This window comes from Geotrypetes seraphini, chromosome 2 (genome assembly GCF_902459505.1).
Source record: "Geotrypetes seraphini chromosome 2, aGeoSer1.1, whole genome shotgun sequence".
In the NCBI taxonomy this organism is placed as follows: Eukaryota; Metazoa; Chordata; class Amphibia; order Gymnophiona; family Dermophiidae; genus Geotrypetes; species Geotrypetes seraphini.
In genome coordinates this window covers 176,969,085-177,041,173 of record NC_047085.1, presented here as the reverse complement: position 1 = coordinate 177,041,173, position 72,089 = coordinate 176,969,085, and the positions used below count along the sequence as shown (strand labels likewise).

The following is a 72,089-nucleotide window of genomic DNA, read 5'->3' as shown; positions in this document are numbered from 1 at the left end:
CCATATTTAGGGTTACCAGACATCCAGGAAAACCCAGACATGTCCTTTTTTTAGAGGACATGTCTGGGTTTTGGAAGTCCTGAGTTTGGAGGCTGCATCCGGAACCTTTTAGGGATGTGCGACCATCACAGTGAAGACATGATACCAGTGGCGTACTAAGGGGGGGGGAGGTCCGCCCCGGGTGCAAGCCCTGAGGGGGTGCTCCGGCATCCGTTCCCCCCCCCCCCGACGTCCGGTTCTTCCCCTCTGGCCTCCCCGCACCATTTAGAGTAGCGAAGCAGCCTGCAGCAAGATCGCGATGTCAGCGATCTTGCGCTGCTTCATGCTGTTTCCTCCGCCGCGGTCCCGCCCCCTCCACTGACGTCAGAGGAGGGGGGCGGGTCCGCGGCGGAGGACAGCACAAGCAGCACAAGATCGCTGACATCGCGATCTTGCTGCAGGCTGCTTCGCTACTCTAAATGGTGTGGGGAGGCCAGAGGGGAAGAACCGGACGTCGGGGTAGGGGGTGGGAGGGCGAGTGGTCTTTCGGGGTGGGGCGGGCAGGCAGGCCTTCAGGGGGAGATGCAGGCCTTAAGGGGGGGGGGACAAGCCTTCATGGGGGGAGACAGGCAGGCAGGCCTTTAAGGGGGTGCAGGCCTTCGGGGGGTGCAGGCCTTCAAGGGGAGGTGCAGGCCTTCAAGGGGGGGCAGGCCTTCAGGGGGGGTGCAGGACTTAAAGGGGGGGACAAGCCTTCATGGGGGGAAACAGGCTTTCGGGGGGGACAGGCAGGCAGGTCTTTAAGGGGGGGACAGGCCTACAAGGGGGTGGTACAGGCCTTCAAGGGGGGGGACAGGCATTCAAGGGGGTGGAGGCCTTCGGGGGGTGCAGGCCTTCAAGGGTGGGGACAGGTCTTCAGGGGTGAGATGCAGACCTTTAAGGTGGGGACAGGCCTTTGGGGGGGACCCTGGTGTAGAAGTACACGGAGGGAAGGGGGTGTTCAAAGAGACGTGCATATGCCAGACTTTGGGGGGGAAGAAATAATGGGTCTGAAAATAGAGGAGAGGGAGAGAGATGATGGACCATGGGATTTAGGGAGGGAAGGAACAGAAAGGGAGATAAATTGGACACAAGGGATAGTGTGGAGGAGGGTAATTGGGAAAAGAAAGGGAGAGATGGTAGGCCCTGGGGTGGTGGGGAAGGAGGGAGAGATGCCGGATGAAAGGGTAGTTAAGAAAAGGTGGATCTGTGGAGGGAGATGAAAAAAAAGGAAAGATACCAGACTTCCTGGGGAGGGAAGGGAAATGGAAAGGGAGGACAGAGATGGAAGATGGATGGTTAGCATGAAGAAAGAAGGAGACCCTGGCAAGCAAGTTATCAGAGCCTGGGACCAACAAGATTTGAAAAATAACCAGACAACAAAAGGCAGAAAAATTAATTTTATTTTCTGTTTTGTGATTACAATATGTCAGATTTGAAATGTGTATCCTGCCAGAGCTGGTGTTAGACCGCAAACGTGAGCTAGGATTTAACAGAGAGAGGAAAAGTCCCTTTTGTTTCTTTATTTTATTTACACCACAGCGCCAGTGTGGTTAGGAGAAGCCAAAGGGGGTGAAAAAGCTATAAAACCCACCAGGATTTTTGAAAAAAATCACCCAACTGGGCAGGAAAATCGAATCGAAAAACCAATTAAATAGGCTGAATCAAAATTTTTCTTCCTGAATCGGGCAGTTTGCGCTACTGTCTCAGACTTTAGGACCTGGGATTGGGGAGAGATGGCATCCTCAGTACTTTATAATGCAAGTGAAATGAGGATTTGGTCAGACTTTTGAAGGGTCTGCAGAAGAAAAATATTGTATAGGCAGGGGACATGAGACAGCAGGAAATGGGAACTTTTCTTCCTTCTATTTTTGTGAATAGAAAGGCTGAGGATGTCAGAGAGTTCAGTTAAAATATGTTCTTTATAAAAAAATATAATAATGTGTTTTATAAAGTTTATAAGCATTGCTGGCCTACCCGGTGAGGTGTTCCTAGTGGTGGTGGTGGTGGTGGTGGCGGCAGTGTGTCAATGTGTTGAGAGGAAGAGGTGGTCTGGGAAATTCTCCTGAGCAAACTCCGGGCCCATTTCCACCCCCCAGTTAATCCACTCCACTCAACTGGTTCACACACTGGATCTTTGGGTATTGTGCCTAGGTAGTTGTTTTGGGATCTCTTCCAGTGGTTTGTCAGTATCTCCTTGTGGTCCAAGGAAGGAAACTTTAACATTAGCATTGACCTTTTGTAACAGTGCTGCTTGTGTGGCATTAGGCTATGTATTAATCGAAAGAAAAAAACAGACCTTTACACATTTTTGCACTATAGGTGGGTGTATGAGGAGATTCACAATTTCACATTTCCTGCACAGCTAAGTCCATGTGAAGTTCCCTTGTGCTGTATTTGACATCTAGCAAGGTCTCTTTTTGGAAAGAAAGATCTAAGCTTAAAAATGAAGTGGCCAGAAGTTATGGTAAAAACAGATAGCTTAGCTGGTTTTAAGAAAGATTTGGACAAATTCCTGGAGGAAAAGTCCATAGTCTGTTATTAAGACATGGGGGAAGTGTCTGCTTGCCCTGGATCGGTAGCATGGAATGTTGCTATTCTTTGGGTTTTGACCAGGTACTAGTGACCTGGATTGGCTACCATGAGAATGGGCTACTGGGCATGATGGACCATTGGTCTGATCCAGTTAGGCTATTCTTATGTTATGTTCTCATCTGTAGGGGCCTTTGTTTTCACTTCTTATTTTAATGTATTTTTTTTCTGGGAACTTATCAGTGTTTTTTATAATGGGAACAAAAATGGAAGAGAATTAATGTGTGTGGAATGAGGGGGTAACTAATTTCTTCAGCTAAATAATTAAATCCACCTCAACCAGACATAAGAGAACTCGCACACCATTCACACACCCTCCAACCAAAAACGTCAAAAGAAAAAAATGTTCGACAACCTCCTAGCCATTCGAGCTGCAACACTCGACCCCCAACTCTACAACCTATTGACTTCGACCACAGACTACAAAACCTTCAAAAAAGAAATAAAAACACTTCTATTCAAAAAACACATAAAACCGAACTAACACAATCAGAACTGTCCCAAGCATCACTACTCCATATGTACTTCTCATGTCATGACAATTCAGACATAATTTATGTTATGTTATGTTATGTTTGGAATAATGGTTACATATATGAGATTCAATAAAAGAATATTTTCACTCCCTGTTTCTATTCTGACCATTTATACCGTTTCATGGTTATTACAAAAAATATTTTTTACATGGGGGGTGGGTGGGGGGGTGTCAAAAATGATTGGCCCCGGGTGCCACATATCCTAGGTACGCCACTGCATGATACACATGTGCGCATGCGTGTGATGTCATTGCGTCGATGTCCATGCATTCGTAAAGGCTTCCAAATGCGGCCTTCGAGCTTGGGGAGGTTCGTGTAGGGACGGGGCTGGGGGAGAAACAGGGTGGAGCCGGAGGCAGAATGGTGTTGTACTGAGGGCGGAACAGGGCAAGGCCAGGCGTCCTCTTTTCTCAAAGAGAAAATATGTCAACTCTACCCATACGCCACTCTAACTATTACACTTATGGTGGATTATGTGAGCCTTCCAAAATCTACCCAAATCCTACTGTACCTACATATAGGCGACACCTTCAGGCATAAGGGCTATTGATATGGTGTACAGTTGGGTCAGTTGGTTTTGCATCCCCTTATAGTGTATGGAGGGGTTATGGTGAGATGTGTCCCGGGTATTTTTATGTGAAGTTCACTGCAGTGCCTCCTAAGGTGCCACATTGCTCTGCTGGGATGTCTGTGTGGCCAGTCTAAAAAATGCTGGGTGGACAGTCTGATAACCAGATAGTGTGCTGAATAAATGCCATTGAATAATAATAGATAGCCAGTCTCAAGAAACTCTTCTGCCTGGTTGAGTGGCTTTGAATATATTGACCCCTAACTCTCTACTATGACCTTCTCCTCCCTGAGTGCCTCATTTACTGCTTGATGATCTACAGTAATTGTCTGTCTCATAGGCTTTCTGCTCCTAAAGTACCTGAAAAATAGTGTTTATCAGGGGTTGTTACCTTTTAAAAATACTTCATTATAAAGTAAAAGTACTGGCTTCAAAAGTAGTAAGTCTTATGCAAAAAAAAATCTCAATTAAAAGAAATAAATTATTGCCTCTTAAAAGGACTTTTTATTACACGAATACAAGATGTCTGGGGTGGTACTTGGAGAGACACCTTCCCCCCCCCCCCCAGGAAAGAGACTTGGGAGTACTGGTCAACAAGTCAATGAAGCCGTCTGTACAATGCGTGGCGGCAGCGAAAAGGGCGAACAGAATGCTAGGAATGATTAAGAAGGGGATCACGAACAGTTGGAGGTTATCATGCCGCTGTGCTGGGCCCTCACCTGGAATACTGCATACAGCACTAGTCGCTGTACATAAAGAAAGACACAGTATTACTCGAAAGGGTCCAGAGAAGAGCGAATAAAATGGTTAAGGGGCTGGAGGAGTTGCTGTACAATGAGAGATTAGAGAAATTGGGCCTCTTCTCCCTTGAGAAGAGGAGATTGAGAGGGGACATGATTGAGACATTCAAGATAATGAAGGGAATAGACTTAGTAGATAGGGACAGGTTGTTCACCCTCTGCAAGGTGGGGAGAACGAGAGGGCACTCTCTAAAGTTGAAAGGGGATAGATTCCGTACAAATGTAAGGACGTTCTTCTTCACCCAGAGAGTGGTAACATAGTAACATAGTAGATGACGGCAGATAAAGACCCGAATGGTCCATCCAGTCTGCCCAACCTGATTCAATTTAAATTTTTTAAATTTTCTTCTTATCTATTTCTGGGCAAGAATCCAAAGCTTTACCCGGTACTGTGCTTGGGTTCCAACTGCCAAAATCTCTGTTAAGACTTACCGTACTCCAGCCCATCTACACCCTCTGAGCCATTGAAGCCCTCCCCAGCCCATCCTTCACCAAACGGCCATATACAGACACAGACCGTGCAAGTCTGCCTAGTACTAGCCTTAGTTCAATATTTAATATTATTTTCTGATTCTAAATCATCTGTGTTCATTCCACGCTTCTTTGAACTCAGTCACAGTTTTACTCTCCACCACCTCTCTCGGAAGCGCATTCCAGGCATCCACTGCCCTCTCCGTAAAGTAGAATTTCCTAACATTGCCCCTGAATCTACCACCCCTCAACCTCAAATTATGTCCTCTGGTTTTACCATTTTCCTTTCTCTGGAAAAGATTTTGTTCTACATTAATATCCTTCAAGTATTTGAACGTCTGAATCATATCTCTCTTGTCTCTCCTTTCTTCTAGGGTATACAATTGGTAGAGAACTGGAATGCTCTTCCGGAATCTGTTATAGGGGAAAACACCCTCCAGGGATTCAGAACAAGGCTAGACAAGTTTCTGCTGAACCGGAATGTACGCAACCTACTATACTACCATATAGGTCCCACCTGCAGCCATGCGTGCTATTGGGGTGGTACAAGGAAGTTATAATAGGTTTGGGGGGAGGGTTGGGGACTCTCCCTAAATTATAAGGAGGTTATGGTGAGATATATAGTTGGCACCCTTTATGTGAAGTTCACAGCAGTGCCCTCTAAGGTGTCCCATTGCCAATCCATTACTATGCTGGCCCCACCCACGTCCAAATGGTCAGGATTATGACATTTCAATCTTGATGTTTTTCTGATCGAAAATGGGGTATAAATTTAGATGTTCTGGCGGTCTAGATGTCCCAGTGGCTAGGACGTCTAAGTAACATAGAAACATAGAAGATGACGGCAGAAAAGGGCTACAGCCCATCAAGTCTGCCCACTCTGCTTACCCACCCCCTGTCTATGCCCTAAGTAGATGATTTTTTTTTTTTTTTTTAAATTATATTTGGACGTCCAGCATTTTTGTTCCTCCAACACTGGATGCTCAGCTGGAAACATCCAAATAGAACATAGACCTTTTTTTAAAAATGCCGCTAAAAAGTGGCCTGCGGTATCAGTTAGTACGGGGCTTTTCTGCCTTCTGAGGCCACTTTTAATACAACTGTAAAATGGGTGCATTTCCTATTTCCCCTTTTAATGGCTGCCTGCTAATTTCCCAGCTAACATGTGGCCATTAGCGCAGGAGCCCCTACTGCCACCTATTTACCATGCGGTAAGGGTTTCTATACTAATTGGTTAGTGTGCAGTGATGCAGTTGCAGTAACTGATTAGCACTAAGCACGCCTACTCCTTGCCCCTAAACAAATTCCCAATGCTAAAAAAAATCTTCTTCTTTTTTATAGCATGTTGGTAGTATATGCCTTATAATGTGAACCTAGGCACTACTATAATCAATTTGAATGAAGAATATTATCATATATCAGTCAGCATCAGCAAGATGTTATCTCACCAATTTGCCAAACTTCATTCTATATGGTTTAACAATGTTTTCAGGTCCTCAGCGGGCCACCACACACTCAAACCATCTCATTGTGCGGGGCTTTATGCTCCCACTCTTCATCGGACCCAGTATACGTTTTACTATGAATGTTTTATAAATATTTTTAAGAAATTTTATAAATATATGCTAAAAGTACTTAGCTTGTGAATTCGACGCTAATCGGGAGGGTAGAAACATCGATCGATGTTGTGATATTGACATTTCAGTTTTGAAAGTGAAAAAACCATCATCCATATCCAACTGAGTCTGAGCAGGTGTGGCATCTGTGGCGATTGCATTCTTGGCTTGGATTTTTTTTTTTCCAAACAGCAAATCCATTCTTAGCAATTTCTGCTTAGTGTCCTTGATGTAAGCAATCTTGATGCTGCTATAAGTGCCTTATTCATTAACTGTTCTTCAAATCACTTCGGTATGCCACTTTGTAATCCTCTTACTGATGGCTTACAAGTCTGAAGAGTGTTGCTTTTCTCAAATGCTTGTAGTTTTTCAGTCAGCAATATCAGAGAGGGCACAAAGTAGTCCATAGATGCTTTAGTTTCACATCACACATAGACTTTGGATTATTGCAATGTCGCATTGCTGGGTCTCCCTTCGACTGTACTGAATTCCTTGCAGGTGGTTCCAAATTCTATTGTTTAGATTAAAAAAAAAAAACACGACCATGCTTCCAATTATTATTACAAGCTTTATTGGCTTAAGATTAAATTTCGAATTAAATACAAGCTTCGACTCCTGACCTACTTAAGTGTGCAGAGCAATGTTTCTAAATATCTGGTAGAATATCTAACTCCTTATACTATGTCATCAAAATTGCATTCAGTTGCACAGAGTGATTTGTCATTACAGACAAGGAAAGAGGTTAGATTACAGACGGTCAGCGCAGGGGTTTTCTCCTGCTCAGGACCAGAAGAGTGAAATAAGCTTCCATCTTATATTAGGCAACAGAGAAGCTTAAATGTGTTCAAAAAACACGTAACACATTAAAAAATGTCATCGTTTAGATTTGTTCTCCTTCACTAATCACTTTTCAGGTTGTATATCTTTTTTTTTTTCTTCTAATGGCATTAGGTCAAATAGTCAGACCATGAATCGCCTCCAACACCACCACAACTATTTCCAAAGCCGTGCGGCAAAAGCCCCGTAGCCTTTTAAATCTCTATGGGCTTCGAAGCAGTTACCACAGCGTCAGCCACTAGCACGGCTTTGTAAAAAGGAAGAGTATATGTTAAATTTTATAATTAACTGGAATATGGAAAATATGCTTATAAAATTACCCTTTATTTCACATTTCATATGCAATGTTCCATCAAAGCAACCTGCATCTGTGCAGGAGTCTTCAACCTGCACTACTACCTGTGGGTGGAAGTGCTTGAATATCGTGCATTCAGTTATGAAGGACAGGCTCCATTTCCGTGTCTAGCAAGGCTTTGTGATAAGTTAAATAACTAGAAATAATGATATGGCTGCTGCCATTTGGCTTCCTAGGATCCCCTGTGTGGCCTGCATTTATGCCAAGATTGCTAGTTATTACTGTCCTTGCAGTCTGCCTAAAAGACTCCAATGTCTGTTAGTTCTGTCATCTTAAATGGTGATTCCCCATCTCTTTTATTCTGTCCATTTCTTTCCTAATAAATTATTTATTCCATTTAATATTTACTAAACAACCATTCATTAAGCAGAAAGATCATTCTAAATTTGTCTCATTACACTTTGTTTGCAACTTGCAAAATTAATCTGCCCCGGATGAGTTTATTTTTTTTTGTAATCATTTTTATTAGAAAGGGTGTTGCCGGATGAGTTTATAATATGTGATGATCATCCTAGAAAGCTTCTGAACTGGTCTTTGGCCAATAATGTGTGTTTCCTGAATGATATGTAGGTGATTGTTGTTTCCCTGAAACTGGTCAGATATTTTTGCAAGAAATAATGGCAGGAATGAATGGATAGTCACTATCAGCAAATTAATTATTTTTGCAGTTTAGTACATCAAGTCAACTCTTCAGTTTTTACCTTTTTAAGAATCAAATGTTAAAGAACTATTGAACTACTGTGGATATGTTCTTTTCTCTGATTAAGTAGGCTTTACTCATTAGATACTCATTCAATAGAATCTGTTTGAGGGAGAGGCTACGATTGCATTGACTGAGCAGGATTTGTCAGTCCGAGCTCCCGCTATCGCTTACCTTTTTTATTTAGCATTCTACAGTGATGACAAGGAATGGGACTCTAAATCTGGAGATCCCCCTCCAATGATTCAGCTGGTGATACCACAGATGGTGAGAACATCAATGTCAGCACTTGTTTCTGGAGCAGTCCTTGCTGATGGTTTGAAAATGGGATTATCCTTCCAGCTAGAGGCAATGTTGAGCTCCATAAAGCGGCAGCCTACACCTCAACCAGAAGCATCTGATTTACTATCAGAATATCCTGAGAGAGTGATGTGGCCTGAAGGGTTTAATATATTTTCGTCTACTTCTGCAGGGTTTGCTCACTGCACCCGGAAGCACTTAAGACCCTAGAGCAGGGGTGTCAAAGTCCCTCCTCGAGGGCCGCAATCCAGTATGGTTTTCAGGATTTCCCCAATGAACAGTGCATGCAAATAGATATCATTCATTGCAGCCCTGCCCTAGAGTGAGCATGCTACAAGGTGAAAGTGAAGTTAATTCAGTGGAATTGGCAAGGGGAGACTTTCTTCATTCTAGCTCAGTCTCCTAAATTGAAATCCGCCGTAATTATCCTGAACTCTATCTGGTTGGCTTTGGTAGCATAAAAAAATACAATAATTGGAAGAGTAAGCAGTATGGAAGTCTTCTTTGGGAGACTAGAAGATCACCTTGGAAGGGATTCAGATGAGAGATATAAGCAAGAAAGTGACATCTTTAGAAGTTGTGAAAAAATATAGTAATTAAAGACTCACTGGCACAATGAAATAAGTTTGAGATGTTGGAGAATAAGCTGAGTCAGCATTGGAAGCATCTTAAGAGGACACCCTTGGCAAGTGGCAAAACATGTCAAATTTGGTCCCTGACCAACATAAAAAAAAGATAAGTCTTATCAATGAATTTTAAAGCAAATAAAGTCTTAGGGCTCCTTTTACAAAGGTGCGCTAGCGTTTTTAGCGCACGCACCGGAATAGCGCGCGCTAACTACCGCCTGCTCAAGAGGAGGAGGCGGTAGCGGCTAGCGCACGTGGCATTTTAGCGCATGCTATTCCGCGCGTTAAGGCCCTAACACACTTTTGTAAAAGGAGCCCTTAATGAATTTTAAAACAAATAAAAATTATAAAGCAGAAAGCTCAATTAATAAAATAGCTGGATCAATGATGATTATAGTGCATGACTCTTGATGAAAGTAAAGTAAATTCCTGGGAAGCACTTCTGAAGATGTAAATTTGAAATCAGTTTCTGTGTAATATTTATAAGTAATTAGGAGGCTGAACTATACAGTACAGTATATAACGGAGTTCATTAGTCAGTTGTGATGAGACTGAGATACTGTATTAGTTTTAGCTTTAAAATATAATTTTGGGTCTGAGACATGATTATTTTGGGATCTTTGTGAATGGAAAGTATTTTAAAATCAGGACCTTTGACCTAAGGAAGCTGCATAAAGCTAGCAGACACAAATGCCCAACAATTTTTCCTTTCTATTCCCCCACTTCAGCATCTCTTTCCCTCACTCCCTCCATTCTTCCATCCTATATTCCAAGTTTATGCTCCTCTCTCTCCCGCCATTCTGTGTTCCAAGTTCATGCTCCTTCCCTCCATCCTTCCTTCCCTCCTTTGTCTGAAGTTTCTGCTCCTCCCTTCCTTCTGTGTCCCAATGTGAATCTGCCTCTCCCTTCCTGTGCCAACATGCCCCTTCTTCCTCCCATCCTATCAAAACGCGACCCTCCTCCTCCCTTTGGTGTCCCATTGCACCCTTCATCATCTTTCCCTCCATTCAGCATCTCATATTTGTGCCTCTTGCGGGTGTTTTCCTCCTCTGACCAGCCCTGTCTTCTCAGTCACACTTCGCGAAGCCGTAGCCACTGATTCCTGCACACAGCTCACAGCTCATGGCTGACTCAGAAGTCTTCCTTCATGTCGGTCCTAGCTCCATTCCTATCTCTCCTTTCTTCCCTTGCTTCCAAGGCCATTCTTCTTTCCCTGTCCACACATTCCACCCCCTGTCCAGTTTCTCTTCCTTCTTTATCCTTTCTCCTGTACTCCCACCCCAGGACAAATATCCCTCTCTTCTCTCCCCTGACTCCTCCCCATTGTACTGCATCTATCTCCCCTTCCCTGGATCCACTGTCTTTCTCTGCAGCGACTTCCTGTTCATGTGCATGCGGGACCTACAGAGAGGTGGCTTCCAGGGTAGGCTGACAGCAGAAGGCTCACCTCGTTGCTGCTGCCGCCAGCTGCTGAACATTCAATGCAGCTGCCAGGGAGGAGGTAGGTGGGGGAGTCAGGCAAGCTGGCTAAACCCAGACAGACTCCTCTTTTTGAAAAATAAATGTCATGGCATCTGGATAAAAAGGACATGTCTGGGTTTTCCCAGACATATGATAACCATAAATTCTTGAGAACATTTGATATGTGTTGTTGGAAGGGTAGGATTTGATCCAGAGCTACACCCAATATTCTCAAAAGATTGGGTAAAGCTAATTAGAGTACCAGCCATGAGGATGTGCCCAAGGATTTCTCAGGATTAAACAACTGGCAGAAGGCACAGCTTTCTTAAGCAGCCTGTCCATGGTTTCTTCTCCTTTTGGCATGTGTGACTTCAGGAGCAATCTGAATTTGTTTTTTGAAGGCATATAAAAATGATTTAGCTGGGTTGATGTCTTTTGTGTGGCAGGTTTTCTAGTTTTTGTCCATATTCTTTTTTTATTTCCCCCTTTTGGCTTGGTATCTTTTTTCTGTATAAAAGACTGGTACTAAATAATCTATTGATTGGGTTTAAAGTATTGGCATTTTTCCAACTGTTTTGATTTTTAAAAGCTAGTATTATATGGTTCATAAAATAGATATTTAGAATGTTGCTTATATTCACTTTTATATAATCAATACATTGGTACTTATTTTAGGAAAGGAGGGCGCAGACCACAGGTTTTGGAAGAAAGGGGAGATGCTGGGCCATTTGAGGGAGACAGAAGAGGGATGATGCAGTGCTGGGGCACGAATAAGGGATTACACTAGAGGCTTATGAAGGGATGGGGATAGGAGAAGGAGGTTAATGGGGGCAGATACTGGTGCTAGGAGTTGAATTGGGAGAAGGGTGCTAATTTTGGGAGAAAGATCTAATGCTGGGGTTGAAAGAAGAGGGCAAATGCTTGAGGGTAGCAGTGGGAGAAAGCAATTGATGCTGGGATAGTGAGAAGGATAAACACAGAGGGCTAGGGGTGAGTTAAGGGGCCATGTGCCTCTTTCCCCCTCTTTTACAAAGGTGCACTAAGCTTTTTAGTGCACGCTAAACACGCGCTACATGCTAACGCGTGCATGTTATCCTATGGAACAAAGATTCAAACTATCACTCCAAAACAAAAGCATCACACAAGCCAAGAAAGCTAGCTTATTACTTAAGTGAACGAAAAGCCTCAGACAAACGGAGAGGTGTACCCACACTCTTCCACCCAAGCATCATAGGCAAAAAACTTTTGCACAAGTTTAAAATTAGCGCCAAATCTGCGTATCAGATATGCGTACTGATAGCCTGGATTTGGTGCTAAGGCCCTGAAGCAGTAGTTACCGGCCACAAAACGATCATCGGCCTGGCTTGTTTGTGTTCAGTGGTTTTTACCATTAATTATTCTAGGCTATTTTTTGCTCCCACCTGCTAACTTTAAACTTGTGCAAAAGTTTTTTGCTCATGATGTTTGTCTGAGGCTTTTCTTTCATTTAAGCAATAAGCTAGCTTTCTTGGCTTGTGTGGTGCTTTTGTTTTGGAGTGATATTTTGAATCTTTGTACTATACTTCCCTCCATTCCTCTCTGTTTTTTGTGGTTGTTATCCTATGGACACATTAGCAGTTAGTGCATGCATTGATTTAGTGCGCGCTAAATCCACACTAAAACGCTTAGCGTGCCTTTGTAAAAGAGGATTTGTGTACTCTTGGTACCTCATCCGAAAACTACCATAATTGCATAGTTACCTCTTCCAAAAACTAATTGCATTAATGAGTATCTTTGATTTATTTGGCTGACATACATTCTTTTCTCAAAATAGATAAGGAATCTCTTGCTGTGAACCTATGATAGAGGCCAGTCCATTTGTTCTCAGATAAATTCATGTAAACCGTTCTGAGCTCCCCTGGAAGAACAGTATAGAAAATTGAATGAATGAGTAAATAAATAAATACTAATTTCATATAACTTCTTATTGTTAAATGTATGTAAACTGAAACCCAGTTTGTCTATGGTAGCAATTAACAGAGAAGTGTTAGTTATGCAAAACAGTGCTTGCTGATAGAGTTTCTCTGAAGTACCAGCTTCATGGATGACTGAAATTCTCTAGGGGTTTGGTTGGTCAGTTCATCCCCCAGAATTGCTTATTCATCCAAGCACAGAAATATCTCTAGATTATTTTCTGACTTTTAAAGCTGAGAACTGTGTTGAAATAAGCTATTTTGCAGACTGATTCTCAGAACTATGCAGAAACAGTGCAGAAAAATAGCTCTCAGGTGCTCAAAGGAAATGATATTCAATGTTTATGCATGCTGTAAAAGCAAAGGCAAGGTGGAGAAATATGCTTGGCACATTCACAGAAGAGTTTTCTGGTACGAGCAGCTCTTGTGTGCATGCGCCAAACAAACCCGACCATGAAGCACACATCAATGCCATTCCTCTCTGTCTTTGAATATAAGCTTTTCAATTTATTTTTTTTTGCTTTTTATTTGGAAGGCTTATATTTAAGAAAAGAGACACTAATGTGTGCTTTCACTTTTAGGCTTTCTCAGACTCATGCATATTTATTTTTCAGTACCAGTGCTTAAAGGCAATGGGACTCATAATCGAAAGAGAAAAACGTCCAAAAACCGGCCTAAGTCGGCACTTGGACAAACATTTCTCAAAAATGTCCAAACGCCGATAATAAAACCAGGTTTTGGATGTATTTAAAATGACCTAGGCCTTCATAGTGCCGCTCAACGTCCAATGCTAAACGGGGCGTTTCGTGGGCCGGCTTAGACTTAGTCGTACAGCATGTAAAACCGAAAGTTTTATAACAGAGCTTAGACGGAACTTGGATGTTGTGACTTAGACCATGTAAAACATGGTCTAAGTCACAAAAACCCACTTAAACTCACCAGATAAGCACTTCAAACACATAACACAATCCCCCCACACACTACCCCAGTGATCACCAACCCCCTCACCCCCATAAAAATTTTATTCACAACTTTAAATTTCAGCCTCCAGACCATCCATCCCCTGGCCGCCTGGCATAGGAAAGCCTAGTCATCCAGCCCAGAGGCAACTTAAGTCATCTTGGGGGTGGGTTAGGGACCCATAGAGAAGAGGACCCATGCCCATAAGCCCCTGTAATCACTGTATTGATACTTAAACATGTGCAATCCCCTATACACCCCCAAAATCCTTTTTACTGGCATATAAGTGGCTCCTGCAGCCATAAGAGCTATTGGGGTGGTAGATAAGTGGGTCTGGGATTCTGGAGGTGGTTTGGGGGGATCACCGTGACCTATAAGGGAGCTTTAGGGAGGAGAAGCCATGGCACCCTTTTTGTGAAGTTCACAGCAGTGCCCTGTAAGGTACCCCACTATTTAGGTGGCATGTCTGGGTGTTCAATCCATCACTTTGCAGACCCCTCCCACGTCCAACAGGGCTTGTTCTAGGCGTTTTGGACTTGGACGGAAAGTTGGACAGAAATGTGGTATAAAGATGGACGATTTAGCGGCTTGGACGATCAGATTGGCAGGACGTATAATTAGACGATTTTCGAAAGTAAAAAAAAGTTGGATGTCTCTTTCGAAAATATGTCTTAGGCTCTTTTTAACTTTGGACGACTTGCGAGATGGACGTCCCTTTCGATTATGCCCCTCCACACTTATAGGCTTTCTTCTGCTTCCAAAACAAATCAAAACTGGCAGATTTTAAACTGTAAATCAAAAGAAAACCTCTCTTCAAACCTTCTAGCGCCAGCTCTGAGCTGGCATTATTTTTCCATCAATAAAAACAGGGTTTATTTTTGTGCCACTCTCTGAGCATTGGGAAGGCATAGCAAACAACGTCATTAACATACATTTGACTACATTTACATACAATGTGCAGCCATCTCTGCCACGCACGTTGTTGCCACCCTACGGCCCTCTGAGCATTCCATCCAGATTTATATGTGCGATATTCCCACACTAATTTGCCTTAACACCGGCCATAGGTTTTGAGAATCGGCTTGATGTCTCTTTGTAAACCAGCTAGGATTCTAATCCCTTCAGTTCTGGATTCCTTTCTCCCTGAGAGCTTTAAGATCAAGAAATGTCATCTGCTTCTCAGTTCTATAATCTTAAAACTCTAGTCCTTTGGTAACAAAAGCATAGATAATTTAATCAGGCAGGAAATATTCCTTGTGGCCGGCTAGCCTTGTGGTCTGAGGGTAGAGTCTAGGTGGAGCTATAATTTATTCAGGCACCTGATTCAGGTTCCCAGATACTATAGAGTGGCCTAAAGCCACCAAATATTAACTGAGAAAGGGATAGAAGCTATAGGACTGTAATTGGTTACAACTGTTAGAAACATAGAAACATAGAAATTGACGGCAGAAAAGGGCTATAGTCCATCGAGTCTGCCCATACCAATGACCCACTCCCTGATTCCTACTCTCCTAGAGATCCCACATGAATATCCCATTTTCTCTTGAAATCTAACACGCTGCTGGCCTCGATCACCCTCTGAGGCAGCTCGTTCCAATGATCTACCACCCTTTCAGTGAAGAAGTATTTCCTCGCATCACCCTGAAATTTCCCTCCCCTGATTTTCAGCGAGTGTCCTCTGGTTACTGAGGGCCCTGTAAGACTGAAAATATCATCTTTCACCTCTATACGCCCAGTAATATACTTAAAGGTCTCAATCATGTCCCCTCTCTCTCTTCGCTCCTCCAGTGAGTACATCCGCAGTTTTTTTAACCTTTCTTCATACGTGAGTTCCCTGAGCCCCAAAACCATCCTGGTAGCCATTCGCTGAACCGACTCAATTCTCAACACATCTTTTCGGTAGTGTGGTCTCCAGAATTGAACACAATACTCGAGATGAGGTCTCACCATGGATCTGTACAGCGGCATTATGACTTCAGGTTTTCTGCTGACAAAACCCCTACGGATACAGCCCATCATTTGTCTTGCCTTGGACGATGCCTTCTCTACTTGATTGGCAGCCTTCATATCGTTGCTAATGATCACTCCTAAATCACGTTCCACCGTGGTCCTGGACAAGGTTTCACCATTTAGTGTGTAAGTTCTGTGTGGATTTTTTTTGCCTAGGTGCATTACTTTACATTTTTTAGCATTGAAGCCCAGCTGCCAAGTTGATGACCACTGTTCAAGCTGTCTTAGGTCCTGCGTCATAAAGTCAGGCACACTGCTTTTGCCAACTATGTTGCATAGTTTGGCATCGTCGGCAAACAGTGATACTTTTCCTCTAAGTCCTTGGGTCAAATCTCCTATGAATAAATTGAATAGAATCGGCCCTAAGACGGAGCCCTGAGGTACTCCACTCATCACTGCTGACGTTTTGGAGGGGGTACCGTTTACCATCACCCTTTGAAGCCTACCATCTAGCCAATCCCTTACCCATGTTGTGAATGTATCCCCTAATCCCATCGATTTTAGTTTGTTCAACAGCCTGCGGTGTAGAACGCTATCAAAAGCTTTGCTGAAGTCCAAGTATATCACGTCAAGGGACTCACCGGCATCCAGATGACTGGTCACCCAATCAAAGAAGTCAATCAGATTAGATTGGCAGGACCTTCCCCTGGTGAATCCGTGTTGATGTGTATCACGTAGATTTTCTTCATCTAGAATTTTGTCAAGTTCCTGTTTGATCAGTGTTTCCATGAGTTTGCACACTATGGATGTAAGACTCACCGGTCTGTAATTTCCTGTCTCCGTTCTGCAGCCCTTTTTGTGGAGTGGAATTACGTTAGCTGTTTTCCAGTCTAGGGGTACTATTCCCGTGCGCATGGAAAGATTGAAGAGTACGGATAGTGGTTCAGCCAGAACTTCACTCAGCTCTCTGAGTACCCTGGGGTGTAGATTGTCTGGCCCCATAGCTTTGTCTACTTTGAGTCTTGAAAGTTCGTGGTAGACATTACTAGGTGTAAACTCGTAATCACGAAACAGGTCATTTTGGCTGTTTCTTATTTGTAGTTGCGGACCATCTCCCGGTGCTTCACAGGTGAATACTGAGCAGAAGTATTCGTTTAGCAGTTCTGCTTTGGTAGTATCAGATTCTGCGTAGTTTCCATCTGATTTCCTAAGGCGTTCTATTCCATTTTTGTTTCTCTTCCTGTCGCTAATGTACCTGAAGAAGGATTTGTCCCCTTTTTTAATGTTCCGTGCTAGATCTTCCTCTGTTTGAAGTTTGGCTTCCCTGACTGCCTTTTTGACAGCCTTAGATCTGGCCTGATAGTCTTCTTTTGCCTCCCTTTTCCCAAGATGTTTGTAGGTAATAAATGTTTCTTTTTTCATTTTAATGAGGTCAGAAATTTCCTTGTTGAACCATTGTGGTTTTTTGTTTCTCCGGCGTTTGCTTACTGTTTTTACGTAGCGGCTAGATGCTTCATTCAGGATGGATTTTAGGTTTGACCACATATTTTCCGGATTGTCAGTTTCTGCAAGGTTTTGCAGCTTTTGATGGACAAAGTCTCTCATGTGGTCGAAATCTGCCTCCCTAAAGTTGAGGACCCTCGTTGCTGTGTTTGATTTAGAGAAGCCTTTCCTGAGGTTGAGCCATACCATGTTGTGGTCGCTGGAGGCCAGCGTGTCTCCCACTGATACTTCCGAGACACTGTCTCCATTTGTGAGTACCAGGTCCAGTATTGCTTTTTCCCTGGTGGGCTCTAATACCATTTGTTTTAGTTGTGCACCCTTAATGGAGGTTATTATTCTCTTGCTACCGCTCGTAGTTGCTGAGAGGATGTTCCAGTCTGCATCTGGCATGTTGAAGTCGCCTAACAGTACTGTGTCACCACGCAAAGTGATGTTCTCTATGTCCTCTATGTTATAGATCCCTTACGATCTTTAAGAGTTGGAGTAATAATAATATGATCCCGATCTACAGTATAGGGAACTTACCTTGCTGAAGCATAAATTGTAACCATTTAAAAGGCACCCCACAAAACTGAAAGGAGCTTGCTTTCAACAGCCTTGGTGAGTAAGTGTCCAAATTACAACAAGAGGAAACATATTTAGCATATAATTTTTTAAAATAAAAAAACAATCCGAATGCTTGAATGTACCCAAGTACAAATCAGCATGACAAAATTCAGCAGTAAACTGAGAAATTTCGTCACATCAAGAGGTAATCTGACAGTACTATCTTAAGTCATCTATCTCTGAATAATAAACTTGCACCAGGTCTTCTGACCTGGAGGGCATTCCAGAGGTGCATGCTTATAACTATCAATATCCAGCAGTGTGAGGTGCCATGGTTAAACCTGAGGTTGTGGGTTCAAACGCACACTGCTCCTTTTGACCTTGGGCAAGTCACTTAATTCCCCCCATTGCCCCAGGTACATTAGATAGATTGTGAGCCCACTGGGATAGACAGGGAAAATCCTTGAGTACTTGAATACATTCATGTAAACTGTTCTGAGCTCCCTGGGGAGAACAGTATAGAAAATTGAACAAATAAATAAAAGAAGAAAAATCTATTTGTTTTAACTTCTGCTTTTCCTATGAATGCTGAGTAAAGAGCTTTCCACTTTTCCTTTAACTTCCTCATATATTCTCGTACCCCTTCTCTCCACTGCACCCAAACATCCCTTCTGCCAGGCACGTTCCAAATGTCTCAAAGCGTGCTTTAAATTTAAAAGTTCAAGATTGTACCACCGGTTTGATTTATGTTAATATTTATTATGTAGATGTTTAGGTGCAATGTAATCTAAAATATCAACAGAGGAAGTTTCCCAATGAGAGTAAAAATTAGACAGGGAGGATGGAGGAATCGTTAAATCATAACATGACCAGAACTAAACTGGGCCTATATATCCACAAGAGACAACTTGCTTAACTGGCGCATGCTTTACTATATTTAACTAATGTCAATTTAGATTTAAAAATCACAAACAATGATCCGACCATAACCTCATCTTCCTGCACTCATCTGAGATTAAAAAAAAAAAAAATGTGGCAATAACGTTTCCCTTGTGGCAAAAGTAACTAACCCCCTCTTTTATAAAGGTGCGTTAAGCTTTTTAGCGCGCACTAAATGCTAACGCGTGCATGTTATCCTATGCATTAGCAGTTAGCACACGCGTTGATTTAGCACGCGCTAAATCCGCACTAAAACGCGTTAGCCTTTGTAAAAGAGATCCTAAGTCTAAATGATGGCCTTCTCACTGTAGGCATGATTATCTTCCTTACCTCTTCACACCGTTCTTTCAACAGCTGCAATTGGAAGATGGGATGCCTGGGACCTTGGTCCAATTGCTATTTATTTTTATATTGAAACAGTTTGTCATGTAAACACAGCACAGAACTCTACAATCGTTCTTAAGTTTTTCAGATCCTTTCTTTTCATATTATGCTTGGGAAAACCATATTCTCGTGAGCTTTAGAGCTATTGTGAGTCATCTGCTATGTGACGTAGGTCCTATTTCCAACAGTCAGGTTCTTTGGCAAGACACATTTTCTAACGGTCGTTACAATTCTATAGCTATAGCAGGGGTAGGGAACTCCGGACCTCGAGAGCCGTATTCCAGTCGGGTTTTCAGGATTTCCCCAATGAATATGCATTGAAAGCAGTGCATGCAAATAGAGCTCATGCATATTCATTGGGGAAATCCTGAAAATCCGACTGGAATATGGCTCTCGAGGACCGGAGTTCCCTACCCCTGAGCTATAGCTTTGATCTGTGCTTAAGTCTTTGATCACTTCGTTGCTGAGCTGTGGAAGATCAGAGCTAACAAAGATCTTTTAAAATCAGGATTTATTTCCAGCTTAGTAGCAGAATCCAGCATTTTTCCAAATGATCTGCCCATTTGTTGATGACCAATGTCTTTGCCATCTAGAGCAGTCACCAAAAGAGCTGATTTTATTACAGTGCCTAAATTAGCCAGCGCCAATCGCGTATCAATTACATTTAAGTGCTATTTATAGAATCGTGGCTAGCGGTGCCTATGTAAAAACTTAGGTGCCTGAAATGTTGGCCAGGGTTTTAAATACCTACATTTCAGGCATCTATATTTTTGAAGAATCGCGCTTAGCAGTGCCTAAGTCACGCTTAGGCAGTAGGCACCACTAAACACCATGCGATAGGCACCTATCTTCATAATAAACACTCCTCCTGTTATCCTAATTAGAATAATTGAGTATAATTTTTTTTAAAATATCTTTATTCATTTTGAAGCCAAAAAACTAGTGCAACATATACAATCATATTACACTATAATAGTATAATATAATAATATAGTATAATAGTATTTATAATAGTATAAATTAAGACTTTAAGTGAAGAAATGTGCTAGCAGTGGGCAGGAGTTGGGGAGGGTGGGCAGGAGAAGACTGAGCTAGGCCCAGCTGTGCCTTTTAGAAACTATCTGTTAAAGCTGTAGGCTGCAGTGGCGTACCAAGGGGGGGGGGGGGGCGTGGGGGGCGGTCCGCCCCGGGAGCCAAGCCCTGAGGGGGTGCTCCCGGTCCGGTCCGGTTCCCCCCGCTGCGCCGGGTGTCGCGTTTGGAAACAGCCTGCAGCAAGATCGCGATGCTAGCGATCTTTGCCTGCTTCGGCTGTTTCCTCCGCCACGGTCCTGCCCCTACTCTGACATCAGAGGAGGGGCGGGACTGCGGCGGAGGAAACAGCCGAAGCAAGCAAAGATCGCTGGCATCGCGCGATCTTGCTGCAGGCTGTTTCCCCAGGGAAATGAAGCATGGAGGCCGGGGGAATGAGCAGTGCTTCGTGGTGGTGGTGGGGCTGAGCGGTCCTTTGAGGTAGTGGGGGGCAGCAGGCCTTCAGGGTGGGGCGGGCAGGCAGACCTTGTTGAGGGGGGGAGACAGGCCTTCAAGGGGGACAGGCAGGCCTTCGGGGGGGGGACAGAGATGGCAGATGGATGGTTAGCACAGAGAAAGAAGAAAGAAGGAGATCCTGGCAAGCAAGTTATCAGAAGACAACCAGAGCCTTGGACCAACAAGATTTGAAAAATAACCAGACAACAAAAAGGTAGAAAAACTAATTTTATTTTCTGTTTTGTGATTACAATATGTCAGATTTGAAATGTGTATCCTGCCAGAGCTGGTGTTAGACCGCAAACGTGAGCTAGGATTTAACAGAGAGAGGAAAAGTCCTTTTTGTTTCTTTATTTTATTTACACCAAAGCGCCAGTGTGGTTAGGAGAAGCCAAAGGGGGGTGAAAAAGCCATAAAATAAACCCACCAGGATGTTTGAAAAAAACACCCAATTGGGCAGGAAAATCGAATCGATAAACCAATTCAATAGGCTGAATTGAATCGAAATGTTTTTTTTCCTGAATCTGGCAGCACTAGTTTGTGCTACTGTCTTAGACTTTAGGACCTGGGATTGGAGAGAGATGGCATCCTCAGTACTTTATAATGCAAGTGAAATGAGGATTTGGTCAGATTTTTGAAGGGTCTGCACTCTGCAGAAGAAAAATATTGTATAGGCCGGGGACATGAGACAGCAGGAAATGGGAACTTTTCTTCCTTCTGTTTTTGTGAATGGAAAGTCTGAAAATGTCAGAGAGTTCAGTTAAAATATAATAATGTGTTTTATAAAGTTTATAGCATTGCTGGCCTACCCGGTGAGGTGTTCCTAGTGGTGGTGGTGGCAGCAGCGTGTCAATGTGTTGAGAGGAAGAGGTGATCTGGGAAATTCTGCTGAGTAAACTCCGGGCCCATTTCCACCCCCCAGTTAGTCCACTCCACTCGACTGGTTCACACACTGAGTGGGTCTTTGGGTGTTGTTCCTGGGTAGTTGTTTTGGGATCTCTTCCAGTGGTTTGTCAGCATCTCCTTCTGGTCCAAGGAAGGAAACATTATTAACCTTAGCATTGACCTACAGAATATGTTTGTAACAGCGCTGCTTGTGTGGCATTAGTCTATGTAGTGATCGAAATAAAAAACCAGACCTTTGCACATTTTTGCACTATATGGTGGGTGTATGAGGAGATTCACATTTCCTGTACAGCTAAGTCCGTGTGAAGTTACCTTGTGCTGTATTTGACATCTAGCAAAGTCTCTGTTTGGAAGGAAAGTTCTCAGCTTAAAAATGAAGTGGCCAGAAGTTATGGTAAAAGCAGATAGCGTAGCTGGTTTTAAGAAAGGTTTGGACAAATTCCTGGAGGAAAAGTCCATAGTCTGTTATTAAGACATGGGGGAAACATCTGCTTGCCCTGGATCGGTAGCATGGAATGTTGCTACTCTTTGGGTTTTGACCAGGTACTATTGACCTGGATTGGCTTCCATGAGAATGAGTTACTGGGCATGATGGACCATTGGTCTGACCCAGTTAGGCTATTCTTATGTTATGTTCTCATCTGTAGGGTCCTTTGTTTTCACTTCTTATTTTAATGTATTTTTTTTCTGGGAACTTATCAGTGTTTTTTATAATGGGAACAAAAATGGAAGAGAATTAATGTGTGTGGAATGGAGGGGGTAACTAATTTCTTCAGCTAAATAATTCAATCCACCTCAACCAGACATAGGAGAACTCACGCACCATTCACACACCCCCCAACCAAAAACATCAAAAGAATAAAACAGTTCGACAACCTCCTAGCCATTCGAGCTGCAACACTCGACCCCCAACTCTACAACCTATTGACCTCGACTACAGACTACAAAACCTTCAAAAAAGAAATAAAAACCCTTCTATTCAAAAAACACATAAAACCGAACTAACACAATCAGAACTGTCCCAAGCATCACCTGCAACTACTCCATATGTACTTCTGATGTCATGACAATTCAGACATAATTTATGTTATGTTATGGTATGTTTGGAATAATGGTTACATATATGAGGTTCAATAAAAGAAAATTTTCACTGCCTGTTTCTATTATGACCATTTATTCAGTTTCATGGTTATTACAAAAAATATTTTTTTACATGGGGGGGGTGTCAAAAAATTATGGGCCCCGGGTGCCACATACCCTAGGTACGCCACTGGTAGGCTGTGACACGTTTCTATTTCTAGCAAAAAGTTCAAGTTTTAAACTATGGGGGAAAGGCTTTTATACTATGGATACTACCTAATAAGAAAAGTTTGCTCTTTTAAGATTTAAACTGTCTTTATAAAGGAACCTACAATTTATTTTTCATCCCAAAGCACAGAGCATGACCCCCAACACTCTCCCTGTGGTCACTGACCACTAGAAAATGACACGGGGAAAAAAAGTTATCACTGGTTCCGCCCCATCCCCGTATGATCGTCCCTGTCCCTGCCTTGTCCCTGCAAGCTCAGTCCATGTCCCTGCCCTGTCCCTGCGAGCTCAGTCCCCGTCCCAGTCCTACAAACTGTCAGGTCCCATCCGCATAAGCCTCGAATAGTTATGATTTTATACTGAACTTATTTTATTAAAGTATAAAAAGAGACAATATTCTGTACAATTGTCATTTTTTAAATAACAAATAATACAAAGCAAGGATCAACAAAAACCGTCTCCCCTCCCTTTCACAAATATCCCCTCCACTATTGTGAAAACTGAACAAACCAAATTACTACAGAATGCTACATAGAAAAATCAAGCTTACAGAATACTTCAGTCACACATGGCAGGAATAGTGTTAGGGGAGAGAAACTAGGGCAACTGCCCCTCTGGTCAGAGAGAGAACCTAAGCCAGCTGGAAGCTAAAGAAGTACAGTCTGGGCTTTGTGGTCCCCAGTTATGTCTAATACCAGCTCTAGCAGGATGCATATTTCTTATCTGAAATAATGAAATCACAAAATATAAAATTTATTTTTTTCTACCTTTTGTTGTCTGGTAATTTTATTCTTCAAATCACATTGGTCTCAGGCTTTGGTTTTGGGTTCCTTCTGTCTTCATCGTGGCATGGCTGGCTCATGAAGGTAAAATAGGTGCAAGAGGAACTGGGGAGGAGATGCTGAGTCTGACACGGGCACAATATTTTTACCATAGGGGCAAGACTTTTCACCACTTCCATGGGGTGGTAAAAAGTCTTATCCCCATTCCCACGAGACAGTGAAAGGTTTTGTCCCCATTCCTGCAGTAAACCAGTTGCAAATGTCTCCATTCCTGAGGATTTACTGTGGTGACCACGGTTTACTACAGTAAACGGTCCCCGTGTGATTCTCTACTGACCACCTCCACCACCCAAAAATTGGAAAAGAAACAGTACATACCAGCCTCTATGACAGTTGTAGATATGATGGGAAATTCTTGTAGAGCAGCAAGTAGGTGTATGGAGTAGCCTGGTGGGTTTTCCAGGTCCATATCCCACCCTACCTGCTACATTTATGGTGGAATGTGTGAGGCTACTAAACTAACCCCAAACCTCCTATACTGACATATAGGTGACAGCAGCAGCCCTAAGATCTACTGCGGTGATAGACATGTGTGTATAGTAGGTTTGGGGGGAGTTTTGGAGGGCTTACCATAAGGGGGTTATGGTGAAATGTATACAGGCATCCTTTATGTGAAGTTCACAGCAGTGTCCCCTAAGGTGCTCCACTGCTCTGTTGACATGTCTATGTGGCCAGTTCATTAAAATGCTGACCCCTCCCACATCCAAATGGACTTGTTTAGGAAGTTTTGCATTTAGCCATTTTGATTTTCACAAATGACCAAAATAATACATAATAAGTGCCAGAACATCTAGATAGATAATTTTTTTTAAAAAAGACATTTTCTGGACCTGACTTTTGGATGTTCTTGTGAAACATCCCAAGTCAGACTTAGACGCCCTATTCAAAATGTCCCTCCAACTTTCTACAACAATCCAGGGTGGCCCAATTATGAGTGGGAAGTGGCGTGTCCAACTTTAGTAATAGTGTGTGAGAAGTTTCAACTTGTTTGATGTAGTCATTCGATTGTGAGCTACATTTGAAAGCAAGTGTGTGTTTTAAAGTGTACCATAAATCATGGATCATGAACAACGCATTAACATGAAATTATGTTTCAAACTGCAAAAAAAGTGCTAAAGAAACACACAAAATGTTAAAAATAGTTTATGGTGATGCTGCAGTGACCATGAAGACAGTTTACAAGTGGTTCAAATGATTTCATAATGGATGTGAATTGGTTGAAGACGAGGAGAGATTGGGATGTCCTTCAACATCAAAAACTCAAGAGAATGGTGAAAGAGTAAGTGAAATGATTCGATCAAACAGGCAATTGACGATTAGGGAAATTTCGGAGGATCTGAACATTTCTTATGGTTCCGTTCAAAACATTTTAACAACAGATTTGAATATGAAAACGACCTGAGAAATGGGCAAACAGTTTCACCCTCCATCAGGTCAACACTCCGTGTCACACATCACTTCTGGTATGGCAATTTCTGTCAAATAAAAACATTATGGTGTGACCTCATCCACCTTATTCACCGAACCTGGCACTGTGCGACTTCTGACTCTTCCTCAAAATCAAAATGACCGTGAAAGGTAAACGTTTTGAATCGATTCAGGACATTGCGGCAGTCATGGCAGCGCAACTAAAGACATTCACAAAAGAGGACTTCCAGAACTGTTTCAGAAAGTGGCAAGAATGATGGGACAAGTGTGTTGGAAGTTAGGGGGAGTATTTTGAGGGGGGTTAATGGCAATAACTTTTTTTCTTCTCTCAAGCATTTCGGAAACAGATGTCTTCATGAAGCCTTAATACAAGCTTGATTAAAAAAAAAAAAATTGTCCTCAGTTTCTTTTAACTGTTTTTAAACTGTACTATTAGATTTTGGAGTTCTTTTCTTTTCTAATTTTTAATGATGTAAACCAGTTTGGTGCATACTCTATAAGGTGGTTATATTAAATGACAAAATAACCATAGAAATAAATATAAACTTGAAAAATGGTTTTTAATATGATTCAATCGGTGTCAGCTACAGAAAGCAATGTTCTACTAGAGAACTATACAGTGTCTGAGGTAAACCTAACACAGGGCCCCTTTTATCAAGCTGCACTAGAGGTTTTTAGTGCAAGCCAGCATCAGAACACTTGCCTCACTGGCCCATACTGAAAACTTCTAGCACAGCTTAATAAAAGTGTGTGTGGGGGGGGGGGGGGGGGGAGGGCATTTTGACTCAGTTCACTCTGGATAATGCTACCTAATAATGTTTGACATCTTGATTTATAGCACCTTGTACATAGGGTTATGTTACCAGATTATAGTTTAGCAAACAGTTTCACTAAGCAAAGAAAAATTGCCTCTGTCTGGTGACTCCAGTTGTCATGGCCACAAAAAGCTAGATTATGCATGAACAAATATGTTGCTTTTTGTCCTTTTTCAAAGCCAGAGTGCCCTCCATACTATCATTGCACCAGTATTGGGTTTTTCTGTTGTTTTTTGCTTCAAAGAAAAACAATGTACCTGTTAATTTTAATTTTCTTCTCTACCTCCGATTATCTCACTACATTCCTTATGATAAGGTTTCAGATTTCGGCAATGTTTGATATTCTGCCTATTGGGTGATATTGTAGTGATTTAAAATAATAAAATATAGAATAGCAATTGATACCAACATAATCCACAGGATACATTAGTGTAAGGAGCAGAACAAAGGGCGCTATCAGGGGAAAAAAAATGGAATTCTTCTCTTTTAAGGTTGGTGTAATAAAAAATTCATTTCTGCGGAACTATGTTCTGTAGCCAAATGACAAAAACAGTTTGCAAGAAAAGGAAAGCATAAAAGCCTTTTACAGTTGTTCTTAAATCTGTCCTGGGGGGGGGGGCCCCCACAGCCAGTAGAGTTTTCAAGATATCCTTAATGAATATGCATCAGGCAGATTTACATGCCTGTCGCCTCTATTATATGCAAATCTGCCTGATGCATATTCATTAGGGATATCTTGAAAACCAGACTTGCTGGAGGTCCCCTAGGACAGGTTTAAGAAGCACTGCCTTATCACAAGAAAATATATGCCAACATCTGTCTTGTTTCCCATTCCAATATAATAAAACCAGCTGAAGTGATGGCTTTGGCTATCCTTAGGAAAATCTAAACCATCAAGCAGAACACAGGCAAGATCCTTTACATGATATTCTGTCAATCAGTGGCACAAACCATGCTTCAGTATCTTCATAGTCAATATGGCTTTTTTTTTCCTGTGGTAGATGAAGAAAATTATAGGTACTTTAAAGTCTGATACTTATGAAATTGCATGCAGGGTGCACTGCAGTTCAGGATTAGATTTGAATTTACTATTTTTATCGTTAGTCGATACAGCTGCTGGCGGCGCTTCATCTAAAGAAGCAATATTCTGATCACATAAATATAAAAAGAGGATCTAAAAAAGGAAAATAAATGATAGCTTTTAAAAAAATAAGAAAGCTATTTTGAAAGTGAACATAGCCTGATAGTACTTATTATGCAAGACCATAAGAAAAAGGAATAGTGAAAAAAAAAACCCAACAGGAGACAGTATGAAAAACAAGGAGTTATTTGCAAGTACAGTCAAACCGCGGTTTGTGAGTGTTTTGCAAGACAAGCAAAACATTCTCGCAAATTGTGACCCGCAACCGAGCATTGACTCAATTTGTGAGCACCCCCCCCAAAAACCGGCATCGCTCCCCCCCCCCCCCCGCTCATGAATGCCCCCATACAAAAGCAAACCGGCACCCCCCTCACCCGCCCGAACAGAAGCTTTACCCCATCTGGCACTGGCACACAGCCCCAGGATGTGCCGGTGCCGGTGCACGAAGATCCTTCCTGTTGCCTGGGCCTTGAGCATCTGCGCATGTTCAAGGTCTTCTGGCTCTCGCTCTCTCTGAGATTCTCGCAGATCTCCAAGAATCTCGGAGAGAGTGAGAGCCAGAAGGCCTTGAGCATGCGCAGATGCTCAAGGCCCAGGCAACAGGAAGGATCTTTGTTCACCAGCAAATCCTGTGGGCTGCGTGCCTGTGCCAGATGGGGGTAAGGCTTCTGTTTGGGGAGGCAGAGGATGGGGCAATCGTCATAACTAGCATTTTAACAGGCTTTTAAACTTATCTTAATTACTGTGTAGAGAATGGCAGTTTTTACAGCTTTTCTTCCTTACTGCAGTAAGGACAATTGCCATTCTGGCAGCATAAATATACTGAGTAGTAGGCGGGACATTTAAATATTCAACATTTGCACAGTGAGCGGGGTGGTGGGGAGAGCGAAGCCGGTTCTTGGGAGGAGGGGGATGGAGCAGCGCTGCTGGCCTCAGGGGGTGGGGGTGGGAACAAATCAAGCAAGTTTCCCTTACTTCCTATGGGGAAACTCGCTTTGATATACGAGCAATTTAGTTTACGAGCATGCTCCTGGAATGAATTATGCTCATAAACCAAGGTTCCATTGTACATGGCAACTATATCATAGAGAGATGAAGTACATTCAGTGAAACTTATCGTGACTTTTACTAAGCTATGTTAAGCAGCTGGTATAGGTTTAACCACGTGGAGGGACATAATAAAAAAAAACACATCTAAGTCCTCTTTTGGCCTAAGGCCCTAAACGCTGAAAGTAGCAGCAGGGAAAATGTCCATTCTCAAAAAAAAACCGCCCAAACTGAGGGAAATTTTTTTAGAATGGTCTACCTCTACGTTCAGCAGTTTAATCGCCAGACCACCACTACGTCTAACCTTAGAACACATTAACAACCCAAAAATTTCCAAAGTCCCAAACACCCAAAACAAAAGGGGCAGTCCTTCACCTAAAAGCTGAATTCTGTAACCGGCATCTGTCAAAAACAACACCGGTTACAGAATCCTCCCCCCCCCCCCCCCCGCAACGATCGCAGCAGGAGAGATGCCCAATCTCTCCTGCTGCGATCCCAATCTACCCCTCAAATCACAAACATACTGGCAGGAGGGAGCCCAAACCCCCCCTGCCGAGGTGCAAGTCCCTCGCGACACCCCCCCCTCTACCCGACAATACCAACAGGAGGGAACCCAACCCCTCCTGTTGAGTCAAAACAGGTATAAGTTCCAAATAGGAGCCGCGGAGCTGATCGTGGCTGCTTCACCCCCACAACCCCTCAAATACGTGCAGATGGAATCTCAGGCCACGGGTTAAAACCACAGACTCATACTGTGGGGGAAGGCCGGGATAGAAGCAGGGCAGCGCTTGGGGCAGAAAGAGCAGGAGAGTCAGGGGCAGAGAGCGCAGGAGAGTCACGGCAGAAGCAGGGCAGTGCTCAGGGCAGAGAAAGCAGGAGAAGAGAGCTGGAAAGTCAGGGCAGACAGCAGGAAAGTTGGGGCAGAGAGCAGGAGATGCAGTCGTAAAGCAGTGAACGACTGGTCCCCAGCAGTTGCTTGTTTGTTGATCGGCCAGCCCAGTCGGTGTTGCAGTTTTTGGTTAATGAATCACTGCCTGCCTACATTTGAATGCCGTTTCACCTCATTTGCATGCACAGATCGGAGGATGATTGAGACAGAGGTTAGTGAATCGGGTCAGAGGGAAATCGGGTCGCAAAAGGGTTGCAAACCGATCGGTACACAATCAGTTTGCTTAGTGAATCTAGCCCGATGTAAGTTAAGCAAATATTTATAGAATAGCATTAGGTAGAATTTTAGCATGTACATGTGTACTTACTAGGGGCATTGCCTGAAGTCCATTTTTGGGGTGTGAGGCCCAAAGATGGACTAAAGGGGTTAGGTACTCTCTCTATACCCCTCGTCCTTCCCACTGCTGCCACCTGAAAGCATACCTTTGCTGACGGGGATGCCAAACTCTGAAGAGGTCTGCACAAATTCTGCCTGTGCTGAATAGCGCTCAAGTTGGTGGTACACTTCAGCCATTGACACTGGCACTCCCGCACATGCTCAGTTCGCTGACTAAACTGAACAAGTGTGACAGAGCCAACATCGGCAGTTGAAGCACGCCTGCTGACTTAAGTGCTACTCAGATAGCACAGGCAGAATTCACGCAAGAGACTTCTTCAGCTAGAAGGGCTTGGCATCCCTGCCAGCCATTAAACCAGAGGGGGGCCTGAGCCAAAGTGAGAGGGCCCAGGCATTCAAGACCCCCTGTGGCTATGCCATTGGTATATATGCACATATGTGAGTAAATGTCATTATTCTGATAAAATGTGTGTGTAATCCCCCTGGGGAGTGAGAGTGCAAAGTGTCTGGGTGAAATTCCCCAAGGGATTACTGAAGATTGTTAGGCCTGAGCCTGCCAGTTGGGGGAGGAATGCAGGGTGCCTGGAGGAGTGACACATCCAGTAGACTGATAGTTAAAATTGACAGTTTGAGAATGGTTATAAATTTTACAGTTATGGCAAATTAGTCCAACTCACTGATTAAAAGCTTTACCAAACACTAAGGGCTCCTTTTACGAAGGTGTGCTAGGGCCTTAACGCGTGGAATAGCGCACGCTAAATTGCTGTGCGCACTAGCCGCTACCGCCTCCTTTTGAGGAGGTGGTAGATTTTCAGCTAGTGCGCGCGATAAAACTGCTAGCGCACTTTCGTATAAGGAGCCCTAAGTTCAAATACAGCGTTATCCCCCTGAGGAAAGTTTTTTTATTTGGCAAAACTTGGATATATTTAATAAAGTCCTTTGGTAAATCATTACCAATCGAGGAGTCATTTTTTCCCACCTTTGTTTAATTTTCTTTGTGAACCTTTGCAAAGTATCTGTGCTTTTTCTAAAGTTCTTATGCAGTCAGGAATGCATGCTGAATTCATAAGTGGTTTGTTTTTTTACTGGGTTGATATGCAGATACAGTTTTACTGGTCAATATATAGCTAATATCTATACAGTGGTGCCTCACACAACGAACTTAATCCGTTCCAGGAGCAAGTTTGTTATGTGAAACGTTCGTTGTGTGAAACGCGTTTTCCCATAAGAATACCTGTAAAACAAAATAATTCGTTCTGCAGCCCTACATTTCCCTCCCTCCACCTCACCTCACATGCAGAGCCTGCCAGCCTTCTCCCTCACCCAGCCGCACGATCTCAAAAAGCTGTGCACGCGCAGCTGCTGGAGTTGATCAATGTTCTCTCTCCTGCAACTTCCGGTTTCCGGTTGCGTCAGAGGAGAAGATTGAACAACAGAGCATGCGCGGGCATGTGCTGCTCCCTGAAAGCGTGTGGCTGGCCGAAAAAGAAAGCCGGAAAACTCGGCATCCGAGGTAAGGTGAGGGTGCTGCTCACATTAGGAAGCGGCGAGAGTAGTTCCGCCCCCCCCCCGGGCCCCTCGGGCGACTTCGTTGTGTGAAACGAAGTTCGTTATAGGGAGCAAGACAAAAAGTTCGTTATGCGCAGCGTTCGCTGTACGAGGCGTCCGTTATGCGAGGCACCACTGTATATATAAAATCGGAGGTATGTATGTGTGTATGTATGTATGTGCCGCGATCACGCAAAAATGGCTTGACCGATTTGAACGAAACTTGGTATGCAGATCCCTCACTACCTGGGGTGATATGTTCTGGGGGTCTCGCGGCCCACCTGCACACGTGGGCGGAGCTACAAACAGAAATTCACATTTCACCCATTCATGTCAATGGAAAAAATGTAAAAAGCTGCCATTCTCACTATAATTCAAAAACGGCTTGACCGATTTGAACGAAACTTGGTATGCAGATCCCTCACTACCTGGGGTGATATGTTCTGGGGGTCTCGCGGCCCACCTGCACACATGGGCGGAGCTACAAACAGAAAATCAGATTTCACCCATTCATGTCAATGGAAAAAATGTAAAAAGCTGCCATTCTCACAGTAATTCAATAACGGCTTGACCGATTTGAACGAAACTTGGTATGCAGATCCCTCACTACCTGGGGTGATATGTTCTGGGGGTCTCGCGGCCACAACTCTATGTTGCTTGCTCAAGGGTGGGTTCACCCAAGAATTTATATGTTCTTGCTCCAGGAGGTGAAACTAAAAATGTTGTTTATAATCACGTTTTGCGTTAGTTGTATTGTATTCATTTTGTCAAATATTTCACATTATAATTTGAATATTGTACTTTTTATTAAGCTGTAAAAAAATAATTTCATTCACCACTATAAAGTATCTTTATTTGAATCCATTTACAGTGTTATTGCTATAATTAAATACCCGTGCAACGCCGGGGCATTAGCTAGTTATCCATATAGTACATATTTATAGCTCAAGAAAGGGCCAGAGGCATCTGGAGGTGGGACCTAAATTTATCCATAGGAAGGGTAATTTCTCTAACAGGTCTCCTACTATTTGAGAGGGTGATGGAAAGTTCTCAGCCCAACCAACCAACTTCCTAAATTCTGAGCGTTATTTTGCCACTGTAGCTGAAAAGAGTGTTATCTTATTTCGTTAAGTGCCAATTTGCTGAAATGAAATTCCGTGTTTTGACATTGCTTCAAATCATTGATTGAACCATATCCATATCATTCTCTTCTTGGTTGGGCTGAGAACATTTCAGCACTCTCCCCCCTTCCCCCCTCCTCCCCCTATTTTAAGCCTGTTGTATAAAGAAACCTAGGTGCTCACTTTTCTTTACAGAATACCAGTGCAACCAGCAGAGAATATGTGAACATCTAGGTGTGACCACTTGGTGTAAATGGCCACACCTAGATGTATGCGGGAACACACTTAAATTATAGTATTTTATAACTTAAGCCTGCACTTGTGCACTCCACCCAGTGTAACACTACCTTTCCACAGCTGGTATCCTGTAAGAGGTCATTTAAATGTGGCTGCTTACAAAAGTGCATGAGTACAATAGCATGATTTACATGTCTTCTTGTCACCTACTGTCAAACCAGACATCTCCTTCTACAGTAGATTTATCCTCACAGTGGTAATATTTAGCTGCCAAATGGATCGTTTTAGCCCGATATTTTGACCTCAGACAGAGCAGTGGTAAATAAATTGCTACATTAGCTGCACATCTTTATTCATTTTCACCAGGAGTTGGATATGTGGATATTTCACATGGTTATGGTTATCTTTTTTGATATACTGCCTTTCCTCCACAGATATCAAAGTGGTTTACAATGTTTGTTATTATATAAAGTGGAAAAAGGAAATCAAATCAGATATGTAAATGGCTGTAATAGGCCTTGCTTTCTTAATGGAAATTCACTATTTCTAGTTCTCCGGTATTTCCAATTTACACATGATTTTTTTTTTTTTTTTAATAATGTTAAGAGATGGCATTCTTTTGTCCTGTTAATGTTCACTGTATGTGTTGAAAGAGAAGTTGCACTATGATTAGACAAATTGTTTTAAATTTGCGTTATTTTTCTTTGCCACAAGAGGGCCTTTGAAAGACAACCTATGAAACTGTGAAATAAGCATGCAGCTCTTTCTTTTGGATGTTAGCATTTACTGAGCTTCAGTGGTCATTATATGATTGCTTAAATGCAGCATAGATTTAAAAATTGTAAGGCTACATTAGCTGCTTGACATCGACATTATATTTACAGGAATTATTTGGTATTAAAATTAACTAACAACCAGAGTGGCTTCTGAAAGGACTGGTAAAGAGTCACGATGAAATATAGTCTGCAGGGAGGAAAAAGTGCATGAAAAGACTTTGGAATTCAAGCTGTAAGATTAATAATGCATTTGAACGCAACATTTCAAAATTAATATTTCATCATTGTGAAAAAATAAACGAAAACAGCAGCAGTAACTTGCAATTCTCTTTTCTTCTCATGTTCACTGATACTGCTTTTCAGAAGTCAAAGCTTGGACCAGCATAGGTGCATGCTGACAACATAATGGGATCCTTTTATTAAGGCGCACTAACTGATTTAGGCATCCTTTAAACTCTATGGGCAGCTTAGCATTTAACTATAGCTTCTTAACGATAAATAGGTTTTTTTTTTTTTTTATTTTATGTTTATCATTTTATTACATCCCATTTTACAAAGATGTTAAAGGAAATACAAAATTATAATCTTACTTAGTTAGAAAACTAAGATACAAAATATACAATGAAAACAATCATCAAATACAGTCCACAATTAGAGGAGAAGAGACAAAATTAAATAAAGCCCCTCGGGAAAGGGGAACATATACCCAAGAAAATCACAAATTAGGAAATAGAGCAGTGTAAGATGTTATCCTATCCATTAATTAATACCGCATTAATATCCTGTTTCATTCGGACTGTTTAGAGATTCCTTTACCCTCCAGGAAAAACCCTAATTGGGCAGGTTCAAAGAAAATATATTTACTCCCTTGATAGGAGACGAAACATTTACAGGGAAATCTTAACTGGAACACTGCCCCCAATGCAATCACTTTTGGTCGATAAATCAAGAATTCTTTCCTCCTAGATTGTGTCCATTTAGAGACATCCGGAAATATATATATCCTTTCACCTAAAAAGGTGACCTGTTTCAGATTAAAATACAATTTCAACAACATTTCTTTATCTTGTAGAAATACCAACGAGACTAATAATGTTGCCCGCCCCTGAATTTCAATATCAGATGATTGCAAAATGGCTGAAACATCCAATTGTGTTTTTTCAATTTCCACTACTTTTTCCTTTTGCATTTGTTTTAAATAATACATTTTTTGTGTCGGGGGAAGACTTGCTTCTGGGATATTTAATACAGTCAACATGAAATTCTTAAACAATTCTTGAGGCGGCATAAACTTAGCAACCGGAAAATTAAGGATTCTCAAATTCATGTTTTTTTGTTGATTTTCTAAGTTTTCAATCTTCCTCAAGATCATCATTTTAGCTGTCATTTGTTTAGTAAGTAAATTATTAGTCTCAGTTGTTACTTTCTCTAAATTTTTAAGATCCACTTGATGTTGTTGAGTAGAAGTCTCTAAAGAACTTATCCTAGTGGTAGAATTCAAGGTAATAGAAACAAAGTTAGTGCATACCAGATGTAGATTCTCTATTGCAGTCCAGATGGAGTCCAGTGTTACTGCCTGAGGTCTCACCAATGGCTTGAGGGAGGAGATAGCAGCCAGATTTTCTATAGCTTCTGCCCCAAGAGAAAGACTCTGGGCTCCTACGACCTCACTACCATTCGCTGCCAAAGGCTCCTCACTCCCTGAACGCTGCACCTCCGAGACCGGGGTCAGCGTGGTTGTGACTACTTCCGGGTTCATCGCGGCAAACGAACATGTCTCTCTCCTTACAACGGAGGAGCCCTCCTGCATGTTCTGCTCCACCGACGTTTCCCCGGGTTTGGGAGGGGTATGCGGTCCTCGCGGGCTCAGCGAGAGAGACATCTCGCTGTCCAGGCTGTGAGCTTCCCGGCTCGCAGCAACAGCAGAATCGCCCGAAGTGGAAGGTTGGACTGTAAAGGCAGTAATTACAGTCTGTCTCGGCGTCGAGGATCCGGAGGTAGGTGGAGGGACACCCCTCTGTTTTCCCCTTCTCTTCGGCATGGAAACAATTTTCTCAAAAAAGGATTTTAACGAAAAAGTAGACCTTGAGATGGGAGTGCTCCTCTCAGCGTCCTGCTCCAGACGCCATCTTGTCTCCTCTCCATAGGTTTTTTTTTTATGGGCAGAAATATTTTCCCCAAATAAGTTATTTGATTTGATGTCGTATCTACTAATTATTTCATGCTTTTTGCCCCAGCAAAAATATATACCAGTAAATACCAACACAATATCATCTTTAGGTTAATACATAACTCATTTGTTATAAGACATCACAGAGTTGGGCAAAATTTTCAGCGTGATGCACAAATCAGAATTAACTGAATTGAAGAAAGTGTTGAGGGGATGAGCCTTGATACAGCTACCGGGTGAAACGTGATTCATGTCGGTGTTAGAACAGTCTCCGACCTGACAAAAGCTAAGTAAAATTTACATAACTATTGAAGATATTGAATTTAGAGTTTATGAATCTTTGCTGAATTGTGGAAGAGTATTTAAAAATTCAAAAGTTGACGGGGTCAGTGAAGAAAAGCTGTGTAAATCCCTAGTAATTATGAGAGTTTGAATCTCAATGGGTGGCATCGCTGTGATCCCCAAAGAGATTTAAAGATTTAAAGTTGGTTATTGTTTGTTGGGTATTTATTTGATTTGATAATTTGATCAACTTCAGGAGTAATTTATTAAAGAACCAGCTACTTTGGATTTCCAAGTCAGAATTAGGACTTCCTTCTCATTACATTCCCCCCCCCCAAAAAAAAAAAAAAAAAAAAAAAAAAGGAAAAGTCCATCTCACAGTCATTTTTGAACAGGAAAAAGTCTGGATTTCCTGTTCAAAAATATGTAAGAAGGATGTTCTTCAACTTAAACGGCTCCTTTTACGAAGCTGCGGTAGCGTTTTTAGCACTCGCTGAAGATTAGCGCGTGCTAACCCCCACACTACGTGGGGAAACTAACGCCAGCTCAAGGGAAACGTTAAAGTCTAGCGCGCGTGGCAATTTAGCATGTGCTAAGCGCACGCTATAACCGCTAGCGCAGCTTAGTAAAAGGAGCCCAAAATGTCCAGAATTAATAGTCTTTTTCCAAAATAAATGTCCAAATGTGTACACCAGAAAAGCAGGCACAAAAACATTTGTCTGGCATTATTTGTATAAAAATGGCTACACAGATGTCCCTGCAGAGCAGAGAGGTGGCCTAGTGGTCAATACAGTGGACTTTAAACAAAAAGACAGTTACAAATCTTGCCTTAATCCCATTTTATATTCCACTACACCTAAAGATATGCCACTACAATAACCATCACACTGGTAGCTGTCTTTTAAATTCAGGTACAGTAGATGTGAGTATTCAATGTTCCAGAAGGGCTCAGACAGTATAAAAATAAAGTGTACTGACCACTAGGCTATTCTTTATACTTGCTTACTGCTCTATTAAGAATGGCCATAATACCTGAAGTTGTCATAGAGTCTGGTATCCACTGTCACTTTCACTTCTTAGGATGGTGGAAGGGACTCAGTAACCCCTGGAAGATGAAGGAGGGGTTATGCTTTCATCCCTCCAGTTGTCAGCTTCTTAATTAGGGCACTTTTTTGTACCCTAGGCATGATTGAAATAGATCTAGATATAAATGTCCTTCTTTTTTCCCTTAAGCAGTTATTTAGTTTCTAATACGTATAATTTGTAGGAATGGCAGAAGAGGGGAGATACGATAGAGATGTTATATCTACGTGGCATAAATGTGATTGAGGCAAATCTCTTTCATGTGAAAGGAAGCTCCAGAATAAGAGGGCATTCGGAGGATGGTGGGCCTGCAGTTAGGACGGGCTTAGGACCTGTCCAGCCAACCAACTTAACATGAGTTGGGGTGTCAGGGGTTGGGGGAGTGTCGTGGGTGTCGCAGGGTTAGGGATGGCAATTCAGGGTTTAGGGGGACCGATCGGGGGTTCGGGGGAGTCGATTGGGAGGGTCGCGGAGGTGCGCCGTGGGCAGGACGGCCTGGGATCCCTCCTGCCCGTATTTGAGGGGGATGGGGGTCGCCTTCCGGCAGGAAGGGTTGAGCTCCCTCCTGCCTGTATTGTCGGGGTGGGGGGTGTTACAGGGGGTGTGCCTCAGCAGAAAGGGTTGGGCTCCCTCCTGCCGATATTGTCTCGGGGGGGAGTCACGGGGGGAGGGTGCCATGGGCAGGAGGGCCTGGGATCCCTCCTGCCCGTACTTGCGAGATTCAGGGGGGTTCAGGGGCTCGTTCCTCGGCAGAAGAGGTTGGGTTCCCTCCTGCCAATATTGTCTGGATTCCGGGGTGAGGTAGATCATGATCACTGCAGGAGAGATTGGGCATCTCTCCTGCCGCAGCAGTTCGGGAGGGGATCACGATCACAGCAGGGGAGATGAGGCATCTCTCCTGCCGCGATTGTGGTGGGGGGGGGCAGGTTGCCAGTGCCGCGATCAGCTCAGAGGCCCCTATTCGTAACTTATACATATTTTGACTTGGTCTTCCTGTTAAAGATTTTTTTTGTTATAGTTGCTGTATGACTAAGTCTAAGTAAGCCCACCTCCCACCCTTTCCCCTCCTCTAAAAACACCTCTTTTCGCTCTAGGCGTTTATAGGCAAGGTAAAGGCCTATGCTAGTTTTAGATACATTTAAAACCAGCTTTGATTATCGGTACTTGGACGATCTAGCTTTTTGATCATCCAAGAACCGATTTAGGCCACGTTTTGAACTTTTTTTTTTTTATTATGAGCTCCTTAAGGTTTAGTTTATAATGTGAAAGGGATGCAGCTGTCAATACTGGCTGCCATTAAGATACGAAAAGGGGATGGGAATTTTTGTGGTTGCACATTCAAAGTGGTTTACAAATATACAAGTACTTATTTTGTACCTACGACAATGGAGGATTATATTGCTTACAAAGGGTCACAAGGAACGGCACTGGGGTTGATCCCCCTGCCTCAGGGTTGTGAGGCAGCAGCTCTACCACTAGGCCACACCTCTAGTTTACCCAGTGAGATCTAGTTACTAGTTACTATGCACTTGATAGTGAAATCTGTGTGTTTTGCAACCACAAGACTAGCTGCCTTTTCAATTGCTGGTTCAGTATTGTGGAATACATTGCCAGGCTGTTTGTGCCTATGTAGGCATGTAGGGCAGTTCCGTAAATTGTTAAAAATGAACCTGTTTGCTATAGCTTTTTTAATGTGTTAAGATGGGGATCCTATTTGAAATACACATAGGGTGAGGATTATAATGTGAGCAGCTCTATATTGTTTTTATGGGGGTTTTTTTGTGTCTTTTTAAAATTTGATTCATTGTATATGTATTATCTATGACCCTCCTAGGTTCTAGAAGGAATAAAAATGTTTTAAAATAAATACTAACAATGGAGTTAACAGTATATGCCTCTCAATGATAGCTCACATTCCTATCTATACTAGGGTTACCAGATGTCCAGGAAAACCCAGACATGTCCTCTTTCCGCTTTGCCCTCTATCCTTTTCCCACTACATTACTTTTCACTTTCCATCCTTTGCCGTGTATCCTTTTTTCACTAAATTCCTTTTCACTTTCCATCCTTTTCCCTATATCCTTTTCTCACTATATTCCTTTTCAGTTTCCATCCTTTGTCCTCTATCCTTTTTTCATTACATTCTTTTTCATTTTCCATCCTTTGCCCTCTATCCTTTTTTCACTAAATTCTTTTCACTTTCCATCCTTTCTTTGCCTCTGCTGCTGAAGCCTGAACACAGACAGAGGCTCCAAGTTAAATAAATAAGTTCTCCTTTCATGCATCCCCTTCTATAGAGTTAATACTGTTATCTACATGGCAGGTTTTATCCTACCATTAGAAATGGTAAGGTACTTTGAGCACTATACCATTTATCATATGAGAATTAAGGGTAAGAAAGCCTAAAGAGCTCATTATTCTTCATTAGCATATTCATTTCCATATTATCACAGGCTATTATGGGCACTTAAAGCAATTTACCATGATTTCACCAGCACATCAATAGTTTTGCATAGTGTATAATGAGTTGTTGTTTTTTCTTTCACCATGTGTTGAAGACATTACCACACTGTAGTCAAAGACATGCTAGTGTCTTTTATGTTCTATTTTTTATTGAGGATTATGTAAACAAATAACAGAACTGTGATCAACAACATCAAACAAATTAGTTGGGGTGTATATTAGAAAGCAGCATAGAAACAGAAACATAGAAAATGACGGCAGAAAAGGGCCACGGCCCATCTAGTCTACCCACACTAATGGCCCATCCCCTAACTACCTCCATGAAGAGATCCCACATGCCAATCCCAACTTTTCTTAAAATCTGGCACGTTCCTGGCCTCAATTACCTGTTGTGGAAGATTATTCCAGCGGTCAACCACCCTTTCAGTGAAGAAATATTTTCTGGTGTCGCCATGAAAATTTCCCACCCCTGATTTTCAACGGATGCCCTCTTGTTGCCGTGGGTCCTTTAAGGAAAAAGAGATCCTCTACCACCTCGATACGACCCGTGACATATTTGAATGTCTCGATCATGTCTCCCCTCTCTCTGCGTTCCTCGAGTGAGTACAGCTGCAACTTACCCAGACGTTCCTCATACGGGAGATCTTTGAGTCCTGAGACCATCCTGGTGTCCATTCACTGAACCGACTCAGCTCTCCACACATCTTTTTGATAATGCGGCCTCCAGAATTGTACACAGCATTCCAGATGGGATCTCACCATGGATCTGTACAACGGCATTATGACCTCGGGCTAACGGTTGACGAAACTTTTACGGATACAGTCCATGATTTGTCTAGCCCTAGATGAAGCTTTCGTCACTTGATTGGCAGTCTTCATGTCTTCGCTTATAATCACCCCTAAGTCACGTTCTGCTACGGTCCTTGCTCGGATCTCACCATTTAGGGTGTAAGTCCTGCAAGGATTTTTGCCACCAAGGTGCATGACCTTGCATTTTTTGGCATTGAAACTTAGTTGCCAAGTCTTTGACCAATGCTCCAGCAGGAGTAGGTCCTGCGTCATACTGTCGGGCATTGAGCTTTTGTCGGGCACTGTGCTTTCATCTGTTGTGCGGTTGCCTACTATGTTGCATAGTTTGGCATCATCGGCGAATAATGTAATTTTACCTCGAAGCCCCTCAGCCAAGTCTCTTACGAAGATGTTAAATAGGATCGGGCCCAAGACCGAGCCCTGCGGCACTCCGCTGATCACCTCCATTGTATCGGAGAGGGTACAGTTTACCACTACCCTCTGAAGTCTACCTCTAAGCCAGTCCCTAACCCATGCGGTTAATGTTTCACCCAGTCCTATCGAACCCATCAATAACTGCTCAATAACCTGCGGTGTAGGACGCTATCAAATGCTTTGCTGAAGTCCAAGTACACAACGTCCAGGGACTCCCCTATATCCAGCTTTCTTGTTACCCAGTCAAAGAAGCTGATCAGATTTGATTGGCAGGATCTTACCTTCGTAAAACCATGTTGATGGGGATCTCGTAGATTCCCCTCGTTCAGGATTGTATCCAATTGGTGTTTGATTAGTGTTTCCATAAGTTTACTCACTATTGATGTGAGACTCACCGGTCTATAATTCTCAGCCTTCGTCCTGCATCCCTTTTTGTGAAGTGGAATGACGTTAGCCATTTTCCAATCCAACAGGACTCTTCCTGTACTTAGGGAAAGATTGAAGAGCGTGGATAACGGTTCCGCCAGGACGTCACAACTCCCTGAGCACCCTGGGGTGTAGTTTGTCCGGTCCCATAGCTTTGTTCACCTTGAGTCTTGATAGCTCCTCGTAGACACTGCTGGGCGTAAACTCGAAATTTCAAAACGGGTCTTCTGAGTTTTCCCTCGTCGGCAGCTGAGGGCCGGATCCTGGCGCCTCGCAAGTGAAGACCGAGCAGAAGTATTCATTTAAAAGTTTGGCTTTGTCGGAGTCCGATTCTACATAGTTCCCATCGGGTTTCCTAAGACATACTATCCCATCTGTGTTTCTTTTTCTGTCACTAATATACCAGAAGAAGGATTTATCGCCCTTCTTGATGTTCTTCGCAAGGTTACATTAAAACCATTAATCAATTTATCTTATTTATTTTTATAAAAACTTAATATACCACTTGGAGTCACAGCGGTTTCCAAAAAAACATACATAGATCAAAAACAAAAACAATACAAATCATTCTTCAAAATAATATCAACACATATGAAAACAAGACCTACAAATTCTTCAGTATCGTTATTTTTTTAAATGTTACAAAAATGCCCAAAGTTAGGAAAGATAGATCAAAAGTATGCATCTACAAACAGCTTGGTTTTCAACATCTTCTTAAAGCTATAGTGATCTACACATACCCCTGTTTTACTAAGGTGCGCTAACCAATTAGCGCGCACTAATTGAATTAGCATGCACTAAACACTAATGTGTCCATAGACTAACATGCACGCATTAGCGTTTAGCATGCACTAAATCGGTTAGCGCACCTTAGTAAAACAGCCATAATCTTAGTTGCCCAGTAAGCTTGTTCCAATATGATATTCCAGCAATGGAAAACATTTGAAGTTGAGTTGCCACGTATCGTGCATAGTAATTTACTTAAGTCTAAGCCAAGGACCTCCAATCTTAACAAATATAGACATCATAGGAAATGAGATGGGCCTCAGAAAGAAGCAAGAGTGTTACAGAACAAATTTTTAGCTAGAGGTTATCCCAGATAATGCGTCAAGCATACTTAAGAGCTCTTCATGCAAACCGGGATCTCCTCTTATTAGGCCGACCAAAGGAAAACAATATGGGTCAGGTCTGTGTTCTTTCTCACTTCACTCAATTGTCCTTGATTGCCAAAAGCATCTATAAGCACTGGCATGTACTTCAACTTCATCAACTATTTGCAGAAAAACCTGGCATAGCTTACACTAGAGGGAAAAATTTGTCAGACTACTTGGTATCTTCAGAAGTAGAGGAACTGTGGTCAACTCTGAAAGCTACCATTCAGGAGGCGACCAATCGCTATATAAAATCAGGGAGTAAACGGCGTAGGAACAATAAGCCACAATAGTTCTCTGCGGAGATATCGGACCTCATAAAAGAGAAGAAAAAAGCGTTCATCTCCTACAAACATACAGGATCTCAGGACTCTAGAGAAGTCTATTTGACTAGAGCAAGAGCCGTCAAAACAGCAGTTAGAGAGGCCAAAATCCGAATGGAGGAAACTTTAGCAAAGAACATCAAGAAGGGCGATAAATCCTTCTTCAGGTACATTAGCGACAGAAACCGCAGCACAAGCGGGATAGTACGCCTTAAGAAACCAGACGGGACCTATGTAGAAGCAGACTCGGAAAAAGCTGAACTGTTAAACGAATACTTCTGCTCGGTATTCACCCGTGAGGCACCAGGTTCCGGCCCTCAACTACAAAAAAAGGATGGCTCAGTAGACCTGTTTAGTAACTTCAAGTTCACAACAAGCAGTGTCTACTGTGAGTTGTCAAAACTCAAGGTTAACAAAGCAATGGGGCCAGACAACCTACACCCCAGGGTGCTCAGGGAGTTAAGGGACGTCCTGGCGGAACCACTATCCGCGCTCTTCAATCTCTCCCTTAGTACAGGTAGAGTCCCGTTGGACTGGAAAACGGCTAACGTCATTCCACTCCACAAAAAAGGTTGCAGGACAGAGGCTGAGAACTATAGACCAGTGAGTCTCACATCAATAGTGAGCAAACTAATGGAAACTCTAATCAAACACCAATTAGATATGATCCTGGATGAGGAGAATCTGCGGGATCCCCGTCAGCATGGATTTACCAAGGGGAAATCCTGCCAATCCAACTTGATCAGCTTCTTTGACTGGGTGACGGGGAAGCTTGATGTTGGAGAGTCCTTGGACATTGTGTACTTGGACTTCAGCAAAGCATTTGATAGTGTCCCTCACCGCAGGTTATTGTGCAAAATGAGTTCTATAGGATTAGGTGACACTTTGACTAAATGGGTTGGGGACTGGCTTGGTGGTAGGCGAATGGCACCCCCTCCGTAACGACGGCAGTGATCAGTGGAGTGCCGCAGGGCTCGGTCTTGGGCCCGATCCTTTTCAATATCTTTATAAGAGACTTGGCTGAGGGGCTTCACGGTAAAATAACATTATTCGCCGATGACGCCAAACTGTGTAATATAACAAGCAAGGGCACAATGGACAATATGAAACACGACCTACTCCTACTGGAGCAATGGTCTAGGACCTGGCAACTGAGCTTCAATGCCAAGAAATGCAAAGTCATGCACCTTGGCAGCCAAAATCCATGCGAGACTTACACCCTAAATGGCAAGATCCTAGCATGGACTGTTGCAGAATGGGACTTGGGGGTAATCATCAGTGAAGACATGAAGACTGCCAATCAAGTGAAGCGGGCTTCATCTAAGGCTAGGCAGATCATAGGATGTATACGTAGGAGTTTCGTCAGCCGCAAGCCTGAAGTCATTATGCCATTGTATAGATCCATGGTGAGGCCTCATCTGGAATACTGCGTACAATTCTGGAGGCCTCATTACCGCAAGGATGTGCTGAGGCTTGAGTCGGTCCAGCGAATGGCCACCCGGATGGTCTCGGGACTCAAGGATCTCCCGTACGAGGAATGGCTGGATAGATTGCGGCTATACTCACTCGAGGAACGCAGAGAGAGGGGAGACATGATCGAGACGTTCAAATACCTCACGGGCCGAATCGAGGTAGAAGAAGATATCTTCTTTTTCAAAGGTCCGACGGCGACAAGAGGACATCCATAGAAAATCAGGGGCGGGAAATTGCACGGCGACACCAGGAAATACTTTTTCACTGAAAGAGTGGTTGATCGCTGGAATAGACTTCCACTTCAGGTGATCCAGGCAAGCAGCGTGCCTGATTTTAAGAAGAAATGGGATCGTCACGTGGGATCTCTGCACAGAGATAAATAGGGGAGGGACATTGGGGTGGGCAGACTAGATGGGCCGCGGCCCTTATCTGCCGTCTTTTTCTATGTTTATATGTTTATATGTAAGTTAAAATGAGAGTTCAACATTCCAATGGGATAGGCTGGCATGGTCCTTGAGGTCATTGTACATAATGTAGCAGAAATAGCCATGGTCAACATCACATTGCTGTCTGTGAGTCTGAACTGCACAAATGCCTGCATTCTCATACTGAAGTCTCAGCATGAAAAACAAGTAACCAAGAGGCTCAGATTCACAGAGAGTACTGGGATGCCAGAAGTGACTGTTCCTGCGACCAGTAAGTAAGTTGATTGGAAGAGGACTTGGTTTGAGAGTGAGGTACATTTATTTAGATTTAAAATGCACCCTTGTAGTAGCAGCTCAACTCAAATTACATTCACATTTAGGTATACACATACAAGCATAAATGCCAAAATTATGCCTCAGTGCTATTCTATAAATACACACTTTTCTCACTCACCACTAAATTCTATAAGTGGGACTCAAAACTGTGCATGCAAATTTGTGTGCACAATTCAATGATCCAATTTGCACCAATAATTGGATGCTAGCAATCAATTATTTGCAGTCAGTGACATAAATTTGAATTTATGCGTGCATCTTGCTAGACACAATTCTTTAAAGACGTGTATATAAATTTTTGAACATGCTGAAAGGGGGTGTGGCTATGGGAGGGACATGGGTGGATCAAGGGCTTTCACTAAAGATGCACACAGTGTTTGGGAGATCCATGCCTTAGTTAAGCATGAGAATTTACACCAGGTTTTAGTTGGTGAAAATCTTTACATCCAAAATGGTGCCCAACTTGGAGTGCTGTTTCTAGAATAGCACTCAGCGCTCATTTTTGGGTGCCCAAATGTGGGTGCCATTTATTAAATCTGGTGTGGACCTTGAACAGAGCAGTGGCATGTGTTCAGGGCCTTCAGGGGATTCACCTCACCCCCTTAAAGGCCCTGAGGTCACTGCTCTGAATTTGATTGGTTGAGCAGGCAACAGGCAGATGCTGCTCAGCCAATCAAATGCAGAGCAGTGCCCTCAGGGCCTTCAGGGAGTTTGGAGAATCCTAAGCCCAAGAGTCCTGCTCTTTTATTTTTTTTTGGGGGGGGGAGTTATGTTTTGTTTGATGCAGTTTAACTAGTTGAGCAGGCTGCCTACTCAACAAATCAAATTGCATCAAGCAAAAAGTAAACAAAACAATAAAAAGGCAGGGCTGTAGAGCTGGTGATTCACTGAATCCCCTGAAAGCCCTCACTGCACGCCACTGAATCAGAACCTTTGTGGAAGTCACACTTATGCACATACTGTAATTTATGCTATAAGAGCATTCAGCAAAGTGGTGTGTGTCACTTCTAGTACACAAACCTCAAAAGGGGCATGGCCAGGGGAGCATGGATAGATCATGGGTGTTCCTAAAAGTTAGATGCACTGTTATACAATACACCCGATCTGCACACAACTTAGGTACAGGTATTTAGGCCGCGATTCGGAGGGGGGTGGGGTGAGCCATCTCTCCTGCAGCGATCAGCCCTCCCCCGACTCTTACGATCGGGTAGGAGGGAGCACAAGCCCTCCTGCCCCGCGGGGGTGGGGGTGGGGGGGGTCGTGGGGTCATCAGGGGGGTCACGGTTTGGCAGGGGGGGGAGATCGTGGGTTCGGGTGGAGGGCGGTCGTGGGGGGGGGTTGTGTCCAGGGCAGGAGGGCCTGGGATCCCTCCTGCCCCTATTGTAGTGGGGGGTGGGGAGTAGGGAGTCCACTTGGGCAGGAGGGCTTGGGCTCCCTCCTGCCCGATCTTGTAGGGGGTGGGGGGCGAGAGGCCAGAAAGGCTTGGGATCCCTCCTGGCCCAATCGTAATCAGGGGGGGGCCGCGGGGCAGGAGGGCTTGGGCTCCCTCTTCCCCCGATGTCGTCGGGGAGTTCAGGGGTGCCCGTGGCAGGAGGGCTTGGGCTCCCTCTTGTCCCGATGTTGTGGGGGGGGGGGGTTGGGGTGGATTCTGTAACCGGTGTTGTTTTTGACAGACACCGGTTACAGAATCCAGCTTTTAGGCGAAGGACTGGCTCCTCCTTCGCCTAAAAGCTTTTGTTTTGAGGCTTAGGGTATTAGTTTAAATCAGTGGTCTCAAACTTGCGGCCCTCTGTATGTTTATCATAATCACAAAGTAAAATAAAACAGTTTCTTGATCATGTCTCTTTAGCTATAAATGACAATATTATTATTAAGACTTAGCCAAAGGAAAGATTTATAAACTATAAAGAGTTTTACCTCATGCAAAATTGTCATTTCTTTAATAAGGCATTAACTATTTTTTCTGCGGCCCTCCAAGTACCTACAAATCCAAAATGTGACCCTGCAAGGGTTTGAGTTTGAGACCACTGGTTTAGATGTAGTGGTTGTTTGGGCGTTTAAACAGCTGAACATATAGGCAAGCCATTATAAAAAAAAACCTCCTTTTGGATGTTTTTTTTTTGATTATGGACATTTTCCCTGCTTCTACTTTCAACGTTTAAGGCCTTAGGCCAAAAGGGGACTTAGACATTTTTTTTTATTATGCCCCTCTACGCTTATTAGTTTAGGCCTGCCATTCATTTACCTTGATTGATGAGCCTGGTGCTGGGCAAGGTCATTTCACTGTGCGAGAGGTGCATCAGTTGTCTAGGAACGCAATTACATTGGGTCTGCTCACACCTTTCCTGGCTTGCAAATTGCTCTTGCTCAGTTCTCAACCACCAATCCCTCCTCTCTCCCAATACCACCACTGATGCTGCTGCTTTATTCAACCTGCGGAGGTAGCAGCAAAACAAGAAGAAACACACACAGGGCTGCAGAGTTCGGGAATGCACTATGAGATCTGCCAGTCCTCTACCCCCTCTTACGTCAATGCCTAGGGTTACCAGACGTCCGGATTTCCCCGGACATGTACTCCTTTTGAGGACATGTCTGGGGGTCTGGACGGCTTTTCAAAATATCTCATCTGTTTCATGTGATCTGCAAATTGTTTTCTGTTAATATCTTCATCAACAGGATGCTGGGAATTATTAAAAAAAGAGATGGTTAATAAGACTAAGAATGTCATAATGCCCCTGTATCGCTCCATGGTGTGACCTCATCTGGAGTATTGTGTTCCATTCTGGCCTCCTTATGTCAAGAAAGATATAGCCCGTAGCTTGAAATAACAGTTTAAAGGCTTTAGCAACACGCCACGGTCATCTTTAGATCTTATTTTTGGGTGGCTGCTTCGTGGAAATAGGTTGAATGAGGTGAGCAAAGTTTGGTAGTAATGCATTTTATGAAATGTTAGAGATAGTATATATTTTTTATAAGAGAATAATCTTAGGCTTGTATTATAGGGATTACTGCCCTGAGGAAACCCCCTATGGGTGAAACATGTTGGCGTTTCTATCCCTCCAGACTTACTACCCAAGCTAAGTACTACTCTTATAACTAAACTATTTAACTAAATTATTTATATAATATGCACAAATCTTTATAAAAAAACGACCCGGTGACGATTGGGTGCATAAAGCCAAATGTTATGAAAGTTTTTGAACATTTGGTGGCACTTCTGAGGGCCGGAAAGAACTGTATGAACTACTTTGTACATTGAAGGTGGTGAAGGGGAGGTTTAATCATAAACACCCCCCCCCCCTAATATCATAAGAAAGATATAGCGGCACTAGAAAAGGTTCAAAGAAGAGCGACCAAGATGGTAAAGGGGATGGAACTCCTCTTGAATGAGGAAAGACTAAAATGGTTAGGGCTCTTCAGCTTGGAAAAGAGATGACTGAGGGGAGATATGATTGAAGTCTACAAAATCCTGAGTAGAGTAGAAAGAGTACAAGTGGATCAATTTTTCGCTCCATTAAAAATTACAAAGACTAGGGGACACTCGTTGAAGTTACACGGAAATACTTTTAAAACCAATAGGAGGAAATTTTTTTTTCACTCAGAGAATAGTTAAGCTCTGGAACACGTTGCCAGAGGATGTGGTAAGAGCAGATAGCGTAGCTGGTTTTAAGAAAGGTTTGGACAAGTTCCTGGAGGAAAAATCCATAGTCTGTTATTGAGAAAGACATGGGGGAAGCCACGGCTTACCCTGGATCGGTAGCATGGAATATTGCTACTCCTTGGGTTTTGTCCAGGTACTAGTGACCTGTATTGTATGTAGTGAGAATGGGCTACTGGGCTTGATGGACCATTGGTCTGACCCAGTAAGGCTATTCTTATGTTCTTAATTTTTTTATATTTTTTAGTATATGGTTGATACTGTATGGTCTCAAGGTATACTTAACCCTGTTTGGTTTAGCCATATTCACACTATTGCATCCAGACTTTTATTTTTCATTTATTTTATTTTTTCAAGGTTTTTTTCTGTTACTTTCTTTATACTGTGTTTTTTTGGTAATTTACTTTATATTGTGTTGATGGTTAATTACCCTATACAATGGTTTTACAGTATGTTTATCTCTGATTTAAATCACCAGCCATAGCTCGTCCTCATATGTTATTATCAAATCTTTTGGGGTTTTTTCCAACATCATTAATCTCGTATTCATTTTTCATCGTTTCAGTATTGGCACACCATTGTATGCCTTGCAGCATAACTGTTTTGTCGTATTTGGAATTTGGTATGTATTCACACGGAACCAATTATTCCTATTCTTCAATATTCATGCGGTATTTCACATCACACAGTTGTATGGTTTCACATATCATTAAAGTTTGAGGCATCTGATATTTGATATGGTTCATTCTCACACAGCCTTATATTTCTATCCACTGGTACTTTCTTATTATCATTCACACTTTGATATTCATCATTATATTTTGATGTCCATTCATATGGTTTTATTTTACCACTTTTCTGCACTCTTCGCCCCTTTTAGTTTTGTAATTCACATTTAAAAATTGTCTAAATCACATTCTTTTACTTCTTCAAAGATTTTCCTCATTTTATACTTTTCTCACAACTTTTGTCACAATAAATCATATTTTTATTCACATTCCATTTGAGTATTTCCATATACACGTTCCCTTAGGACCCTGAAAAAGGCATTCCTAGCCGAAACATGAACCGTGTTGGGTCCGCACCACAATTCATTGATGTGCGTTGTATGGATTGATATTACCTGCACCATTTGGAACATTTGCAAAGCATTATCACAATAAACGTTTACATCAAATACCTTGTATCTACAGTACTGCTTTTGTTTTTGACTTTCCCTTGGTTTCCTGTGGATTATGTTGGTGTTTCTTTGGTTGTGGACCAGCACACATCTGCACATGTTATTTTGTACAATAAAGTTTTGTAATGCTAATATTTCAGTGTAGAACATCCTGGTTCATGCACGATGTGTGCTGGCACATTCATTTTCTTCAGACTTGCGCACCTTTATTCTGCCTTTACTACAGCACCTTGCATAGAGGTGCAGCAAGCTTTCCTAATAAGCCTGCAAGTTCTACAGCTTGTACCTCATTAACCTACTGCATTGTGGCAGAATATTTCCTCGCTAATCTTGTGGTAGAAGCTGTAAGGCTGTACCATATGGCTTGTATTGAGACCTCAGGGGAGGGAGGGAACTATAGCTGATGGTGTGATCAGCTAGTCATGGAAAAAGCAAAAAAAAAAAAAAAAAAAAGGTAGAAAACCCCTATGAATGTATACTAGTGTCGGGGAAGGAAATAGGGGAGGCCCAATTAATTCCAACAAACTACAGGGATGAATAAACATGCATAAAATAACATTTATTAATAGACCAAAAATAATTATGATAAAAACTTTCTAAAACCAATAAAATATGAAAACAGCCTGATTAAAATACATAGAGAAAAATAAGGCTGTTAATACACATGAAAATATTGACACAGATCTGTGTTTTGGCAATAAACGCCTGCCTCGGGAGTCACGAGACAACTTGTCTGCTTTTTAACCATTGAGATGATTGCAGATTGTTCTGCCTTTTTACTCAGCACACTTTCACTTTAAATGGATGCGTGAGATTGTTGCCAGTAGAGTAATCAGGCTTCTAACAGTGTCTTAATTACAATCTTTTTAGATAAAAGACATGCGATAAATTGTACTCCATTGGAAACAAGACCCCTGAGGCAGGCCTTATGGCCAAAACACGTACATGTCAGGTCTTAACAGTGAATAACAGAATGAGCATCACAGGTTGCCTCTTTTGTCTTCCTTTTTTTTTTTTTTGTCTTCTTTTGTTCTGCCTTTTTACTCAGCACATGCCAATCCATTGGCAATACTTGCCTATACAGTACACAAATCAGACACAGTATTGTCTAGACTAGATCTTGTGACTCATGAGGTAGGTGTTTATGGAAACGATTTTCTATATGTAATTGAATCAGGTTCCAAGAAACAAGTAGACAAACGGTCTGATGAGTCCCAAAGAAAGGAAATCGTGGAAGCGGACATGGTAAAGTCGAAGAAGTCTTAAAAAAATCTTTATTAGAATAGATTAAAATGCTTTAATAAAAGGTATTTTAAGCCCCATTCAACTTTGATGGTGTCTTTATCATCGTTGTTTTTTCTTTGGTCTGTGGATAAATACTACTTTCTATATGTTTATTCACCTCATGCAATTCACTGGATTTTAATCGATCCTCCCCTACTCCCTTCGCCGAGACTTGATCAATTTTTCAGCCAGGTTTCAAACTGATCTGTGAGATGGGAGGAAAGAGAATGATGGCCAGCATTAATTAATTATTCAGGAAGTTTTATAGTTTATTTTACTTTACTATGGGACTCATTAAAAAAAAAAAGTCAAAAAATGATATAACATGGAGATGGACAGCCACCAAAACATAATATGGAGGTGGACAGTCAACAAAACGTCTAAAGCAGAGGTATCCAACCTTTTGGCTTCCCTGGGCTGCATTGGCTGAAAAAAATGTTTCTGGGGCTGCACAAACATGCAAACGCTGCAGCAAGACAGAGGAGGGAGCCAGCAAGATGATAAACACCCGGGGGCAGCAGAGGAAAACACTGCATCACCCTCAACCGGGGCTGCATAAAATACTTTAAGGGGTCGATGGTGGACACCCCTGGTTTAAAGTATATAATCAAAAAACAACCACAAAAGCTTCACCCAATGCTAGTCCATGATATTATGACATCTGCAAAGAGGGCATTTTGTGGGAGCGGACCCCTGGTCTGACCCGGCAGAGGCATTGCTTATGTTCTTATGGCATGGGCAGCATAAAGAGATGTGCATCTTGGCATGATAATGGATAGCAAAATGATTCATTTGGGCATCCTGAAACATGCCCAGATTTAGACCTCTTTAAAAGCGAATAAGGTGAGTAACAGATTGTCTTTTGACCCATTAGTGACTTGGTTGTATTGGAGATTGGAGAGCAAGAAGCGAGCATTTGTCCGAAGTAGTAGAGAGTTCCTGAGTGCTGTATTTATTGCCTGTCTGTCTGTGTCACTGTCTGAACCCTCACCTAACCAGCCCTGCTCCTCTGCCTGGCACCTCTTACATCCCACACCCATATCTTCCACACCCCAGTCACTCCTTTCGCCCATCCATTCTACCTCCTTCCTGTTTCTCAGCCACCATTCTATACCTAGTGTGTAACCATGCTCAGTGTCGCTGTGCTGTCTCTAAGTGTCTCTGTGCTAGGAGCTGGAGAATGATTACTGAATGTGTTACCTGTGTGTGTCTGGAATGTGTGAAGGGATGGGGTGCCTGAGTGAGTACTGCTGTTGCTATGTGTGTCTGATAACTGTGTGCCTGGGCTGGGAGAGTAAGTGTCTGGGTGTCATTTGTCTGGGGAGGGGAGCACTGCATGTGGTAGGTGTAGGCACACACAGTGCTGTTTATGGTGATGGTGGGACACACCTGTGCTACTGGGTGATGAATGCTCTCAATGCACTGGTGGCAGTGGAAGCTATGTTACAGGTGGAAGAGAATAGTCAGGAAGAGCCCACAGGAGATACCCCCAGATGAGGTCTTCAGGACTCATACTCATCCACCTCAAGGTCACCACTTTCCTCATATTTTTGGGCATCGGGAGCTTCCAGTATATCCTAGAAGCAAACACAAGTCTCATCCAGCCTACCATCTCCCTCACCCAGTTCCTCTGACCCTTCCTCACCCACACCCCAGACTACATCACTTTTCCCATCTCCCAGGCCTCCCAGTCACTGCAAAACACTATGGCACAGTTCTATGTCATAGACCACTTCCCCTCAGTCTTAGGCATCATCGACTGCACATGTACTGCACTCAGACACCCCCTCCCCTTCCCCCCCCCCCCCCCCCCGGCGGATGAGGCCACCTACAGCAACAGGAAAGCACTCCATTCTAAGAATAAGCAGATTGTGTGTGATTCCTAAGGGGCGAGAGTGGACGTGTATAGAGATACCCAGGCTTCACCCATGATACCTGCATCTTCCAGCACTCTGGAATCTACAGGAGATTGAACCGATGGGTCTTGGTTGAACCACTTGTCATACTGGTAATATCATTGGAATCTTCAAATTTTTTCTTTGCCTCCATCTACTGGTAAGTGGACATAACCTTAGTCTGAACTGATCTAGCATGATTCAAGGAAATGTATTAACAGCTAAGAGTAAATTTCACTTTTTACCACAGTGAAATTTACCATATGAGCCACCAATCTGAAGTAGTGACTCATGAAGTAGATTAAATTTAAATTTTGTGTTGCATTTTTCACGCTACAGAAGCCCTCAAGTTTGACCAGCTATCTTTTAAAGGGTAGGACAAGTGCATTATAAAATATCCCTCTACCTCCTTATCCTCTTTTTTTTTATTTTTAATAAGAATTCCCCTTCCTGATACCCTTGTTAAGAACTTCCTAACCCTCAATCCATAAAAACATTGAAACATAACAGCAGATAAAGGTCATCTGCAGCATCCATCATCTCCTCCTCTCCCTAAGAGATCCCATGTGCCTGTCCCATTCTTTCTTGAATTCATACACAACCTTTATCTCCACCACCTCTACCAGAAGACTATTCCACACATCTGCCACCCTTTCTGTAAAGAAGTATTTCCTTGGTTTACACAGGAGCCCATCACCTCTTAACTTCATCCCAAGCCCACTCACTCTGGAGTTTCTTTGCAATTAAAAGAGACTTGCATCATGCGTATTTATGCCACATAGGTATTTAAATGTCTTTATCATATCTCCCTTCTCTCGCCTTTCCTCCAAAGTATACATATTGAAATCTTTGAGCTGGTCCTTGTATGCCTTATGGCGTAGACCATCAACCATTTCAAAAACCTTCCTCTGGACCAACTCCATCCTGTTTATATCTTTTTAAAGGTGTGGTCTCCAGAATTGTATACAATATTCTAAATGAAGTCTCACAAGAGTCATATGGGGCATCAATACCTCCTCTTTTCTACTGGCCATACTGTACTTCTCCCTATGCATCCAAGCATCCTTCTAGCTTTCCCTGTCACCTTTCAACCTGTTTGGCCACCTTAAGATCACTACAAATTATCACATCCAAGTCCCACTCCTCTTTCATGCATAAAAGTTCTTTACCCCCTAAACTGTACTGTTCCCTGGGGTTTTTGCAGCCCAAATACATGACCTTGCATTTATTAGCATTAAATCTTAGCTGCCAAATTTCAGACTATTCCTAAAGTTTCACTAGGGCCTTTCTCATGTTCTCCACCCTTTTTTTAAATTAAAGACAGTTCTTCTCTTGATTCTTTGGGCAGTGAATCTCACAACATTGGTGCCTGATACACAGAAGGGAGCCTTTTGGGTGGGTTTTTTTTTTAACATCAAGCCTAGCATTTTTTAATAGCAGGAACCTGAAGAAAGGAAGCTTGAATGGACATTAACTCTCGAGGAGTACATGTACATTACGAGCAGCTTAGTAATTTTCCCTCTTATGATGGGGTGCTAAAAAGTTCTCAGCCCAACCAAGAAGAGAATTACATGGATATGGTTCAATCAATGATCTGAAACAATGTCAAAACATAGAATTTTGTTTCTGAAAAATGGCACTTAATGAAAAAAAGATTGAAATAAGAAAACAAGCTTTTCAGCTACAGTGGCAAAATAATGCTCAATATTTAGAAAATTGGTGGGTTGGGCTGAGAACATTTCAGCACCACCTTGTAATGTTTTACTTGTCTGAGGGTTATCTTATTGTTTAAACAAGTGCCAGTGGAAGCTAAGCAATAGGTTTCAAGAAAGCTGTTTGAATCCCAGAGCTAATGTCATCCTTTTAGTAGATCATGTCTGAAGTGGTTATATTTTCTAAAAGTAGAGGCTTCAGGGAACAGAAATTGTCAACATCTCTAAAGTTATGTTACCAGTTTGATTTTTTTTTTTTTTCTAGGAACATTATTTTCTGATATGTCAACATAGACCATTTAAAACAGATTACAAGAACAGGCTAAATAATAAAATCTAATCTAATTTGGTATTTGTGCATTACACTATACCTACAAAGGTTCAAGGCGACTTAAAATAAGAAACAGAGAACACTTTAGAACATTGCAGAAATCTAAGGAGGGTGTTGCAATAGAACATTTGGGACATAACATTCATTTTGAACATTACTGAAATCTAAGGAGACATTACAATACAAGGATGCGCTAAAAGTCAATTAAGACCTTGGGATAACTCAAGTCAAAATGCAATGTATGAACATTGTAATCCTTCAGGGTATATCATTAATGAGAACTTCAGTTCTGAGAGGTATAATGGATAAATATTGCAAGGAAATCATTAGAGCTTTGCGTCAATTGAAAAGCTTTTGTCAGTTTGTTGAATCAAGTAAAAAATAAGTTATTATGATTTGAAATATTCATTAAAAAGCAATACACAATGCCAGATGTCAGAGATCCCATATGCCTGTCCCACACTCTCTTGAATTCAGAGACAGTCTTTTTCTCCATCACCTCTACCGAGAGACTACTCCACAGATTTACCACAATTTCTGTAATAAGGTATTTCCTTAGATTACTCTCGAGCCTATCGGCTCTTAACATCATCCTATGCCCTCTCATTCCGGAGCTTCCTTTCAATTAAATGAGATGTGCCGCATGTGCAGTTATGCCCATGTAGGTGACATCTCTTTCTTTCTTTTTTTTTTTTTTTTAAGTTCAATAATTTTTATTAAGTATTTTAAAGGATACAAGAATCATTTAAAGTACATAGAAACAAAATAAAGCTTTCTGTATATAAAATATATAAATCTATGTTTAACTGTATAGGAGCAAAGGCTCCAATTATTAAAAATGTATGTAAGGGATATATAAGATAAAGATGAGAGAGAGCAGGAAAGAAAAAGGAAAGAAAAATGAAAGAGAGAAGAGAGGAGAAGAAAAGGATAACAGGAGTGTCTAAGAAGATGAGCGTACATAGGAATCTAAGAATGACCATGGAGATAGGCCTATTACAGGGTCTGACATTGTTTTAGCATGAGCGTTAATATAGTGAAATAGGCGCAGGTTGTCTCCTATATATCTTTGTTTAATGAACCCTGTTTGATCTTTATGTATAAGCAATGGGATTATTTTGGTAAGTCTTAATGCAAGTAATTTTGCCATTATCTTGTAGTCTAAATTGAGGAGAGAGATGGGGCGAAAGTTTTTAACTAAAGTGTCATCTCTGTCAGGTTTAGGGATTACTACAATGGTGGCCTCGGTGAAATTGAATTGCTTGTCCGGAGTGGAGTGGAGGAAGTCATAATATTTAAGGAGATGGGGAGCTAGTAGGGTGCGAAATTGCTTAAAGAATTCGTTCGTGAAGCCGTCTGGGCCAGGGGCTTTCCCAGCAGGTAAGGAAGATATGGCAGTTTCAATTTCTAATATAGTTATTTGAGAATCAAGTTCCAATTTAACAGATTCTGGAATGGTCGGATGAGTTAAGGAGGTAAGAAATGAGTCTATATCTGCTTCAGGAGTGGTAGATTCGGATTGGTATAAAGAAGTATAGAATTTTTCAAATTGAGATGAAATTAGAGATCTGGTTTTGACTAATTGACCTGATGGATTCTGAATAGCCGTTATATGTAGTCTTTTAGATTTATTTTTAAGGTATCTGGCCAAAGGACGACCCATTATATTATCTCCCATGTAATGACCAGAGTTAGAGATAAAAATATCACGCCTAGCTATATATGAAACTAAAGTATTATATTCATATTTAAGATTTTGAATACATTGGAAAGTATTTGGGTCATGTATGTGATTAGACATATGTTGTAATTCTAAGGTTTTGATGGAGTTTTCTAAATCTTTTTCCTTTCTCATGGACTGTTTCTTTTTCCAAGAGGCAATTTTAATCAATTCACCTCTAAGGGTTACTTTGTATGCTTCCCAGACAATGGAAGGGCAAATTTCAGGATCTTTAGAATTATTTTCAAAAAACTTTGCAGTGAAAGAATTGATTTTTTCAATAATTTCCTCGTCTAGCAGTAAGGTGTTGTTTAGCCACCATGAGGGGGATTCCTTATGTGGGGCTGAGATGGATATATATAAAGAGATGGCAGCATGATCAGTGAGAGAGATTGGATGTATAATGGTATTGGTGAGATCTTGAATAAGAGAAGGGGATAAGAGAAAATAATCAATTCTCGAGTATGTATTATGTGGAGGTGAAAAAACTCTTTCATATCTCCCCTCTCCTGCATTTCCTCTGTGCATTTTGGCTGCAAAAACCCGAGGGAATGGTACAGTTTAGGGGGTGAAGAACTTTTGTGCTCAAAAAAGAAACAAAACTTAAGGTGGCCAAACAGGTTGAAAAGGCAACAATAAAAGCTAGAAGGATGCTTGGGTGCATAGGGAGAGGTGTGGCTAATAGGAAAAAGGAGGTATTGATGCCCCCATATAAGACTGGTGAGACCTCATTTTGAGGGGAAAACCTTTCTGTTATAGTAGGTCCACTCCTTCCCTCATGGTGGTTAGATAAATACTCTATATGTGCATGTGTAAAATCTAAGACCTCTCCCCCTCCCCCATTATAGATGGAAAATGGGTTACTTATAAAACTGGGTCATAATTGGCTGTTCAAGCTGTGCTGTGTTTTGGGAGACTATGGAACTCCTTTTCCAAAGTGAAAAACACCCGCAAAATAGTATAAAGTGGCATTTAGTTCAGAATTAGCCTCAGATTTAAATCTTACCACTTTGATAAAGGATTATGATCTTTGTCACTACACCCCAAACTGCTGCATTTTCAAAACCCATGATTACTCCTGTTCCATGGTCAGATCATTCCTTAATTATTACAAATTATTGTCTTAAATCTATCAAGAATAATTTTCTCCCGAAAAAGGTCACTTATCGAGATTATAATAAAATTGAACTTTCTTCAATTATTTCATCTATTGCCAATAAACGACCAAATTCCATCATGGCACAATGCAACCGAAAATTTACATATTAAAACTATCGGTCAAAGGAAAATAAGAAACCCCTGGTTCACAGATGAACTATTACTAATTAAAAAACAACTAAGGGCACTAGAACGAAAATGGAGCCAAATGAAAACAAGGGATAATTTAAATAAATACAAAGAACAAATGCAGTATTATAAAAATAAAATAAATCTAGCAAAAAAAACATATTACTCAAAACTGCATCTCTAATGTTAAAAACTCTTCTACTCTTTTCTCGATTCTCAAAAATTTTACAACCCCAAAAAGAATGGAAGATCCAATTTTAGAAATTAAACCTACCGCACGAAATCTTGCTAACTATTTTGTAAAGAAAATTAACAAAATTAGAGAAAGCATTGACTTAAAAATTAATGCTAGCACCCATGCAGAACAAATCAAAATGATACCTATCTCCAAATGCTCTAATTTTAATATACCAACTCTAGAGGATCTGAAAAAACTCTTGCTAAGTATTAACATTAAGGGCTCTGATTCCAATTCAATTTCTCCTCTTCTCTTAAAACATTATTTTGTCCTTTTTCGGCCCTTTTATTCAGATTCTGATGAAAAACAGCTTAACTACTGGATTTATACCGAAAGAATGGAAAGAGGCAGTTGTCTGCCCAATTATTAAAAATCCAAAAGAATCAACTGCAACTGTATCAAACTACCAACCTATAGCCAATATCCCCTTCCTTGCCAAACTAGTAGAAAAGTTCGTCTTTAATCACATAACCGATTTTGTAGACAAAACACATATCCTGCATCTCAACCAGACAGGCTTTAGGTCTAACCATTCAACTGAACACTCCATGATAGGTCTTACAACTAACATCCAGTACCACTTAGATCACCACAAATCTGTTCTCCTGGTTTCACTTGATTTATCTTCAGCATTTGACACTGTTGACCATCATCTACTCATCAACAGACTATCTTCTATTGGTATTTCCGACCAAGTATTGAATTGGTTCAAATCATACTTCCAAGATTGTTCGTCAAAAGTTGTCTTTAACAATTCTTCAACAAACAATTCCTCAAACTCCTATGGCAGTGATGGCTAACCTTTTTGAGCCCGAGTGCCCAAACTGCCGCACAAAACCAAAGAATTTCCTCAAAGTGCCAGCACGTCAATTAAACCTTAATAACAAGATTTTAGTATCTAAAAACTCTTTATAAAGTTGCCTGAACTATGTAACATCATTTTTAAAGGTTGGAATCTTTGTATTGTCAGAGAATCAATTTGATTCACAATCCTTTGGTTTTCATTTCAATTTATTGGCAATTTATAATGTTTTAATGATTTCATTCATGGGCCAAATACACACATACTTTTCTCTGTCGCCGCACTCTTTGACCAAAAGATGTCCAAAAACCCATTCCCTCCCCCACCTCAGCATCTCTTTCCCTCCCTTCCTCTCTACCAAGTTCATGCCATGTGTCCACAAACCCATTCCATCCCCCACCTCAGCATCTCTTTCCCTCCCTTCCTCTCTCCCAAGTTCATGCCTTCTGTGTGCAAAAACCCATTCCCTCCCCCACCTCAGCATCTCTTTCCCTCCCTTCCTCTCTCCCAAGTCCATGCCTTCTGTGTCCAAAAACCCATTCCCTCCCTCACCTCAGCATTTCTTTCTCTCCCTTCCTCTCTCCCAAGTTCATGCCTTCTGTGTCCAAAAACCCATTCCCTCCCCCACCTCAGCATCTCTTTCCCTCCCTTCCTCTCTCCCAAGTCCTTGCCTTCTGTGTCCAAAAACCCATTCCCTCCCCCACCTCAGCATCTCTTTCCCTCCCTTCCTCTCTCCCAAGTTCATGCCTTGTGTCCAAAAACCCATTCCATCCCCCACCTCAGCATCTCTTTCCCTCCCTTCCTCTCTCCCAAATTCATGCCTTCTGTGTGCAAAAACCCATTCCCTCCCCCACCTCAGCATCTCTTTCCCTCCCTTCCTCTCTCCCAAGTCCATGCCTTCTGTGTCCAAAAACCCATTCCCTCCCCCACCTCAGCATCTCTTTCCCTCCCTTCCTCTCTCCCAAGTTCATGCCTTCTGTGTGCAAAAACCCATTCCCTCCCCACCTCATCATCTCTTTCCCTCCCTTCCTCTCTCCCAAGTTCATGCCTTCTGTGTGCAAAAACCCATTCCCTCCCCCACCTCAGCATCTCTTTCCCTCCCTTCCTCTCTCTCAAGTTCATGCCTTCTGTGTGCAAAAACACATTCCCTCCCCACATCAGCATCTCTTTCGCTCCCTTCCTCTCTCCCAAGTTCATGCCTTCTGTGTGCAAAAACCCCTCCCCCCCTCAGCATCTCTTTCCCTCCCTTCCTCTCTCCCAAGTTCATGCCTTCTGTGTGCAAAAACCCATTTCCTCCCCACCTCAGCATCTCTTTCACTCCCTTCCTCTCTCCCAAGTCCTTGCCTTCTGTGTCCAAAACATTCCCTCCCCCACCTTAGCATCTCTTTCCCTCCCTTCCTCTCTCCCAAGTCCATGCCTTCTGTGTCCAAAAACCCATTCCCTCCCCCACCTCAGCATCTCTTTCCCTCCCTTCCTCTCTCCCGTTCATGCCTTGTGTCCAAAAACCCATTCCATCCCCCACCTCAGCATCTCTTTCCCTTCCTTCCTCTCTCCCAGGTTCATGCCTTCTGTGTGCAAAAACCCATTCCCTCCCCCTCCTCAGCATCTCTTTCCCTCCCTTCCTCTCTCCCAAGTCCTTGCCTTCTGTGTCCAAAAACCCATTCCCTCCCCCACCTCAACATCTCTTTCCCTCCCTTCCTCTCTCCCAAGTTCATGCCTTCTGTGTGCAAAAACCCATTCCCTCCCCCACCTCAGCATCTCTTTCCCTCCCTTCCTCTCTCCCAAGTTCATGCCTTCTGTGTGCAAAAACCCATTCCCTCCCCACCTCAGCATCTCTTTCGCTCCCTTCCTCTCTCCCAAGTTCATGCCTTCTGGGTGCAAAAACCCATTCCCTCCCCCACCTCAGCATCTCTTTCCCTCCCTTCCTCTCTCCCATGTTCATGCCATCTGTGTGCAAAAACCCATTCCCTCCCCCACCTCAGCATCTCTTTCCCTCCCTTCCTCTCTCCCAAGTTCATGCCTTCTGTGTGCAAAAACCCATTCCCTCCCCACCTCAGCATCTCTTTCGCTCCCTTCCTCTCTCCCAAGTTCATGCCTTCTGGGTGCAAAAACCCATTCCCTCCCCCACCTCAGCAGCTCTTTCCCTCCCTTCCTCTCTCCCATGTTCATGCCATCTGTGTGCAAAAACCCATTCCCTCCCCCTCCTCAGCATCTCTTTCCCTCCGTTCCTCTCTCCCAAGTTCATGCCTTCTGGGTGCAAAAACCCATTCCCTCCCCCACCTCAGCATCTCTTTCCCTCCCTTCCTCTCTCCCATGTTCATGCCATCTGTGTGCAAAAACCCATTCCTTCCCCCACCTCAGCATCTCTTTCCCTCCCTTCCTCTCTCCCAAGTCCTTGCCTTCTGTGTCCAAAAACCCATTCCCTCCCCCACCTCAGCATCTCTTTCCCTCCCTTCCTCTCTCCCAAGTCCATGCCTTCTGTGTCCAGAAACCCATTCCCTCCCCCACCTCAGCATCTCTTTCCCTCCCTTCCTCTCTCCCAAGTTCATGCCTTGTGTCCAAAAACCCATTCCATCCCCCACCTCAGCATCTCTTTCCCTCCCTTCCTCTCTCCCAAGTTCATGCCTTCTGTGTGCAAAATCCCATTCCCTCCCCCACCTCAGCATCTCTTTCCCTCTCTTCCTCTCTCCCAAGTTCATGCCTTGTGTCCAAAATGCCCTCCCTCCCCCTTTTGTGTTCCCCGTTTGCCTCCCAGCCCATCTTAGCAACTTTCTCAGCAAAATGTAGCTCGAGCTGCGTAGGCTTGTCTTCTATTTCCTGCCTGTCCCGCCGCGCACACATAGCCGATCGGAAATCTTCCCCGACGTCAGCGCTGACGACGGAGGGCAGCTTTGCTTAAGCCCTCCCTCCGACGTCAGCGCTGATGTCGGGGAAGATTTCCGATCGGCTGTGTGAGCAGCAGGGCAGTCGGAGTAGAAGACGAGCCTCGCTGCTCGATTTATATTTAACCCCGCGGGTCCCCCATCGTCCCCGTTCAGCTCTCTCTCCTGTGCACCCCTTGGTAGTACTGCCCTGATGGCGGCCCTGCGCGTGCCATCTGCAAGGCCTTCGCGTGCCACAGTTGGCACACGTGCCATAGGTTCGCCATCGCTGTCCTATGGTATACCTCAAGGCTCAATTCTTTCCCCACTTTTATTTAACATCTTTCTGTCACCTTTACTTACCCTTAGTCAGTCAATCAGATTTTCCTCATTTGCCTACGCAGATGATATTCAACTCTTACAGCCACTGAACACAGTAGAGCCCAATGAAATAAATAATATAAACAATAAGCTAAAGCATATAAGTCAATGGCTTAAAGATAATATGTTAGCATTAAATTTATCAAAATCCTCAGTAATGTTTTTCCCATGGAAAAATGACCTTAAATTTTCATCGCAAATACTTTTAGATAATACCTCACTTCAAATAGTAACAATCACAAAAATACTAGAAATAAACTAGACCCGGAACTTTCTTATCACGACCAGATCAGTTCAGTGGTAAAGAACTGTTTCGACAAGCTACGTCTTATTAGATCCTTAGTAAAAGTCTTAAAACCAGAAACTCTCAACATCCTCATTCGTTCTTTAATTATCTGTAGGCTTGATTACTGCAACACGTTGTATCAAGGTATAAGACAGAAAGAAACGAGAAGATTGCAAATTATACAAAACACAGCAATAAAAATTATTACTAATTCAAAAAAATATGACCACGTGACACCGCTTCTACAAAAAGCACACTGGTTACCAGTTTCATATAGAATTACTTACAAAAAATCTAACAATCTAATGCACCAATATTTCTGAACTGCCTTTTAATACCATACACCCCATTTAGGACACTTAAGTCTACAGAACAATATCTTCTAACTATCCCCTTGAAAGTAATAGGTACTAGGAGATCTACTATCTTTTCGGTTATAGCCCCTCAGCTCTGGAACAATCTACCAAATTATTTGCATGGTGAATCCTCATTAGAAAAATTAAAGGTTTTTTTAAAAGTTTCCTGTATAAAGATGCATTTGAAACAAATTAGATAACTCATTTATAGTTAAAATTTTATACCCTAATATTTAGGGCTCCTTTTTCTAAACTGTGCTAGCGGTTTTAGCGCACACGCTAAATACTAATGCCAGCACTGAGCTGGTGTTAGTTCTTGGCGCATAGGATGGGGTTAGCACACACGGCCATGCAGCGCGCGCTAAAAATGCTACGCACCTTAGTAAAAGGAGCCCTTAGGACTCTTTTTTCAAAGCTGCGCTAGGGCCTTAACACGCGGAATAGCGCATGCTAAATTGCCGTATGCGCTAGCCACTACCGCCTCCTTTTGAGCAGGCAGTAGATTTTCAGCTAGCGCGCGCAAATCCAGTATGTGCACTAAAACCGCTAACGCACCTTCGTAAAAGGAGCCCTTTGTCTCAATCAGTCCTTATTTATAGGATGCAAACTTTTTCTTCTTTATTCTTCTCTACTTTCGTATCTTCCCTCTTTGCTACCCTCCTGATGTGCTCCCCATAAATGTCTCTTTATTTTCTTTGATTGTAGTTCATCCCCCTTTCCTTTTGTATCGGTAATTAAATTTGTACATATATAATTTATTTGCAATTAATTGTCTTATAATTTGTCCCCTATTTTTAACTTGTAATACGCATTGAAATACTTGATATATTGTATTTGCTAAAATGTCCAAATCTCTATTTTCAAAAAACATTTTTAATGTTTATCTAGGCTATTTGTCTAAATTCCAACGGAGGGGGGTGTTGAAGGTGTGTTTTGCAGAGATAATCAAACATTGCCGCAATAATCAAAAATTTAACAAAATGTCTTGGGCACAATTGACTGCAGATGTAAGGGGCTAACCTGTTTTAAAAATGAATAAGGGTCAGAACGGTGCCAATCCAACCAGATGACCACTGGAGGGTTTAAGGCATGATCCCCCTTACTTTCCCAGTGGTCACTGACCCCCCTTCCTATCACCCAAAGATATGAAAGAAACTGTACATTCCATTCTGTATGACAGCTTCAGATGGGCACACAGACACATCTGAGTAGAGCATAGGGGGTACCGCAGTGAATTGTCACATTAAAAAAATCCCAGGTACACATCTCACCATAATCCACTTATACTTCTATTGTATGGAAAACCCACCCAACATCTACTGTAGCTGCATAAAGATGACACCTGCAGACCTAAGGGTTATGGTGAGTTGTGTACCTGGGACCTTTTAATGTGACATTCACTGCAGTTCTTCTTAGAGTGCCCCTCTGCTCTGCTGAAATGTCCTTTTGGCCACTCCACTAAAATGCTGGCTGCTTTTACATCCCAATAGCTTGTTTGTGTATATTTTCCTTTTGGATGTTTTGTTTTCAAAAATGGTCCTAAAAGATAGACATACGAAGCTCACAAACATCTAGGAAAAGATCATTTTCAAAACAAAAAGACATTTTTTCTGATTTGAAAATATTTTCTCTACTAGATAGTCTGGAGTCAAGCCCTGGGGGACTGGAGGTGGAGTCCCTGGAGCTGGTCCTGGGAGCAGTGTGTACTCTGAAGGAACCGCAGACAAAGGAGGATAGCGGGGCAGCTGGGAAACCAGTGCTAGAGTCTGCGATAACTTTGGGGACTCTTCTTGAAGTTATAAAGAGACTGGATGTGACGGCTGGAAAGACTGCTCAGGATCGTGAAGTATTGATGACTAAAGCTGATGCTTTTTCATTAAATATTGATAAAGTTCACTGGGACTGTATGGAAAAAATTCAAACTGAGACTACTTCGTTGAAAGAGACAATTTTTTTTTCTTTATTTATCACATTTCTTATTAACAATCAAGTATAATATATAACAACTTGAATCAGATCAATAATTTCCAAAGGAAAAAGAAGAAAAAATAAATTTCTATTCAATTATATAGACCACAATACTTTGAGTGGACAACAGGAAATTAATTTCTAGAAGAGAATTATACAATTGATCAAACGAGAAAACAGCAATACCCCATTGGTCCTAGAGCTGGAATTATGACAAGTTATATATCTTAAGTTACAGATGCTACACCCTCTCTAGATTCTACAAATTCTAACAGCTGTTTAGGCTCCAAAAACAAGTAATTCTTTGTCTGATATGTAATAAAACATTTGACAGGAAATTTTAACAAAAAAGTTGCCCCCAGGGCTAGGACTCATGACCTTAATGCCAAGAGTTCCTTTCTGCACCTCTGGGACCTCTGAGACATGTCAGGAAATATTTGCACAGTAGAGCCCCAAAACTGATCATTTATATGTCGGAAATAAAGACGCAATACATATTCTCTATCACTTTCCAAAGCAAGAGTTATCGGCAAGGTTTTTCTTTCTGTTATGACCTCAAGTGAACTTTCCACAAAAGCTGTTAAATTCATATCCACCACTTTGTCAACTTGAGTCTCATTAGGGGTAGAAACCCCTACAAGTTTCTTCATTTGAAGGAAATTCGTTCTCACAATCGGAGGCAAATTGTCCGTTGGAATAGCAAGAATTCTGTGAAATATTTTCTTGCCATCTCCAATGGAGAAATCAAAGGACACTTAGGAAAATTCAAAAGTCTCAGGTTATTTTTTCTTAATTGATTTTCAAAAGATTCAATTTTCCTTGCCAATTCATTTTCTACTACCTTCATGTCCCGAATCTTTTATTCCTGTTTCTCCAACTTTTCATTTACCTTTGTAAGGGCTAAACTTTATTGCTCAGCTTTGTAAAAAATAGTTCCACAATCAGTACTTAAAGTTGAAAAAGAAAGTTTGAGGTAAGCATCCATTACTGATATGGCCTGCCATAATGCTTCCATATCAATTTTTTTTGTCTTTTCAAGTACCCCAAAATGAATGGAAGAGAAGCCAAAAGCACTTCACCTCTGCTCCACTGCTTGGCAACTCTCCTACTGCTCCTTCTCCCAAAGAAGTTGGTGCAGGAGTGCCTCCAACGCTGAGGTCCAAAATCTCCATTCTGGGCTCGGCTAATTCAGTCTCTCCAAGTACTGGTGTGCTTCCTAGTTGGGGCAGGACCAGCCGCTGCTCCAGGCTTAGAGACGCCCGGTCAGAGTGGAAGCCAGGATCGCCCAAAGTCGTCGGGCTTTCCCCCAAAATAGGGCAAACCAGCTCACTGGAGAGGGAAAAGGCTGCCAGTAAGGTTGTCTGCCTCAAACGCTGCAGGACTGCCACCGCCACTGGAGGATTAGAGCGCGAGGTTCCTTTCCTCTTTCCCATAACAAATGGGAAAGGCCGCTAGAACCGGCATGAGTGGGGAGCCAATGCTTAAGACCTCCCTTTCAGGCGTCTGTTCCAGACGCCATCTTAGCCCGCTCTCATGATTTTGAAAGAGACAATTTTTGAAGTGATTAAAGATCAGAAATTTACAAGGAAAATAGTGCTTAATTGTCCAAATATTTTGGGCTTGTTACCTGTGGAAATCTTAAAAAAAAAAAAAAACCTTTTGGAAAATCTGAAATATCCACAGGAAGCTATTCCCCCATAAATGAAGGTTATTATTTGCCTGTTATTAAATATAAGAAGGCTGAGACAGGAGATCAAGTAAATGATTTAAGCCCAGGGAACGATATACAGTCTGATAAAAATTTGCATAATATTACTGATTTCCTAGAGGACTCTTTCTCTCAAGTTAAGGAACAGGCTGCACTTGTTAATTTTGTTTTCAAACAAGATTTGAATTCTATCATGAGGATATACTTTAAAAATCCTGCTTCTTCCTATTGTGGGCAGAGGTTATGGTTGTATACGGATGTGACTAAGTCCACGCAAGAAAGAAGAAGACAATTCTTAGCAATGAGAGAAGAAACGAGGAAACTAGGAGCTAACCATCTATTAGCATAGCCATGCAAATGTTAAATATTTAGGCTTAAGATATGTGCTTTTCCAGCCTGAACATCTGAGGTGCTTTTTGGACCTCAAGAAGTTAACATTAGACACTGTATGAAGAGAAACAATGTGATGGTCCAAGGTTTAACCCTCTTTGTTAGTTTCCTTTTCTGATGTTAATTTAGTAAATGATTCTCCCAAATCATTTTTCTTTATTCCCTTTGCCTTTATTATAGTGGTCTGAGGAAGTATCTACATTTTTCTATGTAAACTATTTTTTCTACTTTCGAATTCTTAATTACATTACATTACAGATTTCTATTCCGCCATTACCTTTCGGTTCAAAGCGGATTACAAAAAGAGTTATAGAAGAAGGGCTACAACGTTAGATCAGAGAAGGTTTCCAAGAGAGGGAAAAGTAGGATTTGGGGTTAGGGAGGGGATGGTAAGAGGGGGGTTAAGCTTTATCATGGTATTAAGCTTTATTAAGGGATTTCTTGAAGAGTATAGTTTTTATTTCCTTTCTAAACATCTTGTAATCTGGGGTTGTTGTCAATAGGTTGGAGACTTGGTTGTCTATCTTCGCTGCCTGAGTGGCCAGTAGTCCGTTGTATAGTTTTTTCCGTTTTACTTCTTTGATTGGGGGGTAAGTGAATGGGGTGTGTGTTTTTCTATGCCTGGTAGAGGTGGTTTGGATGAGGCGGTCATTTAGGTATTTATAGTTTTAAATAGTATACAGTAGAATTTAAATTGTATTCTTTCCTGGATTGGAAGCCAATGAGAATCGATGAATGCCTCAGTAATGTGATCATGTTTTTTCAATGAATAGACGAGTCTCAGAGCTGTATTCTGAATTGTCTGTAGTTGTTTAATCATTATTGCAGGGCAGGGGAGGTAGAGGATGTTGCAATAGTCTAGGATACTTAGGATTAGAGATTGTACTAGGAGCTGAAATTGTGTTTTTTCGAAGAATTTTCAAACTTGTCTAAGGTTTCTCATAACTGTGAAAGATTTCTGTATTGTTTTGTTAATTAGGCATTGTATTGCATGAACAAGTGGTGCAACAAGTAATTATTTGTTAAAAATAAAGTAAAAAGAAATATTATTTTATTAGGTGATATAAACCTATATTTGGAACAGTGTACAGGCACAAAAGTGATTCTGGTTACTGATTTTATAAAGGAGCTATGATTTTTTTTATGACATTGGGCTGTGCTACTCATCAAAAAAGTCATAGGGTATATTTGTTTGCATATAAAATTAGTTCAGGTAGTGATTTTCAGGTGTTGACCATCAATGGAAATTGATTATTTGGTCAGATCTTTATAAAAGTTACAATTTAAAATGTATTGGAGGAAAAAGTATAGAATGTTAAACAGAAATATGCAAGTGTTGTCAAGAGAGCAAAGATTGATTCAAAGCTATTTTGGGATAAGATAGATAAGGCTTTAAAAGATCATGAGAGAGATCCAAATTGGAGCCCAGAGAAATGGAACAACATTAGTTGGAATGTTTTGGAGAAAATAAACCCATTTAAAGTGATGAACTATGTTAGGAGAGAAAGAGACTGGTTTGCAACAGAGCTTATGGTAATGAAGAGAAGATGTAGGATTTTAGAAAAAATATGGCAGAAGAAACAAAATACAATCAACAAGGAAAGATGGAGGAAAGTACTTCACAAAATGGCACTGTAATCAGCCAGCGCCTGAAAAAACAGTGCCGGTCACATGTCACTCAAACTATGATGCCATTTTAAGAATCGCTGTGTCAAAGATAGGCACCAGCCGCCCCGCTATCCTCCTCTGTCTGCGGTTCCTTCGGGGTAGACACTTCTCCCAGGATCAGCTCCAGGGACTCCTCCACCAGTCTCACAGGGCCTGACTCCGGACTATGCTCCTGTGCTGGACAACGAGGAGAGTTAAAGATGGGAGGGGGGACACAAAGAGATTGCCCGTTCTTCTGAGTCGAACGCTCCCATGGTCAACTCTAATGCAGAACTCAATCCCCAATTTTCGGCTCAAGGGTTGGTGGCGGTTGTTTGCCTCTCCAACAACTGAGCAATCATCTGCTGGATCAGGATCAATGAGTGAGCCAATGCCATGGCCCTCACAGACCCCCCTTCCTCTTCATATGCATCATTTTCTTCCAAAATAAAAGAAGAAAAAATTCCCCAGGAAAATCCTCAAAGGTAATCCGTAGGAAACTATAGAGCAAAACAGACGCCATCAAGCACCGTCAGCCATCTTGGCTCCTCTCACCAGATTGGACACTTGTCTAAAATAATATTTCTATATTCCATATTAAAATTAGATATAACATCCATAAAATCATCCCTACCTATTATTCATAGGCCAGGTGGACAGTAGAACAAAATAGCACCTAATCCATTCTGTAACGAATCATCTTGAATCACACAAGCAAAAATTTCTAAAAATGGAGGTATATAATGAGAGTGGATCTGAATTTTAAAAAAGGATTTGCAAATATGAAATTCAAATTTTGATGCATTGTATTGTATTTTATGGAAATTTTAATAAAAAATTATTGAACTAGAAAAAAAAAAGGATTTATACAGTATTGTTGTTCTTCCTCCTCTTTTTTTTTTAATCTTTTGTAAGATGACAAATGTTATAGCCAGCTGGGCATAAATCACCAAAATGGGATCACCCTTAGATTGTAGCCAAGTTTCAGCTATAAATACCAGACCAGGTTGTTCTTCACTGATTCAGTCTTTAACAACATTGGCTTTATTAACCACAAATCTGGCTGCAGGAGAAGTGGAGTGTGGGACCATCGGGCCAGTGTGGGAAGCACGCTCTAACCTGACATCCCTCCCAGAGTGGCGCCATTGTGAAAAATTTAAAGGGCAGCTCCACTGCCACCGGGAACTGCCCCAACAAGAGATCATTGAGCCACAGGAGGAGCGAAGTGTCAGGCTGGCATGGGAAGCACACTCCACCCCTGACATCCCTCCCAAAAAGGGTAAACATGAATCACTTATTTAGTCTTTCCAAAAGTACTAGGACTAGAGAGCATGAGATGAAGCTACAAAGTAGCAAATTTAAAACAAACTGGTGGAAATATTTCTTCACTCAATATGTAATTAAACTCTGAAATTTGTTGCTTGAGGATGTGGTGAAAGCAGTTAACTTAGCAGGGTGATGATATTTTGCTTCATTTGATAAATTCTGAATCTACCATCCCGCATTTACTGGAATTGATTGATCGATTTGGCAAATTTTCTGGTTACAAAATAAATTGGCGCAAATCAGAGGTTCTTCCATTAAATGTTTATTGGGTAAAAGGCTTATTTGATCCATTTCCATTCCTTTGTAAGGAAGAGGGTATAAAATATTTGGGTATCATGATTCAAAGAACTGTGGAAGACACAATGACAGTAAATGAAAAATCTTTATTGCTGAAAGTCAAAGAAATGTGTGAGCATTGGAACTCACTACATCTTTCTTAGTGGGAGAGAGTCCAAACCATCAAAATGATGATTTTGCCCGTGGTTTGTTACCAAATGAGTATGTTACCATTTTATTTTCAAAGTTCTATAAGAAATTAAATGGTATTCTTACAAAATTTATTTGGCTGGGTAAAACTGCTAGAATAGCCTTAGTACCTTTGCAAAAACTAATATCAGGGGGAGGGGTGGGTAAATTTTCCAAATTTTCATAGTTATTGTGGCGGGGCCAGGGGGTAAGCCTAGCGCTGGCAACCCAGCTCCTGCCCCAGGCGCATGCCTGAGCGCTCCCTGGAGGGCCTCGCTGGGAAACCACAGCAGAAAATAAACTTCACCACTGATAAATAGTTCAAGTTTTATTACCCAGTTCAATGGCACTGGGTCTCAGGCAGCCACATCGGCTGATTGGGCTTGGCAACAATTTCACATAAACAATAATTCTCTATCAGAGCAAGTCCACGCTGCATTCAGGAAAACCAAAAATAAATCATAACTTTTCCCTTTAAAACGTGCTAAGTTGTGCCTGCGGTCACTTCAGGAAGTTCTCCCCACCTGAAGTATAAATGCTCCCACTACCCTTTTGATTACGGGGTAGGGGCTGGGAACCGTCCACCCTTTGTTCAATGGTCTTAAAGTCCCCACCCAAGGTTCCCCTTATCAGGGCTGTACAACGTCAGGTCACTGAATTCCCCTTAGGCTTTCCTTTCCCCTTTCAAACCAAACTAATCAGCATTCACCCCTCCTCCACTCTTTCTGCTAGGTTTGCATACCAGGATTTCACTTTACTTTGGGCTTTTACCTACGTCTCACACTCACACCTTATACAGGGCTGCCTAAGGACAGAACTGTGACTGTAAGTACGTTAGCGTTGCCCCCACACACACTCTTTCCTTCCCTTCCCCCACTCAGTACCTCACTGACTCATGCTGTACTCAGACAGGAGGTCCCAGGCTTCTGGGCTGCAATCCATCTGATTTCCCTCTGAGATCTCTCCCTCTATCTCCATCAGGGATTCCCTGCTCTCTGAAGCTGGGTACAGATTCTTCTCTGAGGCAGCCACTGGCCAGCCCTGCCTTGGAAGCTTCTCTCTTCCTATGAGCCTTTCTCTAGGAAGCAACTTTTTGTGAAGATGAAAGAGTTGTGGGACAGGGAGTTCTCTAGCCCTCAGCCTTAAGAGAGAGCTCCTAGCCTTCTCCTCTCTGCTCTGTAAGGCACGCCCCTCTTTCCCAGTTCCTGAGTGCTCCCAAGTGCTCTCAGCTGTGTTTGTTTTATGCTGCAGGCTGGCTTTCACTCCTGCTCTAGGTCGGTCCTGCCAGTCAGCTCCACCCCTTTCCTTAACTCTTACTGGGACAGCTTTCCTCACCAGAGGTTTAGCTAGAGAATTACCCACTGAGTTATAAAAGGGATTATAGTGCCCTGGAACAGGTATTCTGTTCTCTGCCATTCCTTCTCTGTTCTGCCCTGCCTGTCTGCTCTTAGTACTGGAACCAGAGCTAAATGGGCAGCTTCCTGGGTTTACGGATAGGCACAGTTGTTTGAATGGCAGAGTTTAAACCAGGTTTTAAACCAGTGACAGGAGCTTCCCTGTCACAGTATCATCAAGCCTTCATTCTATGTCAGGGTATGTATTGGATCCTTCCTGAACTCATGGAGCATCTTCTGGACAGGCTGACATTAGAAAGTCATCTCATGTCCCCATTGCGTCTGAAACAAAGGCTGAGTGGAATTTTCCAGATCAGAATGATGTGCACTAATGAAAGTGTCCTCCAATGCATTTGATAATATAGGAATCTTTTTTCCTCCAATGACATAAAAATACATCCAACGACTTCAGTGACTCGACATGCACATGTTTCAGCCAACAAGCCTTCCTCAGGAGTCTATAAGTAAGTATACGGACATATAAAAAAAAATCTAAAGCATCATATAAAATACATACATAAAAAATTATGAATAAAGTAAAAATGAAGAATGATTCATATACATGAGGTAAAAAACTTAAAAATACATATAAGTCATCAATACATAGGTTAATGATTAAATATTGAACAATGCAGCTATGTTGATAATTACATTTATCAACAAATATAATGTAGTGAAATTTGTCACCAAATGTAATGTAATAAAATATGTAATCAACAACTACTATAACCATAAAAACATACAATAAAATCAAT

At 42.1% G+C, this 72,089-nt stretch overlaps 1 long non-coding RNA gene across 1 annotated transcript; it reads right to left on the bottom strand.

The window, feature by feature from the left end:
- Positions 1-50,534: 50,534 nt before the first annotated feature.
- LOC117356020 lies at positions 50,535-71,101 on the bottom strand. The gene is made up of 2 exons (XR_004538514.1): positions 70,825-71,101; positions 50,535-50,772 (listed from the first exon to the last, which is right to left on the bottom strand). It is a non-coding gene; the product is annotated as an uncharacterized LOC117356020 (long non-coding RNA).
- Positions 71,102-72,089: the final 988 nt, after the last annotated feature.